General features: G+C 32.2%; 4 protein-coding genes across 7 annotated transcripts; all 4 read left to right on the forward strand.

Annotated features, from left to right (window-relative positions):
• Positions 1-20082: 20082 nt before the first annotated feature.
• Positions 20083-23002, forward strand: LOC109181752 (protein WVD2-like 2). The gene is made up of 7 exons (XM_019331660.1): positions 20083-20238; positions 21086-21446; positions 21657-21727; positions 21835-21928; positions 22035-22106; positions 22196-22306; positions 22392-23002. The coding sequence occupies exons 2-7, from the start codon at positions 21090-21092 to the stop codon at positions 22782-22784; spliced, it is 1098 nt and encodes a 365-aa protein (XP_019187205.1). The 5' UTR covers positions 20083-20238; positions 21086-21089; the 3' UTR covers positions 22785-23002.
• Positions 23003-25210: 2208 nt separating this feature from the next.
• Positions 25211-29318, forward strand: LOC109181751 (renalase). Of its 3 annotated transcripts, none has more exons than XM_019331658.1 (9): positions 25211-25701; positions 25870-26139; positions 26491-26617; positions 26945-27006; positions 27129-27350; positions 27468-27589; positions 27884-28022; positions 28594-28785; positions 28856-29318. In XM_019331658.1, exons 1-8 carry the CDS (start codon positions 25291-25293, stop codon positions 28753-28755), a joined length of 1515 nt encoding a protein of 504 aa, XP_019187203.1. In that variant the 5' UTR covers positions 25211-25290; the 3' UTR covers positions 28756-28785; positions 28856-29318. The 3 variants fall into 3 exon arrangements, with proteins under 3 accessions (XP_019187203.1, XP_019187204.1, XP_019187202.1); XM_019331659.1 differs by having other exon boundaries at positions 28594-28782; positions 28842-29318; XM_019331657.1 differs by having other exon boundaries at positions 28594-28780.
• An 8020-nt stretch (positions 29319-37338) lies between these two features.
• LOC109182327 lies at positions 37339-39181 on the forward strand. Of its 2 annotated transcripts, none has more exons than XM_019332471.1 (3): positions 37339-38060; positions 38484-38633; positions 38739-39181. In XM_019332471.1, the coding sequence occupies exons 1-2, from the start codon at positions 37556-37558 to the stop codon at positions 38561-38563; spliced, it is 585 nt and encodes a 194-aa protein (XP_019188016.1). In that variant the 5' UTR covers positions 37339-37555; the 3' UTR covers positions 38564-38633; positions 38739-39181. The 2 variants fall into 2 exon arrangements, with proteins under 2 accessions (XP_019188016.1, XP_019188017.1); XM_019332472.1 differs by having other exon boundaries at positions 38745-39181.
• Positions 39182-41778: 2597 nt separating this feature from the next.
• LOC109182326 (ankyrin repeat and SOCS box protein 2) lies at positions 41779-46089 on the forward strand. The gene is made up of 13 exons (XM_019332470.1): positions 41779-41977; positions 42090-42152; positions 42272-42442; positions 42710-42841; positions 43034-43173; positions 43307-43393; positions 43990-44115; positions 44401-44553; positions 44717-44788; positions 44901-45002; positions 45110-45280; positions 45544-45623; positions 45761-46089. The coding sequence occupies exons 1-13, from the start codon at positions 41947-41949 to the stop codon at positions 45819-45821; spliced, it is 1389 nt and encodes a 462-aa protein (XP_019188015.1). The 5' UTR covers positions 41779-41946; the 3' UTR covers positions 45822-46089.
• The last annotated feature ends 11237 nt before the right edge of the window (positions 46090-57326 follow it).

Genomic DNA, 57326 nt, shown 5'->3' on the forward strand with positions numbered 1-57326 from the left:
AATTAATGTCTAAAAACTTGTGCGCACATACATCCTTCCACATACTTTGTCAAGTCGAGATGTGGGGACCTTTAGAGTTGAAGATTTAAGTCATGTTTGGTAAAATAGTTAGCCTATAGGTCAATTTTGACTTATTTGACCACTGTTTGTTATTTAATTTGGTTTAAAATCAATATAAATATTTGGTTAATTAATTTTTTATACTCCAAAATATTAAAATTCAAAAAGCTACTCAAAGCAATTTTTTCAATTAACTTTTTAAAAAATCAATTATACCAAATAGCTATCAGCTAATAGCTAATTAATCATGTAGTTTGATGACATTCTGGTTACACATCCATGTGAACGGTAAAAATTTGAACTTCGATAATATAACTTAAATTTTTGAATCATAAGTATTTCAAAAAAAAAAAATATGGATGTAACTTCTAAAAAAAAAAAACGCATTCATGAATTTCAGGGGCTGGATAAGAATATCAATGTGTGTAATTGTTGATAAAAGTATCAAAAATTGTGATGACTTTAACGTTTTTAGATCACTTTTCTCGGAAAAGTGCTCTAAAAACGGTAAAGTCATCGAAACCTGCTTTAATTTGGATGTTATTCATTTCTGTCGAGTCACCATTTGATAAGTGTTCACTGCATGCTTATTAAAATTTTAATAACATTTAAAAAAAAATGATTGCCTATTGCGTTGAAAACATAAACATATATACTCCGTAATAAATAATTCAGAGTGGTAGTTGGGTGCAGCGTGCTTTCAAGCGCTCATTTATTCCTGTTTCTTTTCTTTTTGAATTAATCCAGCGATAGTCCTCCGACTATATTGATTTTTTTATAATTAATCTCTAATTTTTAATTTGAACACTTTACGTTTCTTGGTTTTCAATTTCTTTTCAATTGAGGTTCTTTCATCATATTACTGTAAAGTGAACTTTAAATGAAAGGATAAAATAGTCATTTCATCTATCTAATGTATAATTTTTCGTATTTCTTCTTTGTATACGCGACTTCGGACATCAGATTCACTTAATTGCTTAATCCCTAATAAAATTTTGTTCTTCGAGTGGATTTAGGGATTAAGCAATTAAGTGAATCTGATGTCTGAAGTCGCGCATATAAGGGAGAAATACGAAGAGTTATACATTAGGCAAATAAAATGACTACTATACCCTTTCATTTAAAATTCGCGTTACCGTAATCTGACGAAAAGACTTCAATTGGAAATAAATTAAAAGTCAAGAGACGTAAAGTGTCCAAATTAAAAGTCGAGAACTAATTTTGAAAAATCAATATAGTCGGATGCTGGAATTAACTCTTTTCTTTCTTTCTTTTTTTACCAAAAAAAAAAAAACTCATTTACAGGAGAAAATAAAAATTTTTCTAAAAACTTACCTCCCACATGGGAAAGGTCATTACATGCCATCTTAGCACAAGGTATTTGGGTTTACCTTTAGTTTTTATGTCATATAAACTCTATCAAAATTCACTGTTAGAGATATTCTTAACTATTAACACATTGCATGTCTAAACTGACAAATAAAAATTCAGAGCTTAATCTCTTACTTGGTTAAATAAGTTCTGTTTGGGCTCAAAAAAAATGCAACTAGCACACAACTAGGTAAAATTTAGCAAATGAATCATCACCTAAAATGTCTAAGAAAACAATCTTTATTCTTGCAATTCTCTAACTTTTTAAAGTAAATCCTATTACCATATAATATATTTACAATTTAGTACTATTTTTTATACATTCACACATAATTCCAATTTATTCTCAAAATATAATAATAATAATAATAATAATAATAATAATAATAATAATAATAATAATAATAATAATAATAATAATAATAATAATTAAAGAATCAAATAGTCAACAAAAAGGGTGTGAGAAAGGACAAAGAGAACCGACTAAGTCTTTACTTGAAATTTGGTGTCAAAATTGCAAAGCATATTCTAAAATTATTCTTGCACCATGTTCTAATCATCAAACGTTTTAAATAGACTTAATTTCATTTTTGGTTTTAGATTTATAGGTGACAGTCCACTTTAAATCGTTTTTTATTAGAACATTCATTTTTGGTTATAGTGTTATTATGACATAGACCATTTTTTGTCTTTTATCAATAAAACAGTTTAAATATCTTCAACTATGAATATTTTCAAAAAATAAATATAAAAAATATAGAAGTTCAACTTACTTTGTATTAAAAAAAAAAAGATTGAAATGTCTTTGTATTTAACGATATTTCAACAATTTTGTGAATGAGTGATTAAAAATGATCATGCCACAATAATACTAGAACCAAATGACTGAACGGGATGTTTTAATAAAAAAATATTAAAAGTAAATTGTCACCTATAAATCGATGACTAAAAATGAAATTAACTTTTTTCAATATTTTTGAAGAGAAGACAGAGAAAGAAGGATATTTTTTTTCCCAAATTGTAATTTTTTTAGAGTTAATTCCAGCAATGGTCCTCCGACTATATTGATTTTCCAAAATTAGTCCTTGACTTTTAATTTGGACACTTTAGGTCCCTTGACTTTCAATTTCTTTCCAATTGAGGTCCTTTCGTTAGAATACGGTTAATTGAATTTTAAATGAAGGGGTAAACTCATCATTTCACCTGCCTATGTATTATTCTTAGTATTTCTCAATTGTATACGCGATATATATGAAGATAATCTTAGTCGAAACCCTAAAATGTTCCTCGTCGTTCCCCATTTGCTGACTACTCGTGTGTGCGTTCCTCTATTATTGAGATGTTTACAAGGTATAACAGCGAAATACGAAGGGAGAAATACGAAGAATAATACATAGGCAGGTGAAAGGACGAGTTTACCCCTTCATTTAAAGTCTAATGAACCGTATTCTAACGAAAGGACCTCAATTGGAAAGAAATTGAAAGTCAAGGGACCTAAAGTGTCCAAATTAAAAGTCGGAGACTAATTTTGGAAAATCACTATAGTCGGAGGACCATTGCTGGAATTAACTCTTTTTTTTTTTTTTATGTGTTTGAAACTAGCGGGACCTCATATCATTGAGGTTTACAAATTGAGATTGACACCTTTTTTAATTCAAAATTATAGAGTTATTTTTAGAAACTAGTGGTGAAGTTTCACTCAAGTCAGCAAAATTAGTAAAGGGGTTGAAGTTATAATATAATGAGAAATGATAATATAAGTAAAATAAAAATCGTCAATTATTTTACTGGTAAAGAATAAAAAATGTACATACATCTATTTAAACATTACTTGTCGTTATTTCATCAAATAAAAACTATCAGTTTTTTTTTTTGTCTATTAAACAGTGGAAGTGTTTGCAATTCCAAGCTAGGTACTATTTATAGGTTGTGAAATTACAATAATATCATTCTACATCTTATTCAGGATAATGAAATATTATAAGAAATATGACATTTTAAAAATATGACCAAGACTATGTGGTCTAATGGTACCCGGATTGGACTTCCATTTGAAAGGTTGTGAGTTTGAACTTCAGTGAAAGTGTTATTGATTCTTTGTGTTTTCGTAGGTTGAGAAAGTATATAAATAAATACTACATTGTAATATAACCAGTAGCATTCATAAAACTGACATTTAAAAATTCATGTCCCTATCCAATTTAAGCAAGAAAATTTTTACAATATTCAATGATCAGAACACTAACTACTAGCCTACAATAAATTGAAAAGAACGACAATAATATATTTTATAAACAATGAAAATAAAATTATTATTTTATTTACAAAATCATCATCTCTTCTATCTATTTATAATATAGTTGACATTCTTACTATTCGACATGGTAAAATTTGTTTGTATATTTAATTAAGAGTTAATACCCAGAATCGTCCTCGACTATAGTGGTTTTTCTCAATTTCGTCCTAAACGACTTTGGTGACCTAATATCGTCCCAGACTTTTGTGTTTCGCTCAATTTAGTCCTCCATTTGTTATTCCGTCAAATTAGTGATAAATAAAGGGACAATTCAGTAATGTCAATATTGATCTCTCTTTACTTTCAACTTGTGAAGTGCGAAATTCCTCTTTCTTGTACGAATTACACCCAGAATTACTCCCGGACCTGCAAATTAAATTTTATATTCGCAGTTTTATGAGTAATTCTAGGAGTAATTCGTTAAAAAAAAGGGATTTTGCAGTTCACATGTCTATGAGTAAAGAGATGCCAATATTAAAATTACTGAATTGTCTATTTATTTAACACCAAATGGACAGAATAACAAATGAGGGACTAAATTGAGCAAAAACACAAAAGTCTGGGACTAAATTGAGCAAAACACAAAAGTCTGGGACGATATTAGGTCACCAAAATCGTTTAGGACGAAATTGAGAAAAACCATTATAGTCGAGGACGATTTTGGGTATTAACTCATTTAATTAATATCCATTCTTATAAGAATACTTAACGTCTACCGACACGTCTACCCTTTGTATTAAAGTGTAGTGAGTTAGAAGTTTAGAAATTGTTAAAGTTAATCTCTTGAATAGTTACCTAGTACCTACTCGATTTTACACATCGAACTTAATCCTATCTTTTTCGTTTATGCTTAGCCAGGGCCTGTTTGTGGTAAATAAAACTTCAAAGGTGACAAAACTTTTCTTCTAAAGCCTTGATTAAACTAGGAAATTAAAAATTATCCTATGATATCGTGAGACAAGTTGAGTTTTTGATAAATACATTTTCTTATATAAGTATTACAATTTTCATCATAATAATTCCTAATATTATATTTTGATTTAAAAATATAACATTTTTATCAAAAGTATCACATTTTTCGCAAGTATTACATTTTCTATCATAAGTAACAATTTATATATCAGGATAAGTATTACATTTTTTTCCTCATAAGTAACTATTCAACCGTACCCTAAATATTACATTTTGATTCGAACATTTCCCGTATTACACTATTTCTTATAAGTAACATTATATTTTGCAGCATAAATATTACGGAGTACATTTTTATCATGTTCGTCTCACATATAAGGATATGCACACTTCCTTAGTTAGTTAGTGGCTTACAATATAGGGAATATATCTCGGTTTACGGCTCTTCTTGTACCCAGAACCTGGTTGAGTATGAACTGCCTTGAGACCCGGACCATTTCCCGATACTATAGTGCAGCGCTTACCGATCTGACCTGAAGGTTAATTGCTTCGTTGACTCGGTGAGCCGTTGGTCTAATTTTTCTATGCTAGGTCCGACCCGACTGCTTATCCGAGACTTCGAGCATGAATACTTGGCACCCAAAAGGATTCCAATAAGCAACTAGCTAGTCAGATACATCCTTACACGTGTACGTCCCTCCTCAGCTGACCCGATTACCGAGTGCATGGAGTGCACGTGGCGCTCATGCCGATGGCCGGTCACCTGACATGTGTCCCTTCAAATCCCCTATAAATACTGTACCCCGCGAGACGCCAATGAAGAGAATTTTTGGCAATTTCTCTGCAGCCTTATCCAACTCGGGAACTTCTGGCTCACGCCTATAACCCGGCTTAACTCATTAAACCAACAAGTAGACCACACAAGGGCCATAATCCGGTCCGGTTCACAGTTTATACGTATTCATAGTAAACGCGGAATATTAACCACATCAAATATAATGTTGTTGGATTTTAATTTCATGCTTTCGAGGTGACATTATATTGTGGGGTATGCTTTGGAAGAACTTTCTTGATGGGATTTGGCCGTGTTGTGGATATCAGGCAAATTATGCCCTGGACCCGTGTTCACAGTGAATTGTGGATACGGGCCCAAAACGACGTCATTTTTCAAAAAAAAAAAAAAACGCGTCATTTAGTTAAAAAAAAAAAAAAAAAAAAAATCACACGCGTTTTGTCGTTAACGGCGTTATTATTATTTTTTTTTTTGGATTATGAATGTACAGTTATGCTGTTATGAATGTACAGTTATGCAATTATGAAATTATAAACACAGAGCTCTAACATTATGAACTTACAATTATGAACATATATAGTGATAAAATTATGACCATGGAGCTTTAAAATTGTGAATATAGAGCTTCGAAGATTATGAATGTACAGTTATAGAGTTATGAATCTACAGTTATGGAGTTATGAATCTATAGTTATGAGATTATGAATCTACAGTTATGGAATTATGAATGTACAGTTATTGATCGAATTATGAACAAAGAGCTCTAACATTATGAACTTACAATTATGAACATATAGTGATAAAATTATGAACATAGAGCTCTAAAATTGTGAACATAGAGCTTCGAAAATTATGAATGTACAATTATAGAGTTATGAATGTACAGTTATGGAGTTATGAATGTACAGTTATGGAGTTATGAATGTACAGTTATGGAGTTATGAACGTACAGTTATGGAGTTATGAATGTACAGTTATTAATAATATAGTAATAAAATTATGAACATATACTCCTATGAAGCGGTCTGAAATTAAAAAAAAAAAAAAAAAAAAAAAAAAAAAAAAAAAAAAAAAAAAGATACGTGTCCAGCAAAACGACGTCGTTTTGATTAAAAACGCGCGTCCCACTTAAAAAAAAAAAAATCAGGTTCAACTCTCAGCAATAGCATTATTGTGGATATATAGTTATGAAATTGTGGATATATAGTTATGAAATTGTGGTTATATAGTTATGAATTTATGGATATTTAGTTCATTCATTGTGGATTTTTACTTCATTCATTCATTCATTGTGGATTTTTACTTCATTCATTCACTGTGGATATATAGTTATGAAATTGTGGATATATAGTTATGAAATTGTGGTTATATAGTTATGAATTTATGGATATTTAGTTCATTCATTGTGGATATTTAGTTCAATCATATATTGTGGATATTTAGTTCATTCATTGTGGATTTTTACTTCATTCATTCATTCATTGTGGATTTTTACTTCATTCATTCATTCATTGTAGATTTTTACTTCATTCATTCACTGTGGATATATAGTTATAAAATTGTGGATATATAGTTATGAAATTGTGGTTATATAGTTATGAATTTCTGGATATATAAAAATGCTATTGCCGGGAATCGAACCTGATTTCTTCTTTAAGTGGGACGCGCGTTTTTTTAACTAAAATGACGCCGTTTTGCAACCGTATGCACCTTGCAAGGTGCATTCGGTTGCACAGTATAATTTGCGGGGTCCAACGCATAACGATTGTGGATATCAGAGGAAAGGATAATTGTGCTCACCTTGACAGATTGGATCCGGCCTGCTTTGGGCCTTTGCATTGCTGAGGCCTGGAAGAATGGATCGGATATGCAAATGTAGAAATTAATTATATATATACACTTTATTTTCATTTTTTCATTTAGGGTCCGTTTGGAAAGCAGGAAAATGACTTCTGGAAAATGGTTTCTGGAAAATGAGTCATTTTCCAGAAAACATTTTCCTTTTCCAGTGTTTGGTTGCATTTGGAAAACTGTTTTTGTGTGTTTGGTTCATTTTCTGAAAAATGAGTAGAATAGTATAATTAAATATTTTATTTTGAATTAAAAATTCATTTTATATTTTTAAAACAAAAAAAAAAAAAAAAAAAAAAAAAAAATTGGCTTCCGGCGGAACCCAACTGGGTTCGCCGGAAACCATAGCCATGGTTTCCGGCTTGGGTTCCGCCAGAAACCATAGCCATGGTTTCCGGCGGAACCCAACTGGGTTCCGCCGGAAACCATGCCTATGGTTTCTGGCGGAACCCAACTGGGTTCCGCTGGAAACCATAGCTATGGTTTCCGGCGAACCCAGTTGGGTTCCGCCAGATTTTTTTTTTTAAAAAAAATAATAATAATAACGAAAGAGAAAGGCGGAAAACGACTTCCGCCCAAATTTGGCGGAAGTCATTTTCCGCCAAATTGGGCTCATTTTCCCCAGTCAACGGAAAATGTTTTCCGTTGACTGGATTTTCCAAGTGTAGCCAAACACCAAAAACTCGGAAAATGACTTCCAGAAGTCATTTTCCGGGTTTCCAAACATAGCCTTATATTATCTTGGTTGTTCTTTATTTTCAATTTTATTTTTCCTCAAAAATGAACCGTAAAAGTTTAGCTAGCTTTTACATTGGAATAACGTACTTTTTTAGCTTATCAAACATTTTCGTTTTCCTCTTTCTTTTTGGTGCAAAGTGAAATAAATGCATGTATTGTGCCACCCTCAATATCGTCACATAATAACAGACAAAATACTTGCTAGGTTCCTGTACTGTAGCATTTTGTATAATTTAGTCCATGTACTTTTATTTTGTTCAATTTAGTCCATGTACCTTAAGATTTAGAACAATTAAGGATAATACTTAACACCGTTAATTTTTTCCGTTAAGTTTGTCCATGTGGCATTCGAATTGCCATGCCAAATTGTATGATGTGGCATAAAACAGTATAAAATTATACAATAGTAATTATTCTTCTGAAGTACAAAATTATAAAAAAGGAAAAGACATTCACTAATTCACAACACCTTGCCAAACAGTCATTTTTTGCCCATAAAATGTGTAAAAGCTCATGATTTTTTTGATAATTATTCTTCTAAAGTACAAAATTATAAAAAAGGAAAAGACATTCACTAATTCACAACACCTTGCCAAACAGTCATTTTTTGCCCATAAAATGTGTAAAAGTTCATGATTTTTTTTTTTATTTTGCTTTGACTAGTGAAAAAATTGACGTGTTTTGCTTGACAGCTTGATGGTGGAGAACTTGGTGCCTACGTGCTGACGATTTACTAGATTTACTATAATTACAATTTTAACTAACATATAACAAGATTAATGTGTAGCTTGGTGGTGGAGTCCTCATCTTTTAGATAAGAGGTTGTGGTTCAAATCTTACTCCATTTTTGTCCGAAAATTATATTCTTTTATGCTACATTGCAAAATCTGACATGGCAATGCCACATCACACAATCTGACATGGAAATTCAAACGCCATGTGAGCAAACTTAACGGAAAAAATTAACGGTGTTAAGTATTTGTCCTTAATTGTTCTAAATCTTAAAATACAGAGACTAAATTAAAAAAATAAAAATACATGGACTAAATTAAACAAAACACTACAATACAGGGACCTAAGAGGTACTTTGACCCATAATAACCAACATAGACGGAGGCAGTATGGGGGTAGTGGGGGCAGCTGCCCACACTCCCCCACCTCACCCCTTTATATATATGTATGTATATATCGACATATATAGCATTAAATGTTATATAAAATTTATATTTATGTTTGATTTATTAATAGTTAGAGTAGCTTAGTTGTTTGAGCTTTAAATTTAATTTTTAAAAAAGTGTATGGTTATAGGTTCGAATCTCATTAAAAACACTTTTCCATCTTCACTTATTTATTTTATATCTTTCATTCCTTCTCAAGATAAATATTTTTTAGCTTACTTTTATGAATCATTTAATTAACAAATTAAATGCTCTTTTAGTCTACTTTTTATGAATCATTTAATTAATGTAGTATACAAGTTCATATTATGCTTCATTTTATTCAAATTATTTTACATTTTTACCTCACTCAAGTATACTTTTTTGCTCTGATTCTAACTATCGTTTAATCTATCAAAAAATTTCTATTGTAATTTATAATATATTTTGTATTTTAACTTTATTATGATTGTTTGATATTTCGTAATTAATATTGCTAACTGTCATTTAAACTTCGCCCCCGCTCAAGTATTTTTCTGGCTCCGTCCCTGATAACCAATACTCCGTATTATCTAATTGTTTGCTACATTTATTTGATACCATTTTGTAGAAGTAGAGGAGTGATCTAAACAATATAATGGCCCAGATCTGGTGGGCCAAGTCTAATGAGCATATATATTGCCACAACCACAAAATGAAATAGACAAAAGTGTCGTTGTTGCTCATGTATGTTATGTTTGTAAACGTTTAGTATTCTACAACATTGTAATATAAATAAGAGTTTCTTGCATTAAATTTAGATATGGTTTACACCAATTTGTCTTTATTTTGTGAACTAACACTCTATTACATTGTAGTATCTGTTCATCTATACTTTCTCGACCTGTTAAAGTACAAAGAGTCAACATCTAAAGATTAATAATATTGCAAATCATATATAACAATGTATTATTTCAATTGAAACAGTTAGTAAAAGAGACATGTGAGTGATCCTTTCGCAATCGCTATATCATGGACTGTGGTTCACATTGCAAAGTAGACCACTTGTATATAGGTTCATTTTTACTGCAATATTAGTTCATTTTTAGTAGGTTCATTATATTTTGATACATGTATATTTTTAGTATATTGTAAATTCATTTTAGTGTAATATTTAAAAATGAACATACTATATACTAAAAATGAATATGTATCAATGGTCCACCTTGCAATGTCGATCATGGTCTATGATATAATTTGTTGTCATTTTAAGGCTTTGTTTTGAGTGAGGTTCATTCTAATTTTGGTCAGGTCAAAATGAATTTAGATTCTCCTAGTTAATTATGATGATGAATTTTATGTGTATACTCAAAACAAATAATGGATGAATAAAAAATTCATGTAAAATTATTACTTTTCTCATAAGTATTATATTATCCCTTATAAATAATGTTACACTTATAAAGGAAAATGTAATACTTTTACATCAAAATGTAAAAATATTATATTTTTCTTCAAAAGTATTAAATTCTCATATAAATAATAATTATATTATTCATAATTTAGTATTATATTTACTAATATAAGTATTACATTTTATCTTGACCTAACTCATCTTAATATAAATATTTTGTCAAAAGATATAGGATAAAATTAAAAATTAAAAATATATATAAAGGTCACATTCACATCTTTGTCACAAAAATAATGTATTTTATTTACACCGAAGGGTGCATAACGTAATTTGAAAATTTTGACGGCATTTGGAAATTTGAATAAAATATGGTGGGAATGTGATGAAAAGCAGTCAAAAGTGCATTTGACCTACCCACCCCTCTCCCCAAAGGGTCTTTTTGCATGAACATATTTATTTGTTAAAGGAAACATTTTAAATCACATTATTATAATGTGAAATATTCCTACAACGACAAATATCTTTATAAAATAATTATAAAAATTCGTGTTGTTATTATGATTAAAACTTTGGATAAAATTCATGCATGCGCAAGTTGAAACTTAAAACATTAAATTTAATTTCAAAATGTTATGTATATATCAATAATTTAAAATCAGTCATGAATAAAATTGTATTATTTTTAAATTTTCAGGAATCAGTATCACCCAATTCCGTTGAACAATATTGTTGATTTTCAATGGTGTTTGTTTATTTTGGTGAGTCTATTGACCTTGTTGATCAATCTTGTTAATTTAATTTAACTTCTAGTAGTGATAGTTAACATGCTATTGATCTCGTTGAATAGTCTTGTTAGTTTAAATTAATTTCAAGAATTCTGCGAGAAAATAAAGTCTTATATGAGAGGTTAGAGATAAGGTTTTTAAAAGTTATATTAGTCTTAGTTTGCAAATAATAATAATAATATTATTATTATTATTAATTAAAAAAATTATGCATTCACAAAAATAATAAAAAATTATATTAGTATTTTAAAATTTAATAGTCACAAGTCAAAAAGTTAGACTTCATTCCCAAAAGGATAAAAAGCTGATTTACTTTCACTCCATCTATTGGATTCCAAAATTGAAGTTTCAAATTTTTTAAAATTGAATTTTTAATTTGTCGATCCTTTTCAACATCTCTTGGAATTCGTTTGCATTTGAAAATTGGAATTGACAAATTGGCCTTCCTGCTTAAATAAATCAAACCGGCATTTATTCTTAATCTCTACTCTTAAAATACATTACTATTTTTAAAATAATTTTATTTTTTCTCTTTATTTTACTTTCTAATGTTCAACTTTTGACGTGTCAAATTATCAATACAATTCATTTTATCCATTTATTACCGTGAATTGACCAATCTTATCTCGTGCTATAAATAAATTTGGTATCAATCAAACCATTCAAATGTGAAAAAAACCAATCATATATGCATATATAGTCACGTAAAAAGATAAATATTAAGGAGTGAAATAATAATGGAGAATGTAGCATTACTCTTATTTTAATTAAGTATGTAAGCGAACTAATTGAACTAGTAACCATAAAACTTCATTTACGCTTATTGATTTTATTATTTTAAAAAAGAGATAATAAAATTTTATAATTCAATTACTAAATGAGGTGATTTTAAACAAAAATTGAAATTTCTTTTATCAAATTAGCCGGATAGTTCATCTAGATTATGTAATTGTTCCTTCCATCATAGTTAAATTTGAAAGGGTTTTTTTTTTTTTTTTTTTTTTTTTTTTTTGGTGTTTGGTAAATAGTTGATTAGGTTAGTGGATTTGACTAGTTGATAGTGTTAGCTTATTATAGAGAAGTGTTTGGCAAATTAGTTGTTAGCTGATAGTTGATTACCTGCAAAATGGCTTTTTCAAAGAGCTTATCAAAAAAGTTACTTTGAGCAGCTTTTTTAATTTTAGAGCAATAAATTGTTACAAAAAACTAATTAATCGAACACTCATATTGATTGTTTAACCAAATCAAACAGTTAATAGTGGTCAAATAAGTCAAAATTGACTAATAAGCTAACTATATTACCAAACAAGACCTTTATATAAAGACTTTGTGCTATATTTTTTGCAATTGCTATCCAATGATGTGTAGTGAACAAACTCTACTCTCTTGAAATAGCTTTCAAAACTACACAGGACAATAAATTATAATATAAAGACTTTGTGCGATCAACTCATTCCCTTCTTTCAAGGTTATTTTATGGATTATTGTTTCCATTATATTTAATTTAAATTTGTACCTATCTTCATTTTTCAATTATTCCATCAATAACTTCAAAACAAAAGTCGCGCCAAAATAAAACAAATTTCACAAACCAATGATTATGCTTCAATATCTCATCTTGAATTTCAAACATATGCATGTAGAGTTGTAGACTTTGGAGCAATAAATAACTACTATGCACTATATATATATATATATATATATATATATATATATATATATATATATATATATGACACATAAAATATGATTTAATTATTAGAGCATTCATACTAGTTTAGTTATTAGAACATCCATAGCAATTTTAAATTTTTAGTGATTTTTATTGAGCCATGTAGAAAAGAGAGTGAGGAGGAGAGAGGAAGCAAAGACAAAAAAAAAAAAAAAAAATTAATTAAACAAAGTAATTTACGCGTCAGTTAGACGCGATTCAAGTGTGCGAAACGTACATTTGTGACGTAATCTCTACATAATCTCATAAAAATACAATATTTGCTGGAGTCAAAAACCACCCGCCCACACTAGTGTGCATGCTCTTAGCTCATCTCCAATCCAAAACATCAAAAATTTACACTAAATGTCACATCAAAAAAATACTTTCACACCAAATTTTATTCATTTCCAACTAACACATTACACCAAATGTTATTTTATACTAAAATAATTTTGTTTCTCAAAATTTAAAAGTGTATTAATTAGTTTGAATTTAGTATAAAATATATTTTGTGATGTAAATAATAATATTTGGTACAATTTAATTTTGTTAAAATTATGTTTTACGTAGTTTAATTTTTAATTATTTCATATTCAATATTAGTCTTATTTTAATGTATAAATAAGGAAAGGCAAAAAAGTAAAATTACTAATCATCTCATGTGTGAACAGCGTCGCGCCATATATTCACCTTCGAAAAAACAAATGGCGTTTGGCGTGGAAAAATTGGAGCACAGCAAAATAGTGGAATGGTAGTTTGACGATGTGATTTGTCTTTTACCGTTCCCTTAGTGATGGCCTTACAACTTGTATGTGATTGATGTTTAATTTAATGTTCAATTCATATTTAAATTGCAAAATTGTCTTTGCCCTTGTTAGTTAATTTTTTATTTAATTGACCAACTTATGATATATATTTTTTTTGTCTTAACTTATTAATTTCAATAAACTAAAAATAAAAAGTTATTTTTTTGGTGTCACCTAATTGCATATACATCCACAATAATAGAATGTAATTAACATTAGCAAACTTAAAAATGGCAAACTCACTGCATCAAGAAACATAATGTTATGAACAGATACTACATTGTAATAGAGCTAGTAGCATTCAAAAAAAAAAAAAAAAAAGAAACATAATGTTATTATTTGAGATTAAACAAAAATGACAAACACGCATTTTGTATCTAAATTACATCAAGTTTGATATTTCATCTGTCGATTTTACCTGTCATATATTTTTATTCATTAGTCAAATCAACTATTTATTCTTTTTTTATTATTATTTTCTTTAGTATTTCTTTTACTTATTTTTAATTTTTTTGTGTGTTTGATAGTATTTTTAATATAGTTTCTAAATATATAAATTTTGTATTCTAATACATACTCAATTTGATATTATAAAAAATTAAATTAAAAATAATTTCAGTCAAGTCTCGTTAATCGAACCAAACACATAAAATGAGCGGATTGAATATTTTTATTGTCTTTATGACTTAACAAAATGACATCTTATTAAATTTAAGTGAGTGTAAAAAGTAATTAATCAATAAGACTAAATATCCTTGTAACATACATAACTTATAAACTAACTTGAAGCTATAAGCTTAAAAGTCAATATCTACTAATTTATTTTAAGATGCTACTTAATTAGGATAACGTTTCAGAATAAACTATTATTTTAAATTCTCCATGTTTTACTAAACAGAATTTATAGTTTATCTATAATTTAAAATAAGTTATAAGATTTACCAACCATAATCTAAATTAAGAAAAAAAAATTTTATCTTCGAACATAGTTTTTTTATGAATAAAAGAAAACTATAAATTAATTAAAATAATAAATGAATTACCTTCACATAGTACTGAACTACTACCTATTTATTAGCTTGTACTCTACTTATAAATTATTATAACTACCATCCACAACCACATGAGGTAGGAATGACTACAATCAATTACAGCCCTAAAAGAATATGGTATTTATTTACCACATTTATTATTTTAGCAATTAATTTCATTAAACTTCGGCATGCATAAATTCAAATTAATTTAATTTTAAAATTGTATTCATTTATTTATTTAAATTGTCGGTGAAATAGTAGAAAATATATTGAGTCTTGGGAAATAAAATATTTGAGATATATATTAGAGGATATCCTTTGTAATGCAGTGATGTCAAAGTTGTGAGTCCATGTGACCATCTCCCTTTTTAATGTGTAGTGTGTAAATTCAGCAATACTCATTGCATTATTTACTTAGAGAAGTATAGTAAAGTAGACTATTCTTTTAGGTAGCTAAGATTATGTGGTCTAATGGTACCTGAGTTGGACTTCTATTTGAAATATTATGAGTTTGAGTCTTAGTGGAGGCGTTATTGGTTCTTTGTGTGTTAGTAGATTCAGTATAGAGCCAGTAGCATTCAAAAAAAAAATGGAGAAATTAATTTTGCTTTTAATGTACAATAAGGCTTACCCATAACTTTGAATCACAAATTACTTTAGCCGTTGAGACTACTGAATCAGGTAAATCGTGATATGTGTCTCAAGTGAATTATTGTTAAGAAATTTTAAAAGGTTATATACCTTATAAAATTGTGCTTTAATTTTTCATTTTATTGTTGTTTTTAATTTAGTATGAAAAAATTTCAGTAAAATTTCCTAGAACTAAGTTGTGTAATTAGATTATGAAAATATATACTTGTATGATTAAAAGTAGAAGTAGCATTTTCTGACATACATTACGTAGTAATATTATCCACGTGATATGAAAGGGAAAAAGCAAGAAGATTAACGTATTCATTCTAGCCATGATGTTGCTTTGGATGTCCTTCCGACAAAATGCTCAAATCCAAAAGACAAAGGCTGGGTGGCTGACGCTCAAAGCCTTCGAGAATCCAAAATAATAAAAACAAAATTCTTCAAAAAAAAAACATATATAATGTAATTTTTAAAAGTATAAAATACATTAATACATAAATCCTAAACCTAAACCATAAATATTAAACCTTAAAGAGTAAAAATTACGTAAATCTTTAAACCAAATTAAAGAGTGACACTGTAAATCTTTAAACCAAATTAAAGAGTGACACTGTAAATCAAAAACTCTAAAATGTAAAATATAAGTGTATTACACTTTTAAACTAGTCAAAATGTAAGGTGTAACGTTACAAAGTGAACATTTAAAATTAGAGAAATTATTAAAATACAATTGCATTTTTTTCCAACTTGCTCTATAATCATTAGATCTGACCAAATGAATGGATGAGATTGATTCTTAATTTTATCTTGGAAACAAGTTCTCATGTGATCACTTTTATATGGTCAAAGTACATGTGAGGTTCTTATATTATAGTGTGTTGTTCAATTTAGTTCATTTATCTCAATTTTGTTCCGTTAATCAATGTAGTTTAAAAAGTAGTACAATTAAGGATAATAGTTAACAGTACTAAAAAAAAAAAAAAGAATAACAGTTAACTGTGTGTTAATATAACCATTAACTTAGTTGACTTGGAGCTGCCATCATTTTGCCACACCATGATATTTAAATTCCAACTCAAATATTATTTTATAAATATTTAAAATTAATTATTTTACAACTAATATATTACATTAATATTAATATGTCAGAAATAAATAATTACATACATATTATTGGCAAAAACAATTAAATTTAAATGTTTATAAAATAATATATAAATTTTCAATTAAATATTATGATGTGACAACGATGATGTCAGTACTACATCAGCTTAACTAACGGTAATAGAGAAAATTTCAATTTTGGTCATATGACTATAGGAGCTTTGTTAATTTTAGCACCTGACTTTCAAAAGTGTCAATTTAGTACCTTGACTATGCAATTTTTATCAATTTTGGCCACTCCGGTTAAATTGTCGGCCAAATTTCGTCAGAAAAACTTAATCATTTATTTAGTCTATAATCTGAGGGGCATAATCGTCTTTTGAAGTCTGGTAAAATTGTCTTTTTTTTTTTCCGGTGAAATTTGGCTGATAATTTGGGCGGAGTGATCAAAATTGACAAAAATTACATACTCAAGGTACTAAATTGACACTTTTAAAAGTCAAGTGCTAAAATTAACAAAGCCACTATAATCATATGACCAAAATTGAAATTTTCTCAACAGTAATATTAATATTGTCAACTATTGCTCTTAATTATACTACTTGTTAACATTGACGGATCCAAAAAATTATGTGAGTGGGGCATACTTTAAATGACTTTAGAATTGTCAATGACAAAACATCAAACACCTATAATATAATTCAAATACATTATAAATTATAATACAACACTTATGATAGACTATAAGATAGTTAAGGGACCAAGACTATGTGGTCTAATGGTACCCGGATTGGACTTCCATTTGGAAGGTTGTGAGTTCGAGCCTCAGTGGAGGCGTTATTGGTTCTTTGTGTATCAGTAGGTCGAGAAATTATAGCAAAAATATAAAACATAATCGATTAGATAAAATAGTTTGAATATAAAAGACATTATATTCATAAATACTTTAGTTTTAATTTACTTATAATTAGATCAACTTAAATTTTTTTAAAATTAATTTGAGTACGATGAAGTATATAATATAAACTTGTCAACTACATTAACTAAATAATTCACAAAAAAATAGAATTAAAAAATAGATTTAATTTATTGAAAGGTAAATACATTTAATTTATTGGAGGGTGGGATCAGAAGAGCTAAAAAGGGATAACAAGCTAAAATAATTTGAATACGATGAAGTATAATATAAAGTTGTCAACTACATTAACTAAATGATTCACAAAAATAGAATTAAACAAATAGATTTGTTGTAAGAATATTCAGAAATAGAGAGATAAGGAGAAAAGGAGAGGATCATCTTTTATTCATTTATGTGTTTCCTTCCATACAACATAGAATATATGACAATACATATATAATACAAAAGTCATACTGATGGTATTAATAATGACCGTTACATCCGTTATAGAAATAATGTCCACTTATGATATATTTATAACACTCCCCCTTGGACATTATTTGACCACGATCTTGTCTCGTCAAAAACTTGCTAGGAAAATCCTGTGGAAAAAACCTAGACAAGAAAAGAGTACAATAGAAAATATATTCATGTCTCATTAAAAACTTAATTCACTAGGAAAACTATGTGGAAAAAACCTAGTTGAAGAAAAGAGTATATGATATATGTAAAAACATATATTGTATTGGTCGCCTCATTAAAAACCTTAACTTAAGAAAACCCTGTGGGAAAAACTTAGTTAAGAAAAAAGAGTACAATCATAAAGCCTTCAGGGCGTAATCTACATAATCTTCAAGATTTTGGGGTTTGACCATTAAAGCAATTATTTTGCAACTTTTCCCATTGTCATTACTATATCATACTCATGCCTCGTTAAAAACCTCATTAGAAAAACCCAATGGGAAAAATTAGTTGAGGAAAAGAGTGCATGATGTATGTGTATTCTTATTTTAGATTAGCTGCGTCATTAAAAATCTTAGATTTATAGAAAAACCCCGTAGGGAAAAACTTAACTAAGGAAAAAGAATACAGTCGTTAGTCATCAATCTTCAGGATTGATTCATGTAAAAATATACTCCCCCTCAAGATAACAATCTTCAGCCGTTAGCCGAGGAGGTAACGGATCTTCGTCTCGCCGTAAAACGGGACCACATTGGTTTCCACCCACCGGTCCGCTAAAGCTTGGTCGGAGGAAATGTTGGGGATAATCTCGTTGGGAACCATGACCGAGACTTGAACGTCGGAGTTCCCGAGAGCTTTGAGGATTTTCGGGTTGGCATCGTAGATCTTGAGCCGCTTCACCTTTAAGCCATGGATCAACTCTGCAGATTCTGATGGAGTGGGAATGTTGTTGCCTAGTTGATCGTAGCATATTCCGACCTTAGTAGAGATATATGCGCCTGAAATCATCCAGAAAAAAAAAAAAAAAAAAAGTCAGCTTGATCGAACCTAATCACTCTGGACCCCAGGTCAACACCAATTAGGAGAAATAATAAAAAAGACCATTTTGCCCCTCAGATTTTAGACTAAATGTTGGCTTATATTTTTTCCCGCCAAATTTGGCCGGCAATTTGACCGGAGTGACCAAAATTGACAAAATTTACATACTCACTGTATTAAATTGACACTTTTGAAAGTTAAGTGTTGAAATTAACAAAGCCCATATAATCGTGTGACCAAAATTGAAATTTTCTATATATATATGTATATATGTATATATGTGTATCTATTGTTGTTATGTTCCAAAAAATATATTAACATATATATTTTTTTTTTTTTGAAAGTATATTAACATATATTTATTTTAACTAAATATATGAATTTAAACTAAATTTATGTTCATTCTCCCCCAAAACGTTTACATTTATTTTAATTATAACTGAATCAATAAATATTTCAAACACATTTTATATTCATATTAACAATGGGACATCCTTATATCAACACATTTATTTTATCATAATTGACACAGTTATTATTTTGGGTGACATGTAGTATGTTTGAAGATATTATTATTTTACAAATCATTGTGTTAAAATTGGTTACAAATTCAATTCTTACTGAAATTTTCTTGAACAAATCGTTGTACAAAATCTTTCTAGTGCGATTTACATCTTTTTGTAATTTGTGAGTTATTATATATGAACAAAGTTTAGTTAGTACATATCGTCGAATAGTAGTATGATTTTTTCTCGTCATCAAAAGAAAGCTACCATAGATCCAATTGGACATAAATAGTATATATAAATATATTATTAACAAATATTATAAAATTGTTTAATTAATTGAAAATTTGAAAGTATAAAGTGAAATTGAAAAAGAAAAGAAAAAAAAAAAAAAGGAAAGAAAGAAAACAGTCAGATAGAGTAAAAATTATTGCCCGACAATAACATAGGGCCAGATTTATGTTTTTCCTTGTTTTGTTTTAAGTAGTGGGAGAGTGAGAGAGAGAGAGAGAGAGAGAGAGAGAGAGAGAGGAGAGGGAGGGAGAGTTGTAGAAAGAAGACTGTGCTGCTAGGAAGGAGACAGACAGAGAGATCTCTATTATCTATCTTGTTCGTCAGATCAGCAGCTGAAAGGCAAAATCTTTGTAAGTTCTCCATTTTCTCATGCAATGATTCCTTCGATCTGTATGTTTATCTTCCGCTTCTTTCCACTTCTGTTTCTGGAAACCTTGTTCCACCTCTGCCTCACTCCATTTGCTATGTTTTCTTGCTCCATTTTGTTTTTCAAATATTTGTTTGTGTATGATACTGTTTCCAAGTTTTTGTTTTTATTTTTTATTTCCATTTGAAAAATGGGGTTGAACAAACTAGGAACTTTAAGGTGGGTTTAGCTGTTTTCCATGATGGGTTTGAGGCTTTTGAGCTTTTGATTTGACTGTGTTCATTTTTCAGGGCATTTGATCTTGCAAAATTAGAAGTTTTTGAGTTGGGTTGAGTTTTCAGCTGGCAAGATTAGGGCTTTTGGATGAATTGAATGATTGAATGATTGAATGATTATTTTTTTCTGCCAATTTCTCCCCCTTGTTAACAAAACCTCATGTGTTTGATACTCAGGATTGTACTTTTTTTTTACTTTTATCTTAGTTGCCACTTACCCATATATTGTACTCTCATTTGGATTCTAGGGTTCTTTCCAAATTTAAATTTATTAGGGAGTAATAGTTTGCATTCCATTTCTGAATGGTCATCCTAATTTTTGGAACTCTGGCAATTTGTGTAGCTTAACATGGATCTGTCCAGGATTGATAGGAAATACCTAGTATTTTGGGTAAAGCAGTTAAAAGGAACCTTCAGAATATTATTCCTTTCATTGCGTGATGAAATAGTTAGAAATTTATGTGTTGATCTCTCATAGTTTGGAAATCTTTTGTTAGCGAGCTGTGTAGGACACTTAAGGCAGCTGATTCCTAATGCCTTTCGATTTTGAACTATCATGTTTTAACGCTTTTTTTTTATTTTTTATTTCGTGCAGGCAGATGGGGAGGGAGGTTGCCAGTTTACGTATCGACAAGAAAGCCAATTTAAAACCAAATTGTAATGGCTCAGAGGCACTTGGAAGAGACGCGAATATTGAGGATTGCGGTGAGAAGCAAGATGTGCTATCTGTTAAGATCACGAATTGTGAGGCCGGGGAGGGAAAAGTTGTGAAAGCTGACACTCTAAAGTCGAGTGACAAGAAGTCGAACTCAACCGTGAAGCCTGCCTCGGAGTCCCCCGGCACTGGTCTTGTTGCCAAGCATAGTGCTAACGGTGTTGAGACTACTGATACTGGTTCGAACTGCTCTTTGAAATCGAACGATCTGCACTCCCCGTTGAGTGTAAAAAGATCACAGGTATAGTTTCACACGTGTTGAGCATATAACCATTAATGTGCAATCCAACTATAAGCTTATGTTTTTAGTTGAGATGGAGCACATGCTTCAATTTGGTATCAGAGCCAGACCAAAGGTCATGGGTCACGCTCTCTTATCGGGACACTTTTTCATGTCTTGTAAATGTGATGACTTGAGTATAAACACGACCTTTTTTTTTTTGAATTCCAGCAAATTCCTCTGGTGTCAAGAAATGATAGGAAACACCATGACGAAGAAGATAGTTGGTCCTTGGCTTCTTCGTATCCTTTTTATGAATTTTAATCTCCTCTCTTTTCTAGACATTTACTATTCGGGCATTCCCATTTTCTTCCCTTTTCGAATCTGTTATCTTCCTTAGCTTGTATAGTGCTGCAGCATCTGTGAGAACTCTCAGATCTAAAATTACTGTTCCAGTTGCTCCGACTTTTAAATCTGCAGATCGAGCTGCAAGACGCAGAGAGGTATTTTCTTAATAAATTCGTCATTTATGTCCTGAAACCCGTTTCCCCTATATCATTGCTTGCAATATATATCGACCCTTTATGTTTGCTTATACTCCCTTCACAGTTTTACTCAAAGTTGGGGGAAAAACACAAAGCTTTGGAAGCAGAGAAACAAAAATGTGCTGCCAGAACTAAGGTATTTCAGTGATTGAAATATTGAATGCTCACGTTTTTCCAGACTATAATGCTCGAGAAATTAGATAATGAGCTTTGCATAAATTATAGGAAGAAGAGGAAGCAGTTATAAAGCAGATTAGAAAGAACATGGTCTATAAGGCAAATCCAGTTCCAAGCTTTTACCATGAAGGGCCTCCACCAAAAGCCAAACTTAAGAAAGTAAATTCTCGATTTGTTCATAAAGCTAGTAAATTTTGCACTTCTTTTGTTAGTCGAAGTATAGTTTTAACGTTCTTGGATACAGCTACCTCTCACTCGTGCAAAATCACCCAACCTTTCACGGAGAAAAAGCTGCAGTGATGCTGTTGTTTCTCCAGAAGTGAAGCAAGTTTATGGTCGGGGTCGTCACAGCATTGGCGCTTACAGGCAAGGGAATACGAGCGCCATAACTCCCAAAAGTAAAGCCCTGGTGAACCGGGAGAATGTTAATGGAACTAGCAGTGCGAAACCAGTAAACGTTACAAGGAAAACTCCACCAAACCAGGCAAAGGAAGCTCCTGCAAACGACTCGTCAGTGAAGGAGACGAATGCAAGTCCAACTAATGACGTAAAGGAAACTCCAGCCGAAGAGGTTAAGGAAAGTAATCGTACTATTATAGATTTTCAGCCGAGCGGGCATATTGCTGCTCAATCATGAAGCAGTTTAGCTCCTTTTTTTTTGTGTTTTTTATTGTACTTTTAGAGGAAAACGAACTGGACTCCTTAAAATGGTCATTTCCTTGGTTGTTGGCAATGACTTGTTGATCAATCTGTGTTGTAAATTGTGTAGCAGTTTGTGTTTTTTGGGTACATATTTGATGAAGAAGAGAGGCATGGAGGCATGGACTGACTTGTTTATAAACGTACTTCCTTCAACTTTTTTTGTCTGATTATCGGTTCTTACCAATGCTCCCCATGATAGCATGTCTACTCCTATTTTATTTTACTCATTTTTAATCTTATCACTAATCACTAATATATTAATACAAAAGAAATAATATTTAATGCCTATTTATGCCACTTGCCCACTTTGGTTTAAAAAAAGTTAGCAACTGTTACTCGAATGTGTGTTTTGGATGAGGTTCATCTTGTGATCCAGAAATGCATTTTGGATAAAGTCTATCTTGTGAAGCTTTGTAGTTATGAAGCCTATCTTGTGAAACTTTGTAGTTATAAAGTTGAGTATTTGACCAACTTGATTGAACTGCTCAGCAATGTCTCTAACACCTTGTTTTTTTTTTTTTTTTTTTTTTTTTTTTTTTTTTTTTGCTAAATTTATTAAAGAACTCTTACTGGGCGTTTGGTAGCAAAGGGAGAAATAAGGGGGAAAAATTACAATTTCAAGGGGGAAGGATGAAGTAGAAATTCAAAGTTTATTGTTTGGTAAATGATAATAGAATTACTACGAATTTTAATTCTAATGTTTAGGAATTGAAAGGGGATATACAGGGTTTCAAAAAAAAAAAAAAAAAAAAAAAAGAAGAAGAAGAAGAAAGGGGGTGAACACTATAAAGATCAAAATGTCCATATAATTGCAATTGCTAAGGAAAGATATAAGATTATTAGGGACTAGGGAGGACAATTTGATTTTCACACTCCAAAATTTCTTCCCATCCAATTTCTAAGGAGAGATAAAATTTGCAATTTCTCAAATTTTAAAAACTGTAGTTCCATATAATTACAATTCTTTCCACCAAACTCTACTTCTTAAAATTAAATGGAAAAATAATTACAATTCTCTCTATCAAACATGCTATTAGGCTATCTTTATCCTCGAAACGATAGCCTTTGCAAGATGATTTGGCATGCCAAGTAGATTTTTTTCTTGTTTTTTATAGTTATTGCTTAGGTGTAATGCAAGCTTATATAGTACAAAAAGGCTACCATGCGGGATGCGGCAGCGTTTTTGTATTTTTTTAAAAAAATATATTACTATTTTGTTATTTTATTGTATTGTGAATTTTGGAATGTGAAAACGGGATCACTTTTGGAGGTGAGAGAATATTGCATGAATGTAAAGAAAATAGTAAAAAGAATTGTATATTTAATGATGTGGATGTAGGACTGATACAAAATATTACATGTATTCTCACTTTTTAACTCTCTTTCACAAATTCTTGAACCTTCTTCGTCTCCAGGGGACGAAGCGGAAACATGTTTTTAAAAAAATCTTGTTATTTTAAATTATTAAAATTAAATAAAAAATTATTATTTTAATATGATAACCTCCACATCAGCAAGCTAACGAGTAAACAGGTCATTTTTTTGTTCAAATGCATCATTTTGCGTTATTTAGGGACCTAATTATATATTTTATGAGTTCAATGACTTAATTATATTTTTCATGTGTAGTTGGATAACCTATTTGCCCTTATTCCCAATATAACAGCACGTTTGGTTCACAGAATGAATTTTGAGGTAATAGGAATGCTATTCCATAAGGAATGGAATAGGCCGGGAATAGAATATGAATTCTATTCTATTGTTTGGTTCGCGGAAGGAATAGATTTTAGGAATTATATTACAGTGTTTGGTTGGTTTAAGGAATAGAATGAAATATGTTTCAAAAGACATAAATACCCTTATAAAAATATGTGGTGCTGTTGGTCTTGGTGGTGGTGGTGGTGGTGGTGGCGGCGGCGGCGGTGGTTGCGGCGGCGGCGGTGGTAGCAGTGACGGCGGTGATTGTGGTGGCGGTGGTGGCAGTAGAGGTGGTGGTGGCGGCGGTGGTAGCAATGTCGGCGGTGGTTGTGTTGGCGATAGCGATGGTGGTGGGGTGGTGGTGGAGTCGACAATAGTGGTGGCGGTGGTAGGGTATTTTCGGTATTATAATACTAAAACTATTCCCAAATACTTGGGAATAGCTAATACCAGGGGGTCCTCTAAGAATTGCTATTCTCCTTGCAAAGGGAATAGCTCATTCCCGGGAACGCTATTACTTTAATAAAATGACAAAACAAACAATGAAATAGGTCTCTTTCCGAGAACTATATTTCATTCTTGATCTATTCTATGAATCAAACAGGCCATAAATTTGATAGAGTAAATTTGGGAATACATGTAATAGAATTGTATGTGATGCTACCATTTTACCCGTTATTCTGCGGTTTATCAGTAGACCGGAACGACTTATCCCATTCTTTCCCTCCAAATTGTGGGAGGCCATGGCTCACTCTAACGTCTCCAACCATTTCCTCTCTTCTCCTTTCCTTCTTCAACCTCTCAAACCCCGCAATCCCACTTTCGCTAACTTCTCTTTCGTTCCCCGTTTCTCCAACCCTAGTTCTCCATTTCGGAGCTGCTCCATCTCCGCCTCCGACAACAACGCGCCGACTTCCGGCGGAAGACAGCCAATGAGCGACCCGCCCCGGATCCCAAGGAAACCGAAACGCTCGTCCTCTTACGGAGCTTCCCGGAGGTCAGCGATCAAAAAGAGCTTCACGCAGGAGCAGGTGAGCTTCGCGAACCCGATTCCTGATGACCCGGTGGTCGGGATTATAGGAGGTGGGATGTCTGGCTTGGCTTGCGCGCTTTACTTGGATAAGAGAGGCATCCGTTCCACCGTTTTTGATACGGTTTGTCATTGTTACCCTTCTCCTATTCAAATTGCTTTGGGTTTCAGTTACACATAAGAGGAATGCATATTTAATTTTGATCTTTTCCAGTTTCCTATAAAAGCTCTGTGATAAGTTAAATATATGTCTTTGTATACATCTATTTACTGATTTTTTGGCTTGCTTTAGGGAATTCATGGATTAGGGGGAAGAATGGGTACAAGAATAATTGATCCTCAACCGCTGATATTTGACCACGCAGCTCAGTTCTTCACTGTGACTGACCCTAGGTTCTCTGAGCTGGTTAATGATTGGTCCAACAGGGGTCTGGTTCAACAGTGGATGGGTACTATTGGGGAGCTTGAACTAGGAGGAAAGTTCTCTCCTTTTCCACCTTCACCTCCAAGATATATTGGTGTCAATGGAATGCGCCCACTTGCAGATTCGATATTGTCCCAGGTGCCTTTTCTTTCTTTATTTAACTGGGGTGTCTAGTCATTTTTCTGCTATATATCTATAATTATTCACTTCCACAAACTCATTTGCATTATTTATTACTGTGATATTGTACTATTCTAGTATACTATAGAAAGAAGCTGCTTGAGAAGGCAGGCTTTGATTGGTGAACACTGATCATCCAGCTTTGATATTTCTTTCTTGTATCTTGAACTAGTGACATACTAACATCCTTTTGATGCTTATAAACTAGATCAGAAGCCAATTTTGATGGGCTTTGAATTTGTAGTGCCCCCATTTATTTGTGATAATTTTTCCTTTCTTAGAATCCTGGAAATTTGGCATGTGATGCAGACTCGTTTAGTCAATGTGGTGCGGCCTTGTTGGGTCAGTGAACTTGAGCCATTTAATGGGACATGGCACCTGAGTGAGAAGGGGAAACCTTGTGGCCACTTTGACGCAATTGTCATTGCACATAATGGTAATTATGTACTCTTTTCTGAGTAGTTTGGCCCTTTCAATAATTCAATGTTCATTTAGAAAGAATTTTCTGTATCCCCCGTGTATTGTGTGTCTGAGCCTCTATTGCAGCTTTCCCTTTTCCATCCAATGAATTTTCATTCCCTTGTATGATTTTTCCATTTTCAATTTCCTACATGGCTGGTGGATCAAAGATCTTCATGGGTGTGTAGCACTGTAGTGTGTTGCAACCCTGTGATAGATGCTAAGCCACATTTCTTTAAAAACTCTAAATTTATGTGTTCTCGTTTCGGTTGAGTTTTATGAGTCTGTTGCATTGCTAAACCAGGGAAATGTGCAAATCGATTGCTTGCGACATCAGGGCTTCCTCTAATAGCAAGACAAATGAAGGTACTCACAGAAGTCACTATGCATACACTCGAAATAATGCAGGAAAATTCTACGCTGTATTCATGTTATATCAGTGATCAACTTTACCTTCTATGGTTCTTTACTATTTTCATGTTCTGCAGCGACTTGAGTTGAGTTCTATATGGGCTCTCCTTGCAGCATTTGAGGATCCTCTTCCTTCAACTGCCAATGCAGATTTTGAGGGAGCCTTTGTTAAAGGGGTTGAATCTGTCTCATGGATGGCAAACAACACCAAGAAACTGTTAGGTTCCAAAAGCGATGGCCCTCACTGTTGGACATTTTTCAGCACAGCGAGCTTTGGAAAGAAAAACAAAGTTCCACAGGTAGTTTTCGGTTTGGCGATTTAAGCTCCAATAAAGATAAGCCATCCCATAGAGACTTAATTCATATAAGGACAGGCTATGAAAGCTGGATATTGATGAATATTGCTATTTTATCAGGAAAGCATTCCAAATGCGACAGCTGAGAAAGTGAAGGAAGCCATGCTTGAGGGTGTTGAAAAAGCACTTGGACTATCACATGGATCACTTAAAAGGCCATTGTATACTCGGTTGCAATTATGGTAAAATGAAATCTTTGAACTATGATGTCATTTAATTTGTTTTGATATTGATGTCTCCAATAAGTCTTATCAGATTGAGATGAAAGAGATGCACGTTTTATGTACTGATAATTAATGCCAATTGTTATAAGAGTGATTTAATTCTTTTGCGTCTAAGTGAAAGTGGTTTAATGTGCATCTAAAAGAAGGAAAATTTCTTTGCCCTTTAACCTCCTTGTTCGGTGTGCAGATCGTTTATGCTATTATATTACCTTGCTAGAAATGATGAATCATTTTATGTTTGCTAATTTTTAGGGGTGCCGCACTTCCCACCAACACACCGAACATTCCTTGCATCTTTGATCCTAGTGGAAGAGCAGGAATATGTGGTGACTGGTTACACGGTTCAAGTTTGGAAGCAGCAGCTTTAAGCGGGATGGCTCTTGCTAATCATGTAATGTCTTTTTTTCCCTTTTCTACCATTTGTCCTCTGTTTTGCTGATAGGGTCACTGCTTTTAAATATGCGAAATTAGAGAAAGTAGAAAACACATTAATATTGATAAGAGAATGTTATGAAAGCCTAGTCTCTCTGTACTTCACTTGAGTGGGAAACTACTGAAACCGGTAGAGAGTAGAATTCCTTTGTCTGGCCTGAGTTGACAATGCCTCCAAAACCAAAAGCTTTTCAATTTTTATCATGTACAATTCTAAACTAGATATGGCTTCTTCTTTTGGACGGAGGCCAGTGAAGGGCCAATTCCAGCACCCATTAGCTTGGGGATTATTGGGCTGAGGCCTAAAGGGCCAAGTCCAGCACCCTGCCTATCGAAAAAGTGGCGGGTAGAAGGAAATAAAGTTGTGCCTCCCTATAACTTTTGGCATAGTGGTAAGCGTTTGATCCTAACAAGTGGTATTAGAACCAGATCACGGGTCGGCAAGAGTGAACTGTGACGTAGTGATAAGCGCTTGATCCTAACATTCTTTCCCCCCGCCCCCTCCCCTACTTTTTTATTCTCTTTTTCAGATTGCAGATTACTTGCAAAGTGGTGGAGCTTGTCCAGAAGAGTATGCTGTTGGTTTGCATAATGAATTCCAACCACTGAGTGGACATGATATTGGGCAGTTTCCCGGTCTGGAGTCCAATGGCCAAATTGAGAATTCCCCAGTTCTTCAATTTACGACATGACTCGTTTTCTGCAAACCATTATCTGGTATTGCACTGATGGATGCCCCTCAATTGTTACTCATTATTCACTCTTTTTTTCTGACGCTCCTTTAATTCCCAGGTCAGAGGAAATATATAGATTATCTATATATTACTTACCAGAAACCGAGAGATTGGTAGCCCAAGAATATTGTCACAGAAACTGCAATATATGTACTGCATTCTCTATGCAATAGAAGCCGGAGAAGAGGTAAGATTCTGTTGCACAATGAGTGTTAGTCACCATTCTGAATAGATTTTGAAGAACTTATCGATTCTGGCTTGCCATGATCACAACAAATATGTTTCTCCTTAATCTAGTCAAAACAAACATGCAATCAGATCCTAGGAAAACCTTTTCAGACTTGTTGGGTACACTGAAAATTTGTTTAGCTAACCTGGAAATCCCAATTTCATTGCTTGTACACGTCCAATCTTTGTTTTGATTACTCTTTTGTGTACAGATTTTCTCCGTGACAGTTGTAAACTTTTAGTTAGTGAATGAGCGGTCTTGAGTACAGTTGGTATGGGGTTTGTTTTTGAAATATCTTACCATTTTCTCTTTACTTACGTATTTTGTTTTTTAATTGAATTATTATGCTAAAACTGGCAACCTAATTCTCATACCATTTATTAAGATCAAGTGATTGCCAAGCGAAGGCGCAAGCCACTTTCTCGAGAGGAAAAAATAATCATAAAAATTTATTTTTAATAAATTGAATGTTCATTTGACAGATGAAGGGTTCACAGACCCAAATCCCCATGAGATACACTCTTCACTCGCCTCCAGTCATGTCCGCAACACCTCCATCTTCCCTCTTGTCATCTCTCTTCTTATTTGACCGATCATATTAAAGTCTTGTTCCATCAATAACAAGGTTATTGAAAACGACTACCTATTCAAAGGTGATGAAACCTCTTTGTATACATATAAAAATATATTTTTTGGGTATGATAGGACGACTTAAGACCTGTCTAGTGTACTTCAGAACAATCATCATACCCAGGATCATGGTCCACATTGTAAGGTGAATCACGAACAAATATAAGATTCATTTCAATATATTGAATGTTCATATTTTGTGTACTAAAAGTTCATTATTTGGTATACTAAATAATAAACATTCAGAAAATTTAAAACAAAAAAAAAAAAAAAAAAAAAAAAAAAACAAAAACAAAAACTTTTTAAGAGTTAATATCCAAAATGGTTCTCGACTATAGTGGTTTTTCTCAATTTCGTCCTAAACGACTTCGGTGACCTAATGTAGTCCCATAATTTTGTATTTTTGCTTAATTTAGTCCTCCATTTGTTATTTGACAAACTGGTGTTAAATAAAATGACAATTCAGTAATCTCAATATTGGTCGGTCATTGCTCTCAATCAAGTTTTATATTCGCAGATTTGGGAGTAATTCTTTGCGTAATTCGTAAAAGAAAGAGAGATTTTGTACTTCACAGGTCTAGAAGTAAAGAGATGTCAATATTGAAATTACTTAATTGTCCCTTTATTTAACACCAAATGGACGGAATAACAAACGAGTGACTAAATTAAGCAAAATCACAAAAGTCTAGGACTACATTAAGTCACCAAAATTATTTATAACGAAATTGAGAAAAACCATTATAGTCTATGATCATTTTAGGTATTAACTCAACTTTTTAATATACTAAAAATTACGAGTAACATTTATCAATGTTTTACATTGTAATGTTGACAACCGTCCATTGTATAATTTGCCACTTTGGGATACATAATGTAATAATGAAAATGTGAAGCACATTGTGCTCAAATGACATGTAGTGACCTCTTTCCTGTGGAAGGTCATGAGATTGAGTCTGGAGGTATTGTTGACTCTGTGTGCTTCATTAGATTAAGAAAATATGTTTGAATAGATACTACAATGTAATAGACTTAAGTAGTATTAAAAAAATGTAATAATGAAATATATATATATATATATATATATATATATATATATATATATATATATATATAATCTTATTAGTTTTGGGCAGGAAAAAAATATCATAATTTTAGTTTTGTTTTAAAGCCCAAACAAGTTCACAGACCCAAATCCCCATGAATCCATGATATACATACACCCTTCAGGCTTCAGTCCACGCCCCGTCTTCGCAAAGGAACACCTCCATCTTCCTTCTTCTCTTTCTCTCTTCTGCTCTTCTTTCTTCATCGAGCTCAACAATTCCCTCCAAACCCCTTTCACAATGAGAATCAGAAAATCGGTTCCCAATTCTCCTTCTTCTTCTTCATCATCGCTCACCACCAACTCTCTAGCTTCCTCCACGGATTCATCATCATCATCATCGCCTCCATTCCCTTTCCCTTCTTCTTCTCCTGCCCGCTGCCGCGGCCTCGATCTACTCGTCAAGGCAATCCACCAAGTCACCGTCGGCTCCGCGGTGGGCTTCCCTTACATTCAGAAAAGAGTGATCCGCCGGAGGAGACGCCCTCTCTGCTTCGATAAACTCAACATCACCCACCTCAACATCGCCAACCCCACTTCATCTTCGCTGGGGAAGGAGAGGAGGCGAAGATCCATGGCCGTTCCGTCCAAGTATCAAGACTCTGTGATTCAATCTTGGAGGCCCAAGACCACGAGATCTGCTGTCAAGGTTCTTGATTCTTGAGCTGATTGTATTGTTTCTGAATTCTGATTCTTTTTTGGGATCTTTAGATACCTTGCTATATTCATCATCAATATCAATATATATAATTATAGAGAGAGGGAGAGAATTTATTATATTCATTTGCTTGTTGCTTTGATGTTCAAGGCTCTTCTTGAATCTTGATTTGTTAGTAGCAGTTGAGTTAATGGGCAGAGAAAGAATTCAAAGTTTTGGTCATTTTCTTCATGTTCTGGCTTTGGATCTTCCCTTCTCTGTTAATCCATAAATTAGAAACACAAGTTTAAGGATATGGGCAACTTTATAATCATGTTTAAGGAGCTAATCTGATGTAATTGACCTGTTTTTCTTCTATGTCTCTAACCATAGTTGAACCCATGGAAATTCAAGATTTAAAAAAAATTGTCGGTGAATCAGAAATTTCCTGTCTGTGTGGGATTTTTTTTTTTTTTTTTTAGTTGCATACGTATTCATATTCTTGATTAAAGATTTGGGCAGCTTTTTAATGATGTTTAAGGAGATAATCAAAGTGTCAGCAAATGTAATTGAACCATGATGTTTCTAATCTAAAGCATCATATGACTAATGCATTAAGTTGGAGATTTACATAGACTTTAGCTTGTCTGTAAATTATTCGAGATTTTCGGTTTTTTTTTTTTTTTTGGTTTTTCTTTTTAAGTAATAAATTTTGCATAGACAATTCTTGATTAAATTTTTCAATTCAAATAAATAATAAATTTTAACTATTTAACAATTAAGTTAAATAACATATTCCTTCTTGTTCAACACAAAAACAGACAATCGTCTATGATAAATTCACACGATTTTGTTACAATAAACTGCTCTTTGTGAGTTCTTCATCTTAAAAGATATAATAGAAGATCGCCGAAGAGTTCATCTTATTTTATTGTCTCCCCTAACACTTCTCTTCCTTAGTTTACAATATGAAACTATGGACAAAGCAATATCGTAACAATTAATAATACTCAAATTAACGGTCTTTTGCCCAGAAACAGTACTTTTTAAGTGAGTAGTTATGCAATCGGATGCAAAAACGACGTCGTTTTATTAAAAACGCGCGTCTCCCCTTAAAAAAAATTCATGTTCGATTCTCAGCAACAATATTATATTGTTCATTCATTTTGAAATTTTAGTTTATAGATTATGGAATTTTAATTCATTGATTCTGAAATTATAGTTCATCGATTCTGGAATTGTAGTTCATCGATTCTGAAATTTTAGTTCGTAGACTCTGGAATTTTAGTTCATTCATTCTGGAATTTTTAGTTAATAGATTAGATTCTGGAATTTTAGTTCATCGATTATGGAATTATAGTTCATCAATTCTAGAATTTTAGTTCATATGTTGTTGCTGAGAATCAATCTTGAATTTTTTTTAAGGAGAGACGCGCGTTTTTAATAAAACGACGCCGTGCATGGTGCATACGGATGCACAACATAATTTGCCTTTTTAAGGGGTGATTACATGAAATGTTAGATTCATCTGTTTAATTAAAATTGATGTATATTATATAAACTTGTTTGGTTTAAAAGTTATATATATATATATATATATATATATATATATATATATATATTACTTTAATACACTTAACCTATTTTCATATATTTCAATAAACTTTAAAATTATGAGAACAGCTTAGGTTCGAAGAACCCGGAACAACTTATGATAACAGCTTTTGGTTTCAAATTTCAAGTGATAATACATATGATCTTCTTCTAAAAAAAATGTGGAATAATCTTAACCTTCTATCTAGGAACTAGGATTATCCGATATACAATGGCTGAATTAAGGAGAAAAATGTGATAATATTTTTGTAATTATGATAAATTTTAATAAACATATGTTGATAATTACGATGCACTGAAGAACTAAACAAAAGTGCTTTAAAAAAAAAAAAAAAAACTTGAGTGACCTATTTCATGGATATACTCTTAAACTTGTCTAGTGTACAATTAAAGTTGATAATAATTACAATTTTTTTTCCTATTTCCCGCCGTTGATCAACCATGTAAAAAGAATCAATGATGCTCTCATATAACAAGTGAGGACTAATATGATCCATTCATTTAGATGATCCATTCATTTAGATAGATTAACGGTTGAGAGTTGGTGGAAAATAAGAGAAAATATAGAGATTTTTAAAACTTTTAAAATGATAGATATATATGGTGGAATATATATATATATATATATATATATATATATATATATATATATATATATATATATCTACTATACTAATAAGAGCCCAAGAGAGTTAGGCCTATAATAGGTAGAAAAAATGGCGGTCACAGATTTTAATCAAATGAATGGCTCAGATTGATTGAAAGATTGATCAATTTAAATTTTACACTAAAATTTCCTAAAATACCCACACACTGTTACTAATTCCGTTAAAATTTTAAGAATTGCCGTTAGTTCACCGTTAACTTACTCATTGATTTCAATAGAAAAAGGTCTTAGGTTCGAATCTCATTCCAATCAAAGTTGGCATAATTAGTACTCTATTTTACTCTTATTAAATTATATAAATAATAATTTAGTAGTTACAACAAAAAATAATACATATGCATTTCTACTATACTAATAAGAGCCCAAGAGAGTGAGGCCTATAATAGGTAGAGAAAATGGCGGTCACAGATTTTAATCAAATGAATGGCTCAGATTGATTGAAAGATTGAGCCCAAGAGAGTTAGGCCTATAATAGGTAGAAAAAATGGCGGTCACATATTTTAATCAAATGAATGGCTCAGATTGATTGAAAGATTGATCAGATTTAAATTTTACACTAAAATTTCCTAAAATACCCACACATCGTTACTAATTCCGTTAAAATTTTAAGAATTGTCATTAGTTCATCGTTAACTTACTCATTGATTTCAATAGAAAAAGGTCTTAGGTTCGAATCTCATCCCAATCAAAGTTGGCATAATTAGTACTCTATTTTACTCTTATTAAATTATATAAATAATAATTTAGTAGTTACAACAAAAAATAATACATATGCATTTCTTTAATTTATAATTATGTGTCCACAATGCCTTTATTCCAAAAAAAAAAAAAAAAATTCATTATCAATAAATTAACTAAGAGAAATAATTTTATTAGTTATATAATCTTTATTTTTCTTCAATATAAAAATTTTTTATATTCAAATTTATTAATTGATTATATTCGCTACATTATCCTTACAATGTCTTTATTCAGTGAAAAAAATTATTAATTATCAATAAATTAATTAAAAGAAATATTTTCATTAGTTATATTGTCTTTATTTTTCTCAAATGTACAAATTTTTACATTCAAATTCATCAATTGATTATATTCACTATATTATCTATTATCTTTTTTCTGCACTATTTTTCTAATTAAATATCAAAGTTATAATACAAAATAATGCTATATATTTATTTACCAAGTATTTTATTAATACCATGAAAAAATTTTAAAAAATATAATTAATAAAGCCAACCATATTAACTACTTGAGAGATTTTGTGACAAAGAGAGTATTCAAATCACACAACAAATTGAAGTGAGAACTACCTCGCAATGTCCTTGTTTGACAATCAGCAGTTAGGGTTAGTGTTAGCGGATACCGTCAAATTATTAAATCAAATGAATGGTTCATATTGTTCAGGTTTTAACTTTTTTATTTTATTAAATCAAATGAATGGTTCATATTGTTCAGGTTTTAACTTTTTTATTTTAAGATTTTCTAATTTATCCTTAATTATATGATTATCCATTTAATTTTTCCGTTAATTCACCGTTAGTCTAATTCTAATATTAAAGTCTTAATAGAACTTAACCACAAATCCAACACAAAGAGACACCTCCATTGAGGCTCGAACTTACAACCTTCCAAATGAAAGTCCAACCCGGATACCATTAGACCACATAGTCCTGATAATATAATCCTGCCTTAATATACTTTAAAGTACTTATTTAAAAAAAAACATTGGGCATTATCCCAATCGTGCAATGCGCGTAAAAAACTAGTATATATATATATATATATATATGGGCACACTTATGTGGGAACGAATACTCAGGAAATAACTAAGGCGGGTGTATTCAATCATGACTTTTGTAGAATTTTAAAACTTTTATTAGAGTTTACAAATAAATATGTATTTTTTTAGAGTTAATCAACGATTTGGTCCCTCAATTATTAGCGAACTGTCAATGTAGTCCCTCAATCACTTATTCATCGATTTAGTCTTTGAAAATAATTATTTTTAGTAGATTTAGTCCCTCCGCCCGTTTTCCGTCAACCAGCCGGCGAGAGCTCCGATTTACCATGGGCAATTTGGTATTTTCACGCCATCTCACCTCAAAAATATGGCAGCCACCGTAATTTATCAAAACCAAGACGTGTTGGGTGTTGCTTGCGTCGAGTGTTATCATACCGTAATTTATCACTGCCTCGTCCGTCCAGAGCCTTCGTCCGACCTCCCCCAGGTCATCGCCATCAACATCACAGCGATCGGTAGGCTTTGGAGCACTTTCACGATCGCAATCCAGATTCGTTTATGGCGACGCTGGCAATCGTACAGGCCGACGATGGCCCCTCTAGACCCCGTGGAGTTGTCGTAGAGCCTCAGCAGAGTGATCGCCATAGTCAAATTGAAGAACTGCTGCCGGTTGCGAAGTCGGGTGGTCCGAGTCACCTTCGTCTATGGAGGATTCTCCGACAGTGGAGGTGTTGCATGGGCAATCGAAGGAAGGGGATAATCTGTGGGATATGTTACGATCACAATTCACCAACCAATTTGATGATCGCTGGCTTCCAGAATTGTCGGAGGTAGTTGCATCTCCGAGGAGCTCCCGGGCAGATACGGAGTCGGTTAAGGCTTTAGCCGGTGGTGGGAGTGTCGATGGGGTCGGCACTCCTTGCCCTACTGTTCAGGACACAGTTCGACACCATGTCGTGGCTGATGGTGGAGCTCGGACAGCGGTCGCGACTGGAGACCTCGACGCTATGTCGCAATCGCCTGTCGATAAGACTGGGGTGGTGCAGGTCGGGGTGAGATATGCGATGGAGAATCTCCACTCGTATGTTCATAGCAATATCGCCGCCCTCGTGACGCTCCTCAGCTCGAGGCCTGAAAGGCTCCATTTTCCCGGCAACAAGCGTTTTTCAGTGAAGCTTGGTCATAGGATGAAGAAGATGGCGTGAAAAAGACCAAATTGCCCATGGTTAATCGGAGTTCTCACCGGCTGGTTGATGGAAGACGGCCGGAAGGGGTAAATCGACTAAAAATAATTGATTTCAAGGACTAAATCGATGAATAAGTTATTGAGTGACTACATTGACAGTTTGCCAATAATTGAGGGACCAAATCGTTGATTAACTCTTTTTTTTTTTTTTAATAAAGTTCTAAGTACAAACGGAAATTGATGTCCAATTAGTGGAAGAGAATTAGACAATTAAATCTTTGGAAGAATGATCAGGGATCGAGTCTCACCAGCGGCAGTGTGGGAGCAACCTCTCAAAGTGAGGGGGGCTCCTTGTGCGCAGTGAGCACCGGTCTAGCCTCATCCCAAATGCTATGTCGGGCCGGGTTCAGCCTTTTTGGAAGAATTAGACAATTAAATGAATAAATAATTTGTAAAAATAAAAAGACTAAATTAATTAATTTATAATTAAAAGCAATTGATATTTAGTAAAAAAAAAAAAAAAAAAAAGGCATTGGTGATAAATATATAGGGAAAAAAAAAGCTAAGAAATTAAATGTATGGAGGAGATAATTAGTGAATTAAAAGGAGGGCGGATCGGAGTAGGTTTTGATGCATGGCGATCCGAAAATAAGGGTCCCGCATTTCCATGGCGTCCTCAACCTTCTATTTCATCTTTAAAGCCTTTCACTGGCATTGCTGCACCACCTCGTCGGGCCGGTGCCGTTCCTATAAGGCCTATACTATTTCAATACAACTCACTCTAACAACACCTATCAATACTATATTTTCATTCGCATTCAATAAAAGCCCCTACCACCTCTTCCGGCCGCGGCGGCGCTCTTCTGTGTCCGCCACGGTCGTATTCCAATAAAACATCCATCCCTCTCATATTCTCGATCTTCTCGCATTTTCCTATTTCCTTATCACCATGGGAGAGCCAGCTGAGATGAATAAAGACAAATACCCTCTCTCCTCCTCCTCCTCCTCATGGGAGTCGTCGGAGAACGAAGAGATCCAACGCCTGGAGCACGCGCCGCCGTTCTGGCGCAACCGCAAGAAGTTGTCCAAGCAGCTGTCCATGTGCGAGACCCCACGCGACGTCGCGTGGGAGAGGCGCCGCCGCCAGATCCTTAATCAGGAGAGGAGGAAGAGCGACGCTGAGTGTTTGACGGACGATGATCTTAACGAGCTTAAAGGGTGCATAGAGCTGGGATTTGGATTCAAGGAGGAAGAAGGGCAGCGGCTATGCAACACCTTGCCGGCACTGGACCTCTATTTCGCCGTCAACCGCCAGTTTTCTTTCAGTCCGGTGTCGACTCCGGGGAGCAAGGGCACTACGTTACCGTCGCCTTCAGCCTCGTCCACCGGAGGGAGGTCCTCGTCTTTGAGTAGCCCCGGCAGTGATTCAGATTCATGGAGGATCTGCAGCCCAGGTAGATACCATAGACCAAGTCTATCTTGCATTATGAATTCTGATCTAATCTTATTCCGTCTAAAATTAACCTCCATTTAACATAGGTACAAGATATGTTAACGGTCCGCAAATAATATGTTTCTGCAAGTAACAGTTTATGTATTTGTAGTTATCACCATATATATAGTTAACATTTTCAATTTATTTACCTGTCATATACATAAATGATTGACTACTGCTACAGAATATATCAACAACAGACAACAGACGCATAAGTTTTGAACCAGGGTTTTGGTCCACGGTATAACAATGGGATACTTCATTATTGCAACATTCACATCTTTTACATATTAAATTTTGATTAGTCCCGAATGAGTGAACCATGATTCTTATGTTGCCTGTCCGTGATAATCTTTATAACAAGATTTTATTTGATGAATAGGTGAAAATCCGGAACATGTTAAGATAAAGCTGAGGCATTGGGCACAAGCGGTTGCATGTTCTGTGATGCAGTCCTATTGATGAAAGACTGGGATAATGCCATTGTAAGATCGAGAGCAACATAACGACAGGGGTGGAGATTTTCACAGAGGTTAATGATATTTTTCATCTTTTTTTGCTAAAAAAAGAAACTTTATAAACCTAGGATCAATTCCATTTTTAAAAGAAATTTGTTACAATTTTTGCTGGAAAAAAGGTACAGCAGCTGATCATATAATTTGGGAAAGAAGGAGATCGAAGATGATGATGATGAAGACTACTATAAACTGCTTTTTGGAAAATTTTTCATCATATTAAAGAGTGTTTTACCTCTTAATTTTGATCGAGATATATACATTATAGTGGTTTATGGTTAGGACGATTCAATTTCAATTTCATATGAAATAACTACAATGAGATGCTGCATTGTAATGTGAATGCACCATCGAGAGTAGCCCCCATTGGTAGTTGAGTTGAGAAATTTGATTGTATAGCGAATGGTACCAGCAGTAGATTCCCCCCATTAAGATTTATCTATATATATATATTCGCTACGTATTGACTATATTACTTTTATTTTTTCATGCATCCAAATTATTAGATGTGACAGCATCAACTTTGTAATTTAGTTTTTGGGGGAAGTGAATTGCACATTGTATATACGAAATATATTGCACAAATGATTTCAGGATTGTAAAAATGACATAATTGTGTTCAATGGACAATCATTGCATGCATATAATATGTAGATGTTAATCCTTTATTCTTTGAACCGTCCATTATAAAGATATATTTAGTTTACCGGTTGTTCAATAGAACACAATGTCTTTAAACTGTATTATACTGTTTGTGTAAACCCAACCTTTGTCCATTTAACAATGGAATACCTTGCATGGAAAGAATTAAGCCACGCAATTTTCATTTAATTTAAAGTGGTCATGTTAACCAACACTTAGAATCATTAAAGCAGATGCATGCATAGTTGCACACTAACCTCCTACACGAGGAGTGGATATATAGGAGTTCGAGACTTACATTAACCACACTTTGTTCTATAATTTAATTGATATATATGATCCTTTTGAACCTAGGTGGTGCCAACTAGGTTGAGTATAACTATAGAACTATAGACATTATTCGTGCTTGCAGATGCTCTGGCTAAGATAGCGGTTGGATTGAGTTTGGGGCCGGATCATCTTTTAGGTGTTTTTGCACTTGATCGATTGTGATGAGTTTAATTTTTTACTCCTATGTAAGATCGAGTCGGGTTTTGCCTGGCTCGGGGGTTTAACCCCCTTTATGAGTCTCAACCCCCTTTACATTACTTAATTATTATACGTAAATCCATACCATATACTTGGCGAGTGAGGGTAGGCAAATTTTTATGTAGACCATGATCTTCAAATCGTTGTGTGGACCATAAAAATAGTACGTTTTAATATACTGAGTATTTTCAATACTTAAATAATATACTTTCAATAAATATATACAAGGTACATTTTTAATATATCAAGATTACATTATTTGAGTACTGAATGTATATTATTATTTAATAGTATACAAAACAATATACTTTTAATACTCAAATAATATACTTTCAAATAATGTATTTTTTATTTGTAATCCACATAGTTGTGTGAACTAGATCAATAGAATAATGATTGGTGAGGGTAAGGGTGAGCCCCTTCCAGCATGGGCTTGTACGAGGGTCCAACTTGCCCTTGCACAGGGTTAATCCCGATTCGCATAATTGCCTTCTAATTAGGGTTGTTAATGCGGGTTGGCCTCTATGGGTTGCAATTTGTGCGGGCGGATCTGTGTTTATATTATAATAATAATTTAATAATAACTTTAATAATTTAAAAGTATTATAATATTATTTTATATTATAATAATTTAACCTACATAATATTTTTCAGTGTTTATAAATTTAAAAAATTTTAAATTTTTAGTTTTTTAATATTGAGAAAAGGATTAGATAGGTTATCAAACTTTAGCTGAAAAGTCAATTAGTCTCTTAAACTTTTAAAATGTGCAATTACATTCATCAAGAATTTATTTTGATGCAATGAAGCCTAAAAATCAGTTAATGATATGTCATCACAGGTTATTTGGGTTCCTGCCACCCTCTAGCGAAATTTTAGACAAAAAAAAGTGACCAGCGACCGAGTCGGTCATGAAGAAGACAAAATACATATTGACCAGGATACTGAATGATACTTTAATAAGTTCTGAAACACTAATTTAAAAAATACACATTGAGCATTGAATTATTCACACAATGCGTGTGTGGTATTTAAAAAAGGAGTAAGGTTCAAATTGACCATTGAACGTAACCTGAAAATGCAATTAGGCAACTGAACGAAAAAAAAAACGTGCAATTAAACCACTGAACACTCCAAAAACGTGCAATTTCACCTAATAGCAGGTTACCATCAATTTTAGCAGGTTACCTGCTTACATGGTAGTTGAGTTAGCATTTTAAATAATTTTTAAATAAATTTTAATAAAATTTTTTAAAATTGAAATAAATTTAATTAAAAAAAAAAACGACGGACCGACCATCCCCTTCCCCATCTTCGTTCGTCTCCGAAGGCGCCACCCCCGTCGTTGTTTTTTTTTAAAAAAAAAATTTATTAAAAATTATTTAAAATGCCAACTCAGTTGTCACGTAAGCAAGTAACCCGCTAAAATTGATGGTAACCTGTTATCAAGTGAAATTACACATTTTTTGAGTGTTCAGTGACTTAATTGCACTTTTTTTTTTTAGTGACCTAATTGCATTTTTAGATTACGTGCAATGTCAATTTGAACCTTATTTCTTAAAAAAAAAAAAGAGTAAATTTCAATTTTGGTCCTATGACTATAGGAGTTTTGTTAATTGCAATTAGCTTTTAGGATTGAAAAAAAACATACACAGCATTAGCAAGTTGGGAAATACAGGAGAAACAATCGCCGTAAAATCTAGAGAGAAAAAATGCAGTCATCGGAGAAGAAAGAAAAAAGGTGAAAAGACAAAATAACCCTCATTATTTAACTTATTAACATTTTTTAGTCACTTTTTACTGACAATTTGGTTAGAGTGATCAAAATTGATAAAAATTAAATAGTTAAGGTATTAAATTAACAATTTTACAAGTCGTTGATTGTAATTAACAAAACCTCTATAGTCACAGGACCAAAATTGGAATTTATTAAAAAAAAAAGTGTAAATCTAACTGATTTCCAAATTCCATTAAAAACATATAAAAAAAAGGAGAAAACCCAGAAGCCGTCAGGCCCCAAAACCCTCGTCTTCCTTGTGTTGAAACCTCTAGAAGACTAGAACATTAGAACACTAGAACACTAGAACACATAAGCTTCTGCTTCGCAACTAAGGATAGAACTGCCCACACTTCTTCCCTTAGATCATATTCTCTACCGTAATGGCTCCTGATGCTTCCGATGCTCTTGCAGGTCTGCTATTTTTTATTTTTTTATTGTTGGGTATATATGTTTATTTACGTAGCTGGGTATGTATATTTGTGTATGTATGAAAAAAACAATTTAAAGTTTCAATTTTTAACAGTGAGGGAAAAGGTTGAGAAGTTCTTGAATGCTGCACGGACAGGGGACCTAGATCTTTTCAAGAGTAAGTTCGAAATTTGATTTTCGTACACTGTTTTAGCTGGTAAAGCTTCAATCTTAATGTTTTTTCTTTGGGAAAATTGAATATAATGATGAATATTTGAGACTTAATTATTTTAACAGAGTTGGCTAAACAGCTTGATGATGGGAAGGGGTTAGTACAGACAGTGGCTGATGTTAAGGATGCAAATAAGCGAGGGGCTCTGCATTTTGCCGCTAGGGAGGGCCAGACTGATATGTGCAAGTACTTGGTTGAGGAATTGAAGGTTGACGTCAATACCAAGGATGAAGATGGTACTTTGGAGCTTTTGTTTCTACCTTTTCCTCTATTTACAATGCAAAGTTGTGATTTTTCCTGTGCCATATGATTTGAGTTTCAATAAGTGTGTGCTATTTTAGATTTTTAGTAATGTCATTAGAATAAGTTGTTATGTGCCTCTGAATCTGCTATTTACATGGATAGCTGTAGGAAATAGTGTCTTATAGAATTGACTCTCCTGTACATTTGCTAGATACTTGACTGCTTTGATTTGTTATTCACCAAAGTTTATTGCTTTGTAGGGGAAACTCCTCTTCTTCATGCTGCTCGGCAAGGTCATACTGCAACTGCCAATTACCTTTTACAGCAGGGAGCTGATCCCGCAATTGCCAGTGAGATGGGGATAACAGCTTTGCATCACGCTGCGGGATTAGGTTGGTTTCCATCTATTTTTTCATCCCAAAAGTGAAATTTACTCCGTTAAATTGTTTTTGGGACTAAGAATGAATCATGCATCTAATATTCATGGACAAGTTTCGCCCACACAACTAAATACAAGATATGTTAAGTCAATCTATGATGTGGAATCATCATTTTTTTTTTTTTTTTTGCCTTTTGGATTGCAGGAGATATTGAGCTGATGAAAGCCTTTCTTTCCAAAGGTGTGAATGTTGATTTGCAAAGTGATGCTGGTTCACCGCTCATATGGGCTGCGGGTCATGGCCAACAAGATTCCGTCAAGCTGTTGCTAGAACACAATGCTAATGTGAGCAATGTCATAATAAATCTTCCGTATCTTTTACTTTCAGTAATTCATTGTTGAGGGGCAAATTTAGGTAATTTTTTGCGTGATGAAGTTCAAGAAATTCAAGTTTTCTTTTCTTTTTTTCATTTTCTAGCCTAATGCTGAAACCGAGGATGATATCACTCCTTTGCTGTCAGCTGTAGCAGCAGGTTCGTTGCAATGCCTGGAGCTGTTATTAAAGGTCAAACACATTTTTCTCTAGTATTCTTCCTCTTAATGTTTAAACCCCATTCTAACATTGATATATGCTGACCAACTTGTCTTATACTCTTTAATCTACGTATTTTCCATAATTGGTATTTAAGTTTTTTTGATGAAATCAAGAAATTTGCATCCTTAGCTTGAGCTATGATTATTACATCCTAGATGCACGGGGAGTCATGAATATTGAAATTGCCATACAATAAGAATCACATAAATTGTACTAAATGTGAAGTGAACTTTATTTAATAATTAACCAGCTTGGTTGGCGTGAGTGGCCGTGCATTCTTGTCCCTTAAGAGAGGTTGGGAGTTCAATATCCCCCTCTTGTATGGAAAAACCAATTTGGCCAGCACTTTGCCCCTTAATTGGGCCGGCCCGGTGCGAACGGGGATTAGTCTGAGTATGGTACGGGCTTAAAGGTGTCTCCCACAGTTAGGGCCTGCTCAGGACACCTCGTGGTCTCACCCAAAAAAAAAAACTTTATTTAATAATTAAAGTTGTATTTTTTTTTTTTTTTTAGAATGGCCATCTGTTAATATGAAGTCTTCTATTTTTCTTATTTTTTTTGTACAGGCTGGCGCTAATGTGAATATCACAGCGGGTGGAGCAACGGCTTTGCACATTGCTGCTGATAATGGTAGCCCGGAGATTATCAAGGCATTGTTACAAGCTGGCGCTGATCCTAATGCCAGTGATGAGGTAACTGCAAAACAGTTTATAGTCTCTTTGTTCTCATGTTCTTGATAGCCCCTTCTACTAAGTAGTTTTCTTTGAATCTTTGATCGAAATTTCGTTTAAACTGACTTAATCGTACAATAATTCCTTCATATAATTTGTGTGGGTTTCTACTTCTTGTCACAGTGTGTTGCTATTTGCTTGCAGAAATGAATTAAACACTTATAATTTGTAATTATAATTGCAAGAGTTTTAATTGTAATTCGAGAAATTGTTTGGAATCTTATGGAATTGCCAAAATTCGTTCAGGATGGCTTGAAGCCAATACAGGTTGCTGCTGCTAGAGGTAATCGGGCGGCTGTGGAACTTCTTTTTCCCGTAACATCACAAGTTCAAGGTGTGTCAGAATGGACTGTTGATGGACTAATTGAATATATGCGATCTCAAACCGAGAAAGCTCAGGTAAATAAATAAATAAATATATATATATATATATTTTTTTTTTTTTCTTTTTTCAATTTCTGTTTGGTAATTTAATTTTATTACTTTTCATTTTGTTCTTGATAGGTAATGGTTTTTTTTAAAGTTTTTTTTTATTTCTGATTATATCTGAATTTTGGTACAGGAAGAAGCAAATGCGATGAAGGATGGAAACAAGCCAAAGGAACCCGTCCTTCCCAAGAAAGATTTGCCCGAGGTCCAAATATAGTTCTTTTTTCCATCTTTGTCATTCTTGTTCAATAATAAGGGTGGCACAATTTTCCGATCTACCTTGCCTATGATCTCCAAAGAAAATAATTAATTTCCAGGTTTCGCCCGAGGCTAAGAAGAAAGCAGCTGAAGCAAAGGCTAGAGGGCACGATGCTTTTGGAAGAAAGGACTATGCAATGGCGGTAGATGCGTATACACAGGTTTATTAACTATCTTGTTTGTATTGTTAGCTCTAGTGCGTTTTCTTTTATGCCGACTTTTCTATTGTTGTGAGGTTTAATTTGCTATATGCTTCGATTGTTCACAGGCAATTGATTTTGATCCAACTGATGCAACGTTGCTTTCGAATAGAAGTCTTTGTTGGTTCCGATTGGGACAGGCCGAGCAAGCCTTAGCCGATGCCCAGGCCTGCCGAGCAATCAGACCAGATTGGCCGAAGGCTTGCTATAGGGAAGGCGCGGCTCTACGTCTAATGCAGGTATGCCCGAATTGTTGAGCATATAACCATTAATGTGCAACCTACCTATCAGCTTAGGCTTTTAGTTGAGATGGAGCACATGTTTCAATTTGGTATTAGAGCCATGCTAAAGGTCATGGGTTCCTTTGGAGCCCAAAAAGTAATTGGCCCGCACACAGTGAGGGGGTGTGTTGAGCATATAACCATTAATGTGCAATCTGACTATCAGCAAACTGCTTTTGTGGATTTTCTAAACTTTGTTTTTAAATTTTTGGGAATTGCAGAAGTTTGAAGATGCAGCAAATGCGTTCTATGAAGGTGTCAAGCTTGACCCTGAGAGCATGGAACTTGTCACGGCTTTCAGGTATTCTTGGAACCTCGTCCATAATAAATTTAACACTCCTATTAATGTACGTTGCCTTTGACAATTTGAACATTTGATTAGTCATGAAATCGAACCCAGAAATTATCTGACACGATTTCTTGTTATGTGGACTACAGGGAAGCTGTTGAAGCCGGGAAAAAGTTTCATGCCGCAAGTAAGCAGAATGCTAAAGCTTAGAAGAGCTGAAAGTACAAAGTGACAGTTTCTGACATTCCGGTGAAGATCCAATATGATCTTTGAGCTTTGGACCGGCGCTGGACACCTTGTATGTATACATTCAGCTAGACTAGAAAATTTTCGAAGTTTTGGATTTCGAGTGTTTAAAAAAGTCTACTTTTCTTCTCCCCTTAAAAGGGTTTATATACAATCAAACTGTTGCATAGTTAATTAAAATGTGCAGGAAAATTTGTAGAGACCAAAATAAATTTTCCTTTTGCCTTTGTTTGTTTTGTAATCTTTAGTCTTTTGTGTGGTTTATTGCAACTTCTTTTCTTCTATTCCAACTTGGTTTCAATGCCCTATATAAAGCAGTTGTGTAAAGGGTATTTTTAGTATTGTAATACAAAAGCTATACCCGAAAGCATGTGAATAGCTAATACTAGGGACTAGGGTCCCTTAGGAATAATCCTCGTAAAGGGAATACCTTTATTCTTAGGAATGTTATTCCCGTGATAAAATGACTTAGACACTGGAATATGTCTATTATATTTCTGGGAACGTTATTTCATTCTTGACTTATTCTATGAACTAAAATACTGTTAATGGAGAGATTGTTTTATTGGGATGCGAATTAAATGTAATAATTTTTCAAATTATATAATTAAATAAATTTTGATCAAGATTATAAGTTAATTATTTTTAATCACATCTTAAAATAAATGACCGAAATATTTATTGATTTAGCATTTCATGTATATACAAAGCTTTTTTCATATGGTCATTCAAATGTACTGATTGTTATCGTTTGTCAATATTTAAAATTGTCATATTGAAGACTAATTTCACAAAATTAACACTTTGTTACATGTAGTTCAAAATTTTAATTGTACTATTTTTAAGTTGATGTATCCAATAACATTGTCCCTAAAAGTTGGGACATATTTAACCTTAGCTTTTCCACTAATTAAAAAAATAGAAGTCAAACTTTATCCCACGATTATTGATTAATTAAATAATTATTTAATTGAACCATGAAATTTGAGGTGAAAAATATGGGCAGAATATGGAGAGTTTATATAAACTACCATCCTTACATATCGACCATTCAATAAAAATGACTTGACATGACATGAGCATTCAAACAAAATTAGTTTAAAACTGGTGCTTTAATTAATTCACATTTTAAAGTTTTGAATTATTGACACCACTTCTTTTATGTTCCTAATTGTAAAAAAAAAAAAAAAAAAAAAAACAAAGAATTTCTTTTGCTTACGTGCTAATATTTGCATTGAGTAAATCCTACTTTTATGTAATAGTCTGCAAACCACACATGAAAGCTAAATTATATTAGAAGTCTAGAATGGACTAGATTGAGAGAGTATTAGCAAAAATTAAACTTATAATTTTTAGGTACGAGAATCATGCTCCACCCACTCAACCATCCCTTTTAAGTTATGTAAAGTTTCTTTTCTTTTGGGCTATGATCACTTCTGTTTATACATGTCAACTCTTTAATTTGGATCGTTGATTATTAGTTTTAGTTCTCCTCAAGACTTGACACTATTTAGTATTTGATTAAAAGTATGCAAGTTAGTTAATTCATGATACTCAATAAATATAAATCACATCATTCAATAAATATAAATCACATCATGGAAAGAATGTTGGGGAAAACTTATGAGGAAAAATATCATTTTCCTTTTTTTTTTTTTTTTTTTTTCTTTATTAGTTAGGCAAGTGGACAGTAGTTTTGTCTTCATAGTGTGTTTAGTGCACGATAAAAGTGGAATAATATATCCTGAATTGCAACATTTCCTTACTAAAATAATGCCTAATATTCATTCTTTAATATGTCATTAATTTTTTTTAAATATTTAATTATTATGTGAACTATTTTTTTTATATTTTTAATGGAATTGGTAAAAAAAAAATATAAGACTATATTTACGAATATTTTTCTTTAAATATATATAAACATTAAATCTAGTATTTTCATAATTAAATATAATATATTCTAAGGGTATACACTATAAAAATTATACACCCAGGGATAAAAATATGTATTTCTTTGATTTTTTTTTTTCCAATTAAGCAACTAAAACATGCCTTACGAAAAATGTATGGTGAGTTATAACTTATAAATGTAGAAATGTGTTTGAAATGCACACATAAACACTCATGTTTAAGAGTTTTTGTGTGTCATGATGATATGAGAGAAAAAGAGAGAATCAAATCCATACTCTGTATATAATCATCAAATTGAATTAATTAATTATTTTATTTTTATATATTATCATCAATAAAGAGTTAAAGATATCCAAACATGTAAGTTTAATAATCAGTGGAAATTTGGGATTGGTAATGCTTATAACATAACTTAAAAGCATTTGGAGTTAAACAAATGTAAGTAATATAATATTACAAGGCAAAAATATGCAAATAGTGGCCCAAAAACAAAGCTATAAAAGAGAGACAGTACGTGAAAGAAATTAAAGAAAGAAAAGAGCAAAACACCAATAGTGGTAAGAAGGCGGCAAGATGTCTTTAGACCCAACTTTAGTTAAAGCAATGTTTTTTATTTATTTATTTTTTTAATTCCATTTGTTTTTATTGAATAGTTAAAAACTTAAAACTTTAGGGGAAAAAAATTATTGTTTAGTTGTCTCCTGCAGGCAAATGGGTAAATCAAACATCACTAAGGTTTTATTTTCAAAAATTTGTTTTGTTAGACAGATAAAAGAATAAGTGTTTATCATTAGAATTATTAAATATATGAAAACGTTTATAATATTATACCACGTGATGTTATGATTCACAAACATAGAGAGATTAGAGAGTGGTGGTGAAATTTACAGAAATTAAAAGGACAAGGGTAAAAAAAATATAGAATGAAAAAAATTGTAAACCCTTAATAATATATTTGGTTCACGGAATAAGTTGGAATTGAATAACATTCTTGGAATATACTTATTTTGTAGTTTAGTAAGTCATTTTATTTTCGGGAATGATTTATTCCTTTGCAATAGGAATAACTATTTCGAGGGAGACTCTTGACCACTATGGTATTAAGCTATTCTAAAATTTTCAGGAGAATTTAATTTGGTAATACATAATTTATTATTATCTATTTTTGTTATTTACTATAAATGTATTCTAATAATAATAATAATAATAATAATAATAATAATAATAATAATAATAATAATAAGAAGAAGAAGAAGAAGAAGAAGATTGCATTTGATATTTATTGTATTTTTATCTATTCCTTAATCCAACCAAGCACTAGAATGCATTTCCTGAATCTATTCCTTAACGAGCCAAATAATAGAATTGATTTCTTATGAAATTTCTTACCTAGCTATTTTATTGCCGATTGAATACGATTTCTATTATATCAAAATTCATATGAGATCAGAGAGAATTTTAAACTCTCAATATCTCTTAAATAATGAGAGTAGACGACCGCTTACATATTTGACATTATTGAATTTCTATAAGAATAATATAATAATTGGTGGTTTTGTGGTGATGTAGGAAGCTTGCGTGGAGTGCTTGCATCATGGAGCTTGCATCAGAGTAGTCGTAATAAGGCTAAATAAATTTTATTTTTTTGGGGGTCTAAATTGGAGGCTTTATACGTAGCAGCCACACGCGGGAATTAATTAAAAATATATGCATTATTGATTGATTATACATCCTTCAATTCCTAGACAACCTCTGAATTTATTGCATACTCAATAACATGTGTGCCACAACCAAATCAATTTGTATTTAATAAATAGTTGTTTTATTTCAATTTTAAAAATATTTATAGCTATCACCTTAGCTTATTGGTGCTATTAGAGCCTTGCTAAATTGTGAATAGACATAGTTACAACTAGACATAAATACATAAATTTTTAGCCACCTAAAAATGGTTTGATTTGATTACATTTGAGATTCAAAAAAGTGTCTTTCACTTACTGGTTAAATTAACTAGTCAGTATTTTTTTTATCACTTTTTCAGTTGATGAATCTTAAAATTCTGAGTCTAAAATTTTGTTTAAATCTTAATTTTCTAGTATTTTTTTGCGAATAAAAAAAAAAAAACTTGATATCCAGCCAGAAGCGAACTGTATAGATTTATAAGCCTCTCAAGGTTTCTGGAAACCTTGTTGGAGCTGTCTTTCTCAACCCTGCATATATAATAATATAATATTGTTACTTTCACCTTTAATTTTCTTTGTACATAAAAAGATATTAATTTTTTTTTAAGTGAAAAATTTATGCGTTATGAATCATGGCACGTCGACATAGTTTAACAAACCCTCGTCAAATATATCCTTATTAAAGCATGCATGCATCATTATTAATTTAAGTAAATTAATTCTTGTCCACTACTGCCTATGCCACGTCCACTGTCACCTTTATTATGGCTTGTGATTTGAGGATTTTGAGCCCCGACAAAAGTCGTTTTCCAATGTTGATGAGGTTAATTATAGGAGTGCATGTAATTTTTTGTTTATAATATATCATTCAAATATGCTTTATTAAGATAAGTTTAATTAATTAATAAGATTTTAAGGTTGGGGACTTGGGGTGGTCCAAATTAACTCTCAAAATATTTTATATTATTATAATCACCCTATTAATTTACGTGTATCGTCACTCATCATTGCATTATCACTCTGTTATTGCATTTTAGTTACTTTTTGAAAAGTCATATATTATTAGTTTATTGTAAAAGTTGGTTGAAATAGTTTTTAAGATTAATTTAAAAATAATTTTTCTAAAGTTATCATCTTTAAAAATTTCTTCAAAACACAACAAAAAATTAGTGGAAATATTGAAAATATGTTATTGTGAACATGTTTTAAAAACTAATAGTATCATGTATTGTTCGGTAACATATATTTACTATACATTATACCCTATATATATATATATATATATATATATATATATATATTCTAAAAAACTATCAAAAGTAACCGTTCTTAATTCGATCTCTTACTAATTAACATTAAATATCAACATTCATCAATCACCTTGATTATTATTACTTTTGTTATTTTAGGCCTATCACTTTAATTTCATTCTATTTTTTTCGCGAGTTCTCAACAAAATTGATGGTAACCTGCTATTAGGCGAAATTGCATACATTTGGAGTGTTCAGTGACTTAATTGTACTTTTTTTTTTTTCGTTCAGTGACCTAATTGCATTTTCAAGTTACGTTTAGTGATCAATTTGAACCTTATTCCTAAAATTAAATGAAGTGAATGAAATCACTAAAGAATTTGGTATAATGTGTGAATCCATCATTTTTTAAAAATAAATTACATTGATTTTTTAATTAAAACCCCCACCAAAGAAATTTCTTGGAAAGAGCATAGATTTTGAAACCATAATTCACATTGAATCAAGATTCAAGACTGAAAAGAAAAAGAAAAGGAAAAGGAAAAAGAAGATGAAATGCTCCCAACCCCAATTCACCAAAAGTTTTCATGCTTTATGCTATGAAGTTTCCTTGCCATTTTCTTTATGCCATTATTTATTAGTTTCTTTGAAATATTGAAAGCTTCTCACCCACCTATAATTTTATATTTAAATAATGGTTGTTTGATGAATATTCAACACTTGCAGGGAATAAATAAATAAATAAATAAATAAATATATATATATATATATATCTACTATCTACTATACTAATAAGAGCCAAAGAGAGTTAGGCCTATAATCTACTATACTAATAAGAGCCCAAGAGAGTTAGGCCTATAATGGGTAGAAAAAATGGCGGTCACAGATTTTAATCAAATGAATAACTCAGATTGATTAAAAGATTGATCAGATTTAAATTTTACACTAAAATTTTCTAAAATACCCACACACCGTTACTAATTCCGTTAAAATTTTAAGAATTGCCGTTAGTTCACCGTTAACTTACTCATTGATTTCAATTTAAAAAAAAAAGGTCTTAGGTTCGAACCTCATTCCAATCAAAGTTGGCATAATTAATACTCTAATTGATTATATTCGCTACCAGCGAATTTATTTAATTATTAACATTGGGTAGAAAAAATGACCGCCAAATTATTAAATCAAATGAATGGTTCATATTGTTCAGGTTTTAATTTTTTTCTTTTAAGATTTTCTAATTCATCCTTAATTATATGATTATCCATTTAACTTTTCTGTTAATTCACCGTTAGTCTAATTCTAATATTAAAGTCTAATATAGAATTATAACTACACCATTAATCTAATTCTAATATTAAAGTCTTAATAGAACTTAACCACAAATCCTAATGTCGGAATCTCCTCAAACAATATTAGTATATATTTCATATTTTATGCCCTAATTTTTATTTGTTCTCCCTTATGTCCCGTATTTGGTTTCAACCATACCTATACAATTATTTTATTGACAATTATAATCAATATTGACTATATTATCTTGCATTTGTAAACTTAGAATTACCTATTTAACTCGCACGGGCTTAGCTCAATGGTTTAGTTGGTAGTATTTGGGAGAAGAGACCAAGGTTTGAACCTCGGCGGCAGCAGTGCGGGAATTATGTCCAAAGTGGGCAGATTCTTTGTTTTGCGTATCAGCATTTGGCCTTGTCTGCTGAACCATTGAGTCACTGTGATTTACAACTTCCCACAATGCTCTGTCGGGTCGGAGTGCGGGGGGCCCTTGGGGTTGGGGACTCAACCTTTGGGAGAAGAATTACCTATTTAAATACGCAAATTCAACCTTCAATTATCTATGCATGAACAATTTCAATATAATCCTGCCTTAATATACTTTAAAGTACTTATTTAACAAAAAAGCATTGGGCATTATCCCAATCGCGCAATGCGCGTAAAAAACTAGTATATATATATGTGTGTGTGTGGTTGACGCATCTTAAGCATTAAAATGGAGCACCTTAAGTACATAAATCACGCACCTTAAACACACAAACCACGCACCTAAAGTTTTAAAATGGCGGACCTTAAGTACACAAACCACGCACCTTAAGCACACAAACAATGTACCTTAACACAAACCACTCACCTAATTAAAGTTTTAAAATGACGCACCTTAAGTTTCAACAACTGCGCACATTAAGCATACAAATCACGCACCTTAGGAAGGAAAACAACGCACCTTAAGAAGGAAAACCACGCACCTTAAGAAGGAAAACCACGCACCCAACTTTAGTTGATTCACCTTAAGAAGGAAAATCACGCACCCAACTTTAGTTGACGCACCTTAAGAAGGAAAACTACGCACTTAAGCAACCACACGGAACCTATATATATATATATATATATATATATATATATATATATATATATATATATATATGTATGTATGTATGTATGTATGTATGTATGTATGTATGTATGTATGTATGTATGTATGTATGTATGTATGTATGTATGTATGTATGTATGTATGTATTTATTTATTTATTTATTTATTTATTTATTTATTTATTTATTTATTTATGATCATATGAGAATATACACTTCCTTATTTGAGAATATGCAAACAAGCATGAGTATACACAATCTACTTCTAGGCATGCCGAGATGACGTTAGAGATCCTAAAGTAGATTGTGTGCACTCATGCTTGTTCGCACGTTCTCACCTAAGGAAGCGTTCTCATTTGAACACAAACCTATATATACTCTAGTTCATATGAGAACTACTCCCAGGTGAGAACATGTTGTCTAATTCGAACTGTTCATTGGGCAAGATATGATGGCTAAGATTTAATGTTTTCTAAATCATTTTTTTCTTAATTTAAGTGGCCGGGGTATGAGAGTAATTTTGTTTAATTTTTCCTTGCATGGAGTTTCCAAATACGTTATACTTCTTGATTTTAGGTTGTTTTATAAATTTTTCCGATCATTTTCTTTTGTTCTTCTTTTAGTTTTTTCAGCGACGATGGTGACTACTTAGTATAGTTTCATGTTTGTTCTCTTTGTTTTGTTTGTTTTTTTTTTTCTTTTTTTGGCGGTTAGTTGGAGTATACTTTTGATTAGGTTTGTTGATAAATTTGTGATTTTAGGAGGGGTGCATCGTAGGCTATTGAGCAGAGCATTGTGGCACTAGGTGTGGTGCATTATAGGACTGTTAGTTGTGCATTGTTGTGAGGTCATCAACATAGGAGTATGTTGTACACCTTTGTGCACTCTTAGAGTAAAACTTGTGCATTGATATTAGTAAATCTATGTATTCTGTGTGGTAGTGTTGTGCATTCTGTGTTAGTATACGATGGTCAATTTTGTGGGATTTTGGGATTAGCTTTTAGATTTTAGGGGTTTCAGACTTTCAGGTGTGCACTTACAAAATGTTGTACACTTTGTACACTCACAAAGTAAATGTTTTGGTCATTGCTAGTATTAAATGTGTGCATTCTCTTTTAGTATGGTGATGGTCAATTTTCTGTGCGTTGCGGTGGTGGCTACGACTTGTAGATGTAGTGTTTGTGCATCGTTGTTGTAGTTGTGGTGCTATTCTAGTGTTAGTTGTGGTGCATTCTAGTGTTAGTTGTGGTGCATTCTAGTGTTAGTTGTGGTGCATTATACTGTACTTAAGTTTGTTTGTTTGTTTGTCTTTTTTTTTTTTTTTTTTTTTTTTTTTTTTTTGTCTTCAGCGCGTGGGTATTAATATTAGTAATTAAAAATAGTTGTTTGTTTTTATCAATATCGTTAGAGAAAAAATGTATTTAGAAATCGTAATATAGAAGGAGTGTTTTCCAGCATTTTGACTAAGTGATCAAAATAACTAAAATTTCATCAAATAGTCATTTATCAAACAAGAGCTTTAATGTTTTTTTTTTTTTTATTTATTTAAAAGAAAAATAAAAGCAACAATTTAGATATTTGGGCAATAATGTGCATGTGGTTGGTGGGTGCATGGAGAGGACAAAGCTTTAAAAAGTTTCAAACGTGTTCAGCACTTATCTGTGAGCCCAGCCCTGGCCTAGCAGGAAACTTTAATTTGTATCACATTAAATTATTAATCAGCAGCCATAGTTGAGTTTGGTCAAACACATTATATTGCATGCATGCACCAATTTCTTCTCTTTATTTAAGTTCACAAGTACTTGTCCCAACATAATTACATAACATAAGCTCTCTCTTGTGTTCTCATCTATTTATGCTTTAATTTCTTTGCTTTAATTTCTAACTTTTCCTTTGCTCTCTCAACGTTGTGTCTCACAAATTTCTTGGAACATGCTTCCTAACAATCACATTCACTGCCATTTGTGTCGGTTTTTGGATTTTTGTGATCCCATTTTTGTAAATAAATCAGGTTCTACTAAAAGTGTAAGTGCAATCTTTACAACCAAACCATAAGAATCCTACTAATTACCTACTATCTCCAAAGTCCAAACAAACATTAAAAAAAAAAAAAAAAAAAAAAAAAAAAAAAAAAACATCTTGAAACTACCTGGCTAGAGGCTACCTGTTGAGCTGCCGTTATCGTTTAGAATGCAAGTAGAACAATCTATTAGGGGGAAGAATCAATTTCTCAGGCGGTATTGGTGGTGAACTGGTGAATGGTATAGGTTTCAAGTTATCTCTGCAAATTCAAGGCTTGAGACATCATCTGCGTCATTGGGGAAACAGAACGATGTTGCCATGTGGTATGCTCAATTAATTAGGTCCTTATTATTAAGAGAGAGAAGTGATTTGGGAAAAAAAACTGATAAGTTTCAAGATTAATTGCAGTTTTTTTTTTTTAATTTCTTTAAGTAGTTAGGTAAAAAATAAATATTAGACCCACTAAAAGTTGAGGCCTTGTGATCTTGGGCATTTCGCACAGCCCAAAATCCGGACTTGATTGCTAGAAAACACTGAAATATCTATAAAATTACGTGTCAAATCAAGCGCTTACCACGATACTAAAAGTTATCGCAAATTATGCCATGGAATCGTGTTCACCGAGAATGGTGAACACAAGGCAAAACGACGTCGTTTTTAGGCAAAAAAGAAAAAAAAAATCGCGGATGTGGAGTTAACGGCGCGCGTTTGATCAAATTATGAATTTTCTGTTATGAGATTATGAATTTTATGAAAATTCATAATCTCATAACAGAAAATTCATAATCGCATAACAGAAAATTCATAATCTCACAACTGAAAATTCATAATCTCATAACAGAAAATTCATAATCTTATAACAGAAAATTCATAATCTCATGGTTCCAAAGTGAATGTGTAGGCATGGTTCCAAAGTGAATGTGTAGGCATGGATTCATAATTTATGAATGTCCGTGATTTCGGACGGGAATATGTAGGCATGGTTCCAAAGTGAATGTGCAGACATGAATTCATAATTTATGAATGTCTGAAATTATGAATGTAATGAAAATTCATAATCTCATAATAGAAAATTCATAATCGCATAACAGAAAATTCATAATCTCATAACAGAAAATTCATAATCTTATAACAGAAAATTCATAATCTCATGGTTCCAAAGTGAATGTGTAGGCATGGTTCCAAAGTGAATGTGCAGGCATGGATTCATAATTTATGAATGTCCATGATTCCGGACGAGAATGTGTAGGCATGGTTCCAAAGTGAATGTGCAGACATGAATTCATAATTTATGAATGTCCGAAATCTTTGTTCACCTCAAATTAAAGTAAAACCGCAAAATGTGAAAATAAAGAAAAAAAGTCACGCAATTAATTAAAAAAAAAAAAAAAGAAGAAGAAAGATAACGGTGTACTAACACCGTTAGAACCGTGTTCACCATTCATGGTGAACACGGTTCCATGGCATAACGTCTGAAAAGTTATAATAACTAGTATATTGAATGCATAACTTTATTCCTCAATATTATATTCGTGCATCTTCCAACACAACACCACATTTCAATGATATTGTATTGCACTTGATCCTCCAAGATTCCATCTAACAACCCCTTCCGGCTTCCAGCACTTGCATGCTATCCAGATCAAGGTACCACTACGTACACAACAAATTATAGCTAGTAGTAAATACATTATTTTATTTCTTTATACTTATGTAGTAGTCAATGTCATTTTATGATGACAGGATGCTTGATTTGACCTTTCAAACTTATATTCAACATTACCGGCAAATTAAATTAAATACATATGAATTTCATCCATTTACTTTGAAATTTTTCATTACCAACCTTGATTTTTCTTATAGTGAATATGTTTCATATTTTTAATATCTAATTGAATCAATGATGAATTATTTGGATGCATGGATAATTTGATATCTAATATTTAAGACAAATGTTAGAAGATAAAAATATATAAAATATTCATTTATTACTGTCATTGTAAGTATAAAATTTTATTTCAAATCAAAAATATTTTTCAAGTTAATATCAAAGCATGCAAAATGTCTCTAACACAACTAAAAATTTACACTATGGTAAAATATATCACACAACTATTATTGAGTACAATCAATAATAATTTTGTGGGAGACTTTTTTTATATGACAAATTGTAAATTAAAATTTATAACATATAGTTAATGAATAAAGTATCATCATCA

The sequence above is a fragment of the Ipomoea nil genome, unplaced genomic scaffold (genome assembly GCF_001879475.1).
Source record: "Ipomoea nil cultivar Tokyo-kokei standard unplaced genomic scaffold, Asagao_1.1 scaffold1043, whole genome shotgun sequence".
Taxonomy (NCBI): Eukaryota; Viridiplantae; Streptophyta; class Magnoliopsida; order Solanales; family Convolvulaceae; genus Ipomoea; species Ipomoea nil.

Coding starts and splice junctions, on each gene's coding strand:
- LOC109182326 (XM_019332470.1), top strand. CDS start 41,947: ATGGCTCCTGATGCTTCCGATGCTCTTGCAG. Junction 41,978..42,089: donor TGCTTCCGATGCTCTTGCAG/GTCTGCTATTTT, acceptor AATTTTTAACAG/TGAGGGAAAAGGTTGAGAAG. Junction 43,174..43,306: donor TGCTAGAACACAATGCTAAT/GTGAGCAATGTC, acceptor TTCATTTTCTAG/CCTAATGCTGAAACCGAGGA.
- LOC109181752 (XM_019331660.1), top strand. CDS start 21,090: ATGGGGAGGGAGGTTGCCAGTTTACGTATCGACAAGAAAGCCAATTTA. Junction 21,728..21,834: donor AGTTGGTCCTTGGCTTCTTC/GTATCCTTTTTA, acceptor TAGCTTGTATAG/TGCTGCAGCATCTGTGAGAA. Junction 22,307..22,391: donor CAAAAGCCAAACTTAAGAAA/GTAAATTCTCGA, acceptor TCTTGGATACAG/CTACCTCTCACTCGTGCAAA.
- LOC109181751 (XM_019331658.1), top strand. CDS start 25,291: ATGGCTCACTCTAACGTCTCCAACCATTTCCTCTCTTCTCCTTTCCTT. Junction 27,007..27,128: donor TAATAGCAAGACAAATGAAG/GTACTCACAGAA, acceptor CATGTTCTGCAG/CGACTTGAGTTGAGTTCTAT. Junction 27,590..27,883: donor TATACTCGGTTGCAATTATG/GTAAAATGAAAT, acceptor GCTAATTTTTAG/GGGTGCCGCACTTCCCACCA.
- LOC109182327 (XM_019332471.1), top strand. CDS start 37,556: ATGGGAGAGCCAGCTGAGATGAATAAAGACAAATACCCTCTCTCCTCC. Junction 38,061..38,483: donor ATGGAGGATCTGCAGCCCAG/GTAGATACCATA, acceptor TTTGATGAATAG/GTGAAAATCCGGAACATGTT.